The sequence below is a fragment of the Chiloscyllium punctatum genome, chromosome 31 (assembly GCF_047496795.1).
Source record: "Chiloscyllium punctatum isolate Juve2018m chromosome 31, sChiPun1.3, whole genome shotgun sequence".
Classification (NCBI taxonomy): domain Eukaryota; kingdom Metazoa; phylum Chordata; class Chondrichthyes; order Orectolobiformes; family Hemiscylliidae; genus Chiloscyllium; species Chiloscyllium punctatum.
Genome location: NC_092769.1, coordinates 51,984,158 through 52,056,246, shown reverse-complemented (window position 1 = coordinate 52,056,246; position 72,089 = coordinate 51,984,158). Strand labels below are relative to the sequence as shown.

The following is a 72,089-nucleotide window of genomic DNA, read 5'->3' as shown; positions in this document are numbered from 1 at the left end:
TGCTGGTGGGATGGTAGGCCAGGACAAGAGGAATTGTCGCGCTGTCGCAGGAGGGTAGAGAGACGGTGAGAGGTGGGTCCGACCCGGTTGAGGGTCCTCTCGAGAACAGTGCTGGGAAATTCTCATTTGAGAAAGAAGATGGACATTTTGGAAATTGACATCATTAGCAGCAATGCGGTGGAGACAGAAAAATTGGTGGAATGGAATGGAGTATTAGGAAGAAACAGGTTGTGAGGGTGTATACTCCAGGTAGCAGTGGCAGTCGGTTGGTTAATACTGGATATTAGTGGACTATCGATCCCCAGGAATGGAAGCAGAAATGCTGAGGAAAGGAAGTGATGAGTCAGAGAAAGACGAGGTGAAAGTGAGGGAGGGATGCAAATTGGAAGTGAGATTGATGATTTTTTTCAAATTCAGGACAAGAGAGAGAAGCAGAATCGATGGTATAATCTATGCATTGGAGAAAGAGTTGTGGATGGGTCTGGAATAGAAGTGGAACAGGGAATTGTCTACGTACCCCTTGAAGAAACAGGTATGACTGGAGCCCACGTGTGTATCCATGCACCCCCTCTGTGTGGCAGGAGTAGGCTGAAGCAATGGGTCTGCCAGGGCAGTTCTGTTTGTCGATTTTCAGGAGGAGATAGAAGTGAGCTCTGCTGTCAGAGGACCATCAGCTTGGGGACCGTTAGGTGGGGCCAAGTATGGTGTGAATGACCTTATGAAATGTGGTCAATTATCATTGTTGATACAATGGCCTGATGTGCCATGATCGGGTCATGGTCCAGCAGGTGATATGAGGAGATAACTGAGAGCTGGCCCTCAGTCTCTGCAATGTAGAGGTCAGTCCACCAGACTACAGCAGCATCACCCTTACCAGCACAGGCTGAATAACAAAGTCAGGTTTGGATCAAAGCACACGGCGTACAGCCTGTTCAGAGGGTGATTTGTTGTATTGGGTGAGGGGCTGCAGAGAAATTAAGACAGCCAATATCACATCGAACATTCTCAATGAACAGATTGAATTCAAGCAAACAGCAGAGTGAGAAGTCCGGGTGGAGGAAGAGTGTTGGAGCTCGGCTAACAGGGAACAGAATCTTTGCCAAAAAAAATGGGCACCTAGGAGAAGATGGTGGGAGAAGAGTTCAACGTCATGCCGTACCCGAAATTCATTAATGTCGGGGCAGAGTGGGATAACGCTGAGACCATTGTTAAGTACAGAACATTCAACATCAGAGTGTGGAAGGGTAGGAGGGAGGGTGAACTTACGACAGGAGGTGCATTTGGGGGAGGGGATGCAGTCAGAGTGCAGGGCACGGGTGGGGAGGCAGGTTCCAAGGGGTCATAGACATCTCTGTGTTATTGCATCTTGTGTGCGTCATATATCTGATGAGCATGGCGAACGAGCCGGAGAAAGAAATAGAATTGGGGAGTGGTGCAGCCTTGAGCCAATGAGATGTGATGCTTTTGCACAGATAAAATGTTGATATCACTGGCACTGCAATCACATGATAAGTCCTCAGAAAGTAACTGAATGAAAATGAACACAATCTTATTGTAATACCCTGATTTTATTGGAGTGACACTCAATCAGCAAAGTCTTACTTTTCTGAGATTTTAAACAAAACTGTGAAAACATAATAAATGTTGATGTTATTAACAGGACAAAGTCATCCATAGTTTTGGAAGGTATTAGCAAGGGCAGAGTTTATTTGTCATTCGCAAAAGCTCTGGGGAAGGTGTCATCGTTCAGTGAGGAAATTACCAGGACAGAATTTCCTCCGATTCCCATTGACCCCTGTTTACTCAGGGTCCGTGATGCCACATGAATCAAATACTACTTTGATGCAAGGGACGTTACTCTGATCTCACCTCAAAAGAGGTAAACCGTTAAAATAATAAAAAGCAGAAGTGTAAAACACGGCTTGTTTGAACAATGTGCTCACTGTACTCACAATTTTTAAGGGAAAATTGATGCATGGACTTCTGATTTTGAGGAAAGGTTCATCCTATTTGTGATGAGGCTGTTTGGTTGTGCACTGTGACACACAGAGAGAAAGATACTCCAGTCTGGACCATGGGGAACAAAACCATCCTGTTCACGGTGCATCAGACAGTGACAGACACACACTATTGTCTGTTTGAATTGGACATTGATCATCTCAATCTCAGCATTTGCTGATGATCAATAGCAGAACACAAGCCAGCGGTTCCCATCATCCCAGTTGGAAAGCAAAAAGGGAATGCGATGGTCAGATGAAGTGGGAATAATTGGGGAATTGGTGTAACTTACAGTGGGAGTGACAGAAGGAGGGTGTAAAGGGAAATCATCAGTGGAAGAGCATGTAACAGCAGAAGGGGTAGTGCAAGGGAAGTAGGAGTGTGAGGAAAGAGTAGGACGAAGGAGGAAGAATGACGGATGAAGTTTTAGTGACAGGGAAAATCTGTTTTTGTGGAAGCGGGATTGGGAGCGAAAACATCACTGTTCAGAAAAATCGAGATCAGGTTTCCATTCAAAATTAAGAAAATATCTCATGTTCTTTCTTTTCTATCACTTGATTCTTGTTAAGATGATACATGTACTCTATCTTTCTTTATCAAGTGCAGAGGATTTTTTTTTCTTGTCTTTTGTGGTGTTTCAACATTTTTGATTTTTCTTTACAGTATGTATTTGCTTCCAATTCAAGGTAGACATGAGAATATGATTTGATCTCCTTCAGTTTGTCCATAACATAGAATTTAATTGAGTATTTATCCTCATCACACGAGCTAATTTAAACAAACAATGAATTAGTCTGTGTCCATCCTGCAGATGAAAAATATCTCCAGCTATGGCTATTGCAGTGCGTCCAAAAGGTTAATGTTCCAGCGCAAGATGCCAAACCCTAGTTCATCCTAAATTATTTACAAGCTTTATGAATAAAACATGCAAAGTGTAAAAGATGAATTCAACTCTGTGTCAAAACTGTTATTTCTGGCTTCCTCATAAAAGATGTTAACCAAATCACTCTGTAAATTGACCAAAATAAGAAAAAAACAGAGACTGGAATTCACAAATCTTCCTCTGAATAACATCTGGGAAACAGGAAGGAAATCACGGTTTGTTTGTGATATTCATAAATGACGATGGTGAGCATGTGGAAAATGGTGGGGGGGGGGGGGGCAGTGGAATGCTGACCAATGTTGTGGATGACACAAAGCTGAGCTGAGTGGCTCACAATCAAGAGAATATAAATAGATTATTCAGATAGCCAGATCAATGGCCGATGAAATGTAACACTAATAAATGTGGGATGATGCATGTCAGAAGCAATAAGACAAGTGAGGACTCAAACTATGAATGGAGAGGGCTAAATTCGCTCGTTTTTTTCTTTGCAGCAGGGAAGGTTGAGGAGGGAACCTGCTACAGGTATACTGAAGTATAGGGGTATGGAGAGGATGAATAAACAGAAGCTGTTTCTCTTAGTCAAAAGCTCAAAACCAAGGAACGCGCTTTTAAAATGAAAGGCAGGGATTTGAGAGAAGATTTATGGAAAATGTTTCGCACTGAGAGGGTGGTATGAATCTGGAATGCATTGTCTTGGAGGGTCGTTGAGGGAGGTAACCTCACAAACATTTGAAAAGTCTTTGGATGTGCACTTGCTGGCACAGATGTGATAGGCCTTTAATTCATTTCATGATTCTATGCGTTGGCAGCCATGAATGCTCTGATATATTCTGAAGCAATAAGCAATCGCAGTTGCTGATTTGTTCCTTTGACTGAACTCAGTAAGTGGCGAGATTACAAACCAGAATCATCTCATGGAGTTTCAGCCCTTTCTCCACCTACAGCATCCAAGCCATCTCTGGGAACATCCAGGGTAATTCACATGCTCAGTGCAAGCATTGTCTAACAACAGCACGAACATTTTTCCAGCTGTTTACCACCATTATTATAGCTACAGCAATGACATGGACACAGAGTTTCCTTCAATATGATGCAGACTTCTAGCTATGAGGGTGCTATTTCTCTGAAGCATAATAAATCACTTCCCAGATATTCACTTTGACTAACAGCACGTTTTCCTGTGTTTTGCTGCCAGTTATTTATCACAGAATTCCCCACTCCACTCCACCTCTTCAATATTTACCCTTTAATATTTTCTTGTGCACTGTCTTCCTGATCTCTCACACCTCAATCCCTCACATCCCCCACACTCTCCATCCTCATTTGTGAATGCCTGATAAACCTGAGCCTCATCTCTATCATTTATTCCAACTTCCATCTCACAATGTGAACTGAAAGGATTCCTTCCCTCATCATGGTCATTAGACTGGCCATGCCTGATGTGCTATTCATCTCGACCTTCTACTCAGTTTCTGAATCGCTGCTTTGTTTAGTTTAAATCCATTCGACATGCACTAGCAAAGCTCCCCAAAAGGATGCTGTTGCTCCTCCAGTTAAGATGTAATCTGTCTTTTTTGTACAGGTCCCACCTGTCCTGGAAGAAATCCCAATTATCCAAAAATCTGAAACCAGCAACCCTGAACTAGCTTTTTAACAACATGTTAAACTATACCGCCGTCCTAATCCTTACCTTTATTCCATATGGCACGGGGAGTAATTCAGAGATTACAGAGGATTGTTCTGTCTCTCTCTCTCTCTCACACACACACACACACACACACATTCACACACACAATCAGACCGACACTACAATACTTTGCAGAAGAATTCCAACAACCTTATAAATAGTCAGAATGTTAACTGGAATGAAGGATTAAGTTAAAGAAAGGACGAGAGAAATTATATTTCTTCTGGATGTCAGTTTGCTCGCTGAGTTGGATAGTTCATTTTGCAATGGTTCATCACTATCCTAGTGAACATTATCAGTGAGACTTAGGTGAAATGCTAGTTTATGTCCCACTTTCTATTTAAGTGTTTAGGATTCCTTGATTCAGTGATGTAATTTCCAGTATTAGTGATTTCATGCCTGGTCCGTTTCCTCAGAGAGTGTTAGATGCACTCAAAATTGATGTGTTTGTTGATAGAGTTCTGGTTCGATTGCCATGCTTCTAGGAGTTCTCGTGCGTGTCTCTGTTTGGCTTGTCCGAGATGGATGTGCAGACCCAGTCAAAATGATATACTTCCTCATCCGTATGGAAGGATCTCGTGATAATGGGTGATGTCTGTTTTTCTGGCTAGTTGTTGTTCATGCATCCAGGTGGCTAGTTTTCTGCCTGTTTTTCCGATGTAGTGTTTGTGACATTACTTGCAAGGCTTATTCTTCCTGGAGCAGAACAGACAAAGATGTGAACTTATTGTGGTGCTCAAAAGTATGAAGAATGTTGCAGAGTAAAACAAGAAAACTCTGTTTCCATTAGTTGGCATTACAGCATCAAGGAGTTCTAATTTCAAAATGGTCAGCAGAAGAGCTGGGACTGAGATACATAAATACTTCTTTATTGAGAGAGTTGTTAGGATTTGGATTAGACTGTCTAGGAGAGTTGTCGATGACGATTCAATAAAGAATTGGACATATATAATTTGAAATTATGAATTTAATGGGCTACAGAGATAGGGCTGGCAAATGGAAGGTGCTTGGGAAACATTACTGGAGTTGGTGCACACACAGTGGCCAATGGCCTCCTCCTGTACTTTAAAGGCTTGTACTCTATCATGTGTCTGATGCAAATAAAAGTCAGTTTCGGATTATTTCCCGTTTTAAGTGCTCGCAAATATCTGATTATTTGTTGCAGGATAAACATTTAAAATGCAAATATTGCAAAGTCAGTCTCATTATGTAGTCTATTTATTACTCAGAACATGAATATTTTAAATGTTATGTTCTGTTAACGAAAACAAATATATCATTGTTTTGGCACAAATCTCTTTGAAAAGCTCTGACTTTCCCCTCACACCATAATATGTCCTTTTTTTTCACTGTCCACATTTCATATTAAGTATCATTCTTTCAAAAAATCGGCACTTTTCAAATTATTCTTCACTAAAATGTGATAACCTAAATCATTCACGGTGCATGTTGAATCATTGCCATTTCTCAATTGTTGGCTATTAGCTGAAGCTCGTACATTTCACTGAGAAATTTAACTGATTGATTATATATAAATGTATAAGAATGTGAATTCTATTTGATTGGTCAATCGTTTACTCTCTCTGAACATGTAATCGTTCAGAAGCCTACCATTTTCAAAATGTTGGAGTGGCAATGCATTGTTTTGAATCCTGACATTGAATATATAATTCTGATCACAACAGTTAGGTACCATGTTCTTTATTCGATATAAAATAAAATGTGCATTCTTTATTTTCGTGTCACAAAAAATTGATAGGAGCTTATACTTTACTCCCATAAATGTAGAATCGATCTAATTGTTTTCAGAGATTATAGTTCAGTTGAATAATCATACATCATATCTCATTTTTGCCCAATTCACGAAACATAGCTAACAGCTGATTATTGTTCGGGTCAGTAAACTCAACACCTTGCAATGAGCTACGCTAAAAATGGCTTCCAAAAGATTTGGAATCATTTACAGTTTTACTGGAATTCACAGTTGCCTGTGATCCTGAGTGACAAACTGACCTGCTCCTAAATCTGTGCAAAGAGTTTCTAACCTGGGTCAGGGCAGTCAGTCAAACATTTCTTCACAACAAATAATTTGGAATCCACCCTGGGAAAGGTGGAAGCTCGCTAACAGACTATCACTGGTCTCAGTGTAGCTACAAATAATGTCCAAATTAGATATCAATGGCTGACCAGCAACCAGGTTTTAAAAATCATCTTCAGTAAGAGCCTGACCAAGTGGGCAGATGTGTCGACATGCAGTGTCAGAATCACACCGCACAACGTACTGATGGTGCTGACACCTGGCCTACCTCCCAGACTCCATACATCTGCACCCTGGACCGGATGCTGGGAAAAGACACTAAAAGGTTGACAGTCTGATGCACTATCTTGAGTCTCACAAAGAAACCTCTGAAACCATACCCATTAAATGTCACCTTCATTCTCACCAGTATCAAAATGAAATTTTATATCTCTGTGGATGACCAGAGATTAATACACGGTTCACCAAACAGAATATATCTGAAGAAATCAGCAGCAAATGGCAGGCCAAGAAGCACGTTAATAACTGAACTTGGCGGATTCTGTTTGGTGTGTGGTGACCTACACATATTGTACTGGCACTCAGGTGACTAACAATGCATACCGTAAATGTAAGTTTTGACCAAACACCTCGTCAAAGCTTCCTGATCTCACACACATCACTCCCTCACACACTCAAGAATTGATGAGAATCTACAAGCTTGGTGAAACAGGAATCATAGTGCAGGCCCTTTAGACCTTGACGTCCTGCCGACATTTTATCCTTTTCTAAGTCAGACTAACCTACATACCTTTCATTATACGATCATTCGTGTCTATCCACACACCCACACTCTGGTAAAGAAGCAACCTCGGACATCTCCCATAAATATTCCTCCAATTACCTTAAAATCGTGTCCCCTCATCATAGCCATTTCCGTCCTGGGTGAAAGTTTCTGGCTATCCACTCTATCTATGCCTCTAATCATCTTGTCCACCTCTATCAAGTCATGTTCCATTCTTTTCCGTTCCAATGAGAAAAAAACCTAGTTCCCTGAATTTTCTTTACAAGACCTGCGCTCCAGTCCAAGCAGCGTCCTGATAAATTTCCTCAGTACACCCACCAATGCTTCCACATCTTTCATATAATGAGGCAACCAGTACAGAACACAACATTCTAAGTGTGATCTCACCAGGGTTCCATAGAGCTGCAGCATAACCTCACTACTTAAACTCAATCCCCATGCTAATGAAAACATCATCCGGCTTCTTAAGAACCTTATCAACCTGGGTGGCAACTTTGTGGGAGCTATGACATGGATCATCAGATCCCACTGTTACTCCAAAATGTATGAATCCTACATTTAACCGTGTATTATGCATTCATATTTGAGCTTCCAAACTGAATCGCTTCACAATTTTCCAGGTTGGACTCCAACTGTCCCTTATCAGCCCAGTTCAGCATCCTGTCAATGTCCTGTGCAAACGACAATAGTCCTCCACACTACCCACAATTCCACTATGCTTTGTTAAATTGAAAAAAACTTACTAATCCACCTACCCTCTTCCTCATCGAAGTCATTTATACATATCACAAACACCAGAAATCCCAGAACCAATCCCAATGGAACACCAATGAACACCGAGCTCCAGACTGAATACTTGCCATTTACCATCCCCCTGTCTTCTATGGGCCAGTCAATTCTGCATCCAGACGGCCGGTTTCCCTGTATCCGATGCGTCCTTACTTTCTGAATGAACCTACCATGGGGAAATTTACCAAACGCCTGGTTAAAAACCATGTACTCCACATCCACTACTCTTGCTTCTTCAATGTGTTTGATCCCATCCTAAAAGAATTCAGTAAGGTTTGTGAGGCATGACCTACCCCTCACAAAGCCATGCGGACTATTTCTAACCAAACTATGATTTGCAAGTAATCATAAATTCTGTCTCTCAGAATTCTCTCCAAAACTTTGCCCAATGCTGATGTAAACTGACTGGTCTGTAATTCTCTGGATTAACTTTATTCCATTTCCTGAACAAGGGAGTAACATTTGCCTCCCTCCAATCATCTGGCACAACTCCAATGGAGAGTGAGGACGCAAAGATCATCTCCAAAGGTACAGTAATCTCTTCGCTCTCTTCCTGTAGTAAGCCAGGGTGGATCCCGTCTGGCCTAGGAGATTTATCTATCCCTATGTTTGTATTTCAATCAGTCTGTCCTTCACCTCACCATGTCTCCTCACTGTCCAACTATCTGATTGACTGCTTTCCATTTCAGGGCTCTATACAGTGCTGCTTTCCTGAACACATATTGTTCCCTGTAACCTGTTAATCATGGAATGGAAAACATGGGAAGGCACCAATGCCTTCCTGATGAAAGGCTGATGCCCAAAGCTTTGACCCTTCTGCTCCTCAAATGCCGCCTGACATGCTGTGCTTTTCCAGCGCCACACACTTCGACTCTGATCCCCAGCATCTGCAGGCCTCACTTTCTCCATTACAAAGGGCTGTCCCTCTGCACACTGAGCAGGCAATTAATCAGCAGAAACTCACTGTATTTAGAGCTGACTGTACAATTCTGGAAAGTTGCATTTGATGAATACATTTACTGAAAACGAAATTACTATTCAACAAATATTCATTCAGTCCCAGAGTTACAGTTTTGGTTCATGAATTAGGCAGCTTGATAACGAGCAGTCAATGACTGAAGAACTCCGAAGTACAGAGTATTCCAGTTAATATATTCCAGGGTGGATGTGCTTTCCCTTAATGTTGGGTATATTATCAGACAGATAAGGGAACGCAGTGGTACGTGGAATTGTGACATTTTTGCTATTACAGAGATGTGTTTGAAGGAGATCAGGGCTGACAACTCAATATTCTGCGTTACAAGAACTATAGGCAGCACAGGAGAGGGGGAAAGGAGGAGGTGGTGATGCATTATTAGTTATGGAGTCAGTTGCTGCAGTAAGAAGGGAATTAAATCGGAAAGAGAAGCTTAAAGCAGGTACAAATTGAGCAGGTCAATGGAGGCAACGACCATTCGTGTAGGGCTAAACTTAAAACGGCAGTAGAAGCGTAAATATGAGGCGTGATAAAACATTAGTGGGTAGTATGAGCGGGTTGAGAGAGATAGGGAGTAGTATATGATTTGGGAGGGTAATAGAGATATAGGGAGGGATGTAGGGTTTGATGTAGATTAGAGAGATAGGGAGGCGTGCAGGGTTTGAGAGAGTTATGGAGTAGTATAGGGTTTGGTGGAGGCTAGAGAGATAGAGAAGGGTTACGGATTGGACGGGGTAAGACGGATAGGGAAATGTGTCGGCTTGGAGGGGGTTAGAAAGATAGAGAGCGTGCAGGGTTTGAGAGAGATACGGAGCAGCATAGGGCTTGGAGCAGATTAGAGAGATAGGGAAGGGTGTAGGGATTGGAGGGGATTAGACAGATAGGGAAAGGGTTTGGTGTGTTTGAGATAAGTAGGGAGAGGTATAGGGTTTGGAGAGGTCAGAAAGATAGTGAGGGGAGCAAGGTTTATAATGGGTTAAGGAGATAGAGTGTGGTGCAGGGTCTAGAGTAGGTTGAAGAGATAGGGAAAGGAGTAGTGTTTGGAGGAGTTGAGAGAGCTAGGAAGGGGTGCAGTATTTGGAGAGGGTTAAGGAGATCAGAAAGGGTGTCGGGTTTGGAGGAAGTTAGAGAGATATAAAAGGGGTACAGTGCATGGAGGGTGTTATAGAGATAGGGAAGGCGGTAGGGGCTGGAGGAAGTTATATAGATGGGATGGGTGGAAGATTTGGAGGAGGGTAAAGAGATAGAGAGGAGTGTAGGGTTTGAGGAAGGAGAGAGAGATAGCGCAGGGGGTTGTTTTGGAGGAGGTTTGAAGCTCATTGCGTCAGATCAAACACTGACACAGAAACCTCCTGCTGACACCCCCTCCCTCAGCCTCACGGTGTCTGATCAAACACTGACACGGAAACCTCCTGCTGACACCCCTCCTCAGCTGGTGGATCGGTGTCCCTCTACATTGAATAACACTTGGTGGAAGCACTGACAGAGTGACAGAGCTGGCGGATGTATACTGGGTGGGCCATTTCAAACCCAACACCAAGAGGGACTCAGCAGCAGCATTGCTGTTCGAGGTGGTTGGGTCCAAAATGACATAACTGCTTCACTGCATCTGCACCGGGTCGGGGGGAACGACTGATAGGGAGAAATATCCTTGACCTCATCCTCACCAACCTACCGGCTGCAGACACATTGTTCGATGACCATATTGGGAACGGTGAACTACCGCACACAGTATTTCTGGAGACAAAGTTCCACTTTTACATCGTGAAGACCCCCTGTGCATTTGTGATACCATCACTGTGCTAAACAGGGCAGATTTCCAATAGATTTTGGAACTTTGCACTGGCCTGTGTGAGGCAGTTCGTGTCATTACCAGCAGCAGCAGGATTGTACTCCAGCATAAGTTTCACTATCACTGCCTGGTGTATGCTCCACTTTATCCTGACCATCAAGCCAGGGATACAGCCTTGTTAAATGGAGAATACAGGAGCACCTGCCTATAGTAGCACCAAATACACCTCAGAATGAGATGAAGTTACTAAATTGGGCCACTTCCTCACAACATGTTATAAATAGCAAATGATACACAGATCTGTCCAATGAATCAGGACTCATCTCTGCAATCCTCTCCTATACAGTCTGGGTGAGTGGTGGTGGACAATCACACAACTCACCGGAGGAGGAGGATCCACAAATACCACCTTCCTCAAAGATTGAAGAGCCCAGCACGATAATAGAAAAGCTAAGGCTGAAACTTTCACAACAATGTTCAGACAGAAATATCGATGGGAGGATCAACTTTAGTCTCCTCCAGATGGCAGTCTTCAGCTAAACGATTTGCAACAAGAAAACACACAGCTGAATTAGAGAGGTGAGGTGACAGTGACTTCACTTTTAACATGATCATTACGGCATTTTACCAAATGTCGTATCCAGGATTAACGGCAAACCTGGAGCAAATAGGAATCGTCTGCATTGGCAGAAGTTACACCTGGTACAAAGGAAGGTGGCTGGGGTTGGTGGAGAGCAACCATCTCAGCTCTGCCGCAGTTCCCCAAGGGAGGGGTTTCTGGGTAAGCCTGTAGATCAGAAATGGAAAGGTAGGGCACCATACCCCGACAGGATGATTGGACTGCTCTCTCGTTTGACTGAGATGACTGGTGGTAGATTAACTGGACAGTCATCATGCCTCAAGTGAGGGAGAGCTTGAGTAGGACAGCCCTTATCATACACCTCAGTCAGTGCAGGAATTGAACCCACACTGTTAGTATTAATCTGCATTACAAACCAGCTGTCCAACTAACCAAGTCATCACTCAACTCCATGTGGTAGGTATTGTAATATTATTCCATTCAGATATGTTGCTAAACACCTTTGGAGCAGGTGGAACTCGAAGCCAGCTTCCTAGCTCAGAGAGAGGGACAGCATCAGTGAGCTGTAAAAGCGCTCTCTGCCCTCGGCCCAATAATTTTCAGCTGCTTCATAAATGACCATCCCTACTCAAGTGAAGTCACAACTGGGATTGTTTGCCAATGATTGGACAATATTCACCACTATTCGTGATTTACTCTGATACTGAAGCAATCCTTATCCAAATGCAACAAGGCCCTGGAAATATGAAGGTGTGTGTTTAACAATGACAAGTCCCATTCCCATTGCACACAGGCCAGACAACAACTACCAGTAATAATTGAAAATGGAATCACATCCTCTAACGTTCAATGTCACCACCACCACTGAACTCCCAACGACCAATATCCCGGGGGTTTACCGTTAACCAGAACTGGACTGACCGTATATTTTCATTACCCATTCCTGTAAAGGCCTTATGCTAAAACATCGACTCTCCTGTACCTCAGATGCTGCCTGACCTGTTGTGCTTTTTCAGCGTCACACTTTGATGCATATAAATTAATTGGCTACAAGAATATCTCAAGGGCTAGGAATCCTGCAGAAATAACATACCTCATGATTTCCAAAAGCCTGTACACCATCTATAAGACACACATTGAATGTGTGTGCGATGAAATATCATCCCCCTCCCCATTTTCCCTGTGAATGCAGCTTCACCCCTCAACCACTGATACTCAGGAGCATCAATACCTGCCATCAACACGGTGCTCTGCAGAAATTTAACAAGGCTTCTTACAGCGTACCTCTGAAACCACGACCGTCAAGAAGGACAAGGGAAACAGACACATGGGATTATCATCATATTCGCTTTCCGTTCCAAGCCAACCACCATCCTGTTTGGGAAGTATATTGCCATTCCTTCAGTGTCACTATTTCAAGGTCCCCCCCTAATGGTATTAGAAGATAGAACAGTACAGCACAGAACAGGCCCTTCAACCCACAACATTGTGCCGACCATTGATCCTCATGTATGCACCCTCAAATTTCTGTGACCATATGCATGTCCAGCAGTCTCTTAAATGTCCCCAATGACCTCGCTTCTACAACTGCTGCTGGCAACGCATTCCATGCTCTCACAACTGTCTGTGTAAAGAACCCGCCTCTGACATCCCCTCTAAACTTTCCTCCAACCAGCTTAAAACTATGACCACTCGCGTTAGCCATTTCTGCCCTTTGAAATAGTCTCTGACTATCGACTCTATCTATGCCTCTCATTATCTTGTATACCTCAATTAGGTCCCCTCTCCTCCTGCTTTTCTCCAATAAAAGGAGTCCGAGCTCAGTCAACCTCTCTTCATAAGATAAGCCCTCCAGTCCAGGCAGCATCCTGGTAAACCTCCTCTGAACCCTCTCCAAAGCTTCCACATCTTTCCTATAATAGGGCGACCAGAACTGGACGCAATATTTCAAGTGCGGTCTAACCAAAGTTTTATAGAGCTGCAACAAGATCTCATGGCTCTTCAACTCAATCCCCCGTAAATGAAAGCCAAAACACCATGTGCTTTCTGAACAACCTGTCACGTTGGGTGGCCATTTTAAGTGATCTATGTACCTGCACAGCGAGATCACTCTGTTCCTCTGCACTGCCAAGAATCCTATCCTTAATCCTGTACTCAGCTTTCAAATTCGAACTTCCAAAATGCATCACCTCGCATTTATTCAGGTTGAACTCCATCTGCCACCTCTCAGCCCATCTCTGCATCCTGTCAATGTCCCGCTGCAGCCTACAACAGCCCTCTGTACTGTTAACGACACCTGTAACCTTTGTGTCATCTGCCTTCTTGCTGACCCATTCTTCAATCCCCTCACGCAAGTCTTTAATAAAAATTACAAACAGTAGAGGCCCAAGGACAGAGCCCTGTGGAACACCCACTCACTTCCAGGCAGAATATTGTCCTTCTATTACCACTCGCGGTCTTCTGTTGGCCAGCTAATTCTGTATCCAGACAGCTAAGATCCCCATATCCCATTCCTCCTGACCTTCTGAATGAGTCTACCATGGGGAACCTTATTAAATGCCTTGCTAAAATCCACATACACCACATCCATAGCTCGACCTTCATCAACGTTATTAGTCAGATCCTCAAAATATTGTAAGTCTAATTACAGCACATCGACTCCAGTGGTTCAATGTGGCAACTCACCCCCACCTTCTCAAGGGCAACAAGGGATGGACAATAAATACTGGCCCAATCATATTCCATGAATAAATGAAATGAAAATATTGTCCAGACCTGCCCAATGTTGGACACTGTGCTTTGGGTTTTGTGAGCTCAGGCTATTCGTGTCTCGGCAGTAACCTGTTTGCTGTAAACAGCTGAAGGGATGGTAAAAACAATGACTGCAGATGCTCAAAATCAAATACTGGATTAGTGGTGCTGGAAGAGCACAGCAGTTCAGGCAGCATCCAACGAGCAGCGAAATCAACGTTTCGGGCAAAAGCCCTTCATCAGGAATAAAGGCAGTGAGCCTGCAGCATGGAGAGATAAGCTAGAGGAGGGTGGGGGTGGGGAGAGAGTAGCATAGAGTACAATGGGTGAGTGGGGGAGGAGATGAAGGTGATAGGTCAAAGAGAAGAGGGTGGAGTGGATAGGTGGAAAAGAAGATAGGCAGGTCGGACAAGTCAAGGAGACAGTAAGTGAGCTGGAAGTTTGAAACTAGGATGAGGTGGGGGAAGGGGAAATGAGGAAGCTGTTGAAGTCCACATTGATGCCCTGGGGTTGAAGTGTTCCGAGGCGGAAGATGAGGCGTTCTTCCTCCAGGCGTCTGGTGGTGAGGGAGCGGCGGTGAAGTAGGCCCAGGACCTCCATGTCCTCGGCAGAGTGGGAGGGAGAGTTGAAATGTTGGGCCACGGGGCGGTTTGGTTGATTGGTGCGGGTGTCTCGGAGATGTTCCCTAAAGCGCTCTGCTAGGAGGCGCCCAGTCTCCCCAATGTAGAGGAGACCACATCGGGAGCAACGGATACAATAAATGATATTGGTGGATGTGCAGGTGAAACTTTGATGGATGTGGAAGGCTCCTTTAGGGCCTTGGATAGAGGTGAGGGAGGAGGTGTGGTGTTTTTAAACAATCTGTCAGTCTCTCAGAGGCATGGCCTACATACCGAGGATCACACAGACACTGCCATTCACATCCCATATTACTGAGCTCTGAGATAGACAGAAACAATTCAAAATGTACCCAGATCTGACTGTAACATGTTTAAACACGCAGTGACATTGTTGCGATGAAAATGATTATGAGTGAATATTAGAAGGGAGAAAGTGAGGACTGCAGATGCTGGAGATCAGAGTCAAAAAGGGTGGTTCTGAAAAAATAGCACAGCCAATCATGTAGCCGCTGAGGAGCAGGAGAGTCGACAATGAGTTCACAATATTAATAAAAAGAGAAAATAAATGTATATTTTCAAATTCCTTGTAGTTAATCATAATTTGGTCTTGGGTGTGGTAATGAGACTCACCATTTCAATGCTCCTTACTGTGAGTTGGGCACTGTTTTCATCATATTGTTGTTATAAAAGTGAACTGAATACATGGGTGGATTTTGTGCTTATTGGACAATCTAAAAGTTGGTATTATGAAAGGATGTCAGACCTTCAGTAAAGAGACTTTGCTGTTAACGGTTGGAACAATGTTGCAAACATTTATACAGAGATTTCCAGCTCAAGTCACACACAAGAACGTTGTTCTGGGATGATGCCGGCTATCAATGGAGCTGTACAATTCTGTTTGGATACTGACATCGAGGGACTAACATACACTGGATATGGTTTATGAGGGATTCAATGTAAGATGCCATGTGCTGCAGGAGCCCATCACCTTTATAACACCTTCATTCAAGATCAGGTCCAAGGTGCAGAATTACAGAGTTTAGGTGCCATACCAGAAGCGATATACTTGCAAGACATGGTTGTTTACAGATCACTGTTACAAATGTTGAACTGCGCCATGTGCTAGTCCATTGACCAGTCTGCCCCACACACCTCTCCCCGTTGTTCAGGTATGTCTCTAACCAGTCTATTGTGTGAGTAACTGCCCAGCTCCAGTTTGGAAGCTCTCTGGACAGATTTTGGAGATGGTCAGTGTTTTGAGGGTCATGGTGAGGGCCAGTAACACTGTGTCTGAATTCAGGCTTTTCCTCAAAGTCATTTCAAACAGCTTTGCTGCAAGATGGTGTGTTCACTGATCTGAACATGAATCGGCTGTTTACTACAGTCACGGAATTGTGTAATAGTCAAGTGTGCGCTTTGGTATTTCAATTATAGTTCACTCCAATTGTTTTCAATTGAAAAATATTGATGTTTGGGTTATTTTAAAATATGTAAGAAACAGTGATATTAACACTTCATTATACAAAATATAAAAGTGACCTGTTGTATATTTCCCACGAACTAATCAAAAAACAGTCAGATATTGCCTGTAAAGCAGGATTCTGTGAACAGGACTATGTCACTGGCAACTATACCATTCTCTCTGGTAGGTTCTGTCCCACTGACAGGACATAGCCAGGCTGAGGGGGCAGTTCTTGGCATATAGTCAATAAAGTGCTCAGTAATGATGCTGGATCCTGTAGCTGATAGACTGCTCTGTGGCAGATTATGGGGGAATCAGTAAAAGGGAAACATATAATTGACCACATCATCACCGATCTGCCTGCTGCAGATACACTTCCACATTTCATATACAGGTAAGAATGGGCACTGCACAGTCCTTATGGGGAGCAAGGGCTACCTTTACATTTTGCAGACCCACCTCACCATGATATGGGTTTCTACTGGGATAGGCGTTAAACAGATTGAGCAACAAATTATGATGCATCAATGGGGTGCAATGGGCCATCACCAGCAGCAGAATCATACTCTGTATAACTCAGTCTGCAACCTCACACCCGACATACCTGCCACTGTACAGTAACCGTCACGGCCCGACATACCTCCCACTGTACAGTAACCATCATGCCCCGACATACCTCCCACTGTACAGTAACCATCACCGCCAGATATACCTCCCACTGTACAGTAACCATCACGGCCTGACATACCTCCCACTGTACAGTAACCATCACACCCCGACATACCCCCCACTGTACAGTAACCATCACACCCTGACATATCTCCCACTGTACAGTAACCATCACACCCCGACATACCTCCCACTGTACAGTAACCATCACGGCCCGACATACCTCCCACTGTACAGTAACCATCACACCCCGACATACCTCCCACTGTACAGCAACAGTCACAGCCTGGCATACCTCCCACTGTACAGTAACCATCACATCCCGACATACCCCCCACTGTACAGTAACCATCACACCCTGACATACCTCCCACTGTACAGTAACAGTCACAGCCTGGCATACCTCCCACTGTACAGGAACCATCATGGCCCAATATACCTCCCACTGTACAGTAACTATCAAGAGCTCAGTGCTTAACACTGCTGCCTCACAACACCAAAGTCCTGGGTTCAATTCCGGCCCTGGTGACTGTCTGTGTGGAGTTTGCACATTCCCCCCAGTGCCTGCATGGGTTTCCTCCGGGTGCTCCAGTTTCCTCTCACAGTCCAAAGATGTGCAGTTCAGGTGAATTGGCCATGTTAAATTGCCCATAGTGTAAGGTGCATTAGTCAGGGTAAATATAGGGCAGGGGAATGTGTTTGGGTGGGTTACTCTTCGGAGGATTGGTGTGGACTGGTTGGGCTGAAGGACCTGTATCCACACTGTAGGGAATCTAATCTAACCTCCAAGGTTCAAGTCAGGAATATGATGGAATAATCACTTGTTTGAATGAGTGCAGCTCCAACAGTACGCTAATATTGACTTACGAGCAAAAGGCAACACAGTTGTGTGGGGAATATCCTGTCTCACAAATTTGATTGATTATTTTGAGGAAGTGACAAAATTGATTGATGAGGGCGTGGGGCTGGATGTTGGCCGATTGGACCTTAGCAAGGCCTTGGATATGGTACCTTATGGCAGGCTCATGCAGAAGGTGAAGTGAAATGGGATCAGCGGTCAGTTAGTAAGATGGATAGAGAACTGCTTGGTCATAGAAGACAGAGTTGTGGTGGAACAGTGTTTTTGCGACTGGAGATCTGTAAATAGATTGGCGAAGTTGCAGATTGTGAGGATGATTGCCAGAGAATACAGCAGGATATAGGTCAGCTGCAGACTTGGACAGAGAAAACACCAATGTAACTTTATTTGGACAGTTGTGACGTGATGCGTTTTAGAAGGTCTAATGCAGGAGAGAAGTATAAAGTGGATGGAAAAACTACTGATTGCATCAACATCCGAAAGGATCTAGGTGTACAGCTCCACAGTTCCCTGAAAGTGGTAACACGGGTGGAGAGGGTGATCAAGAAGACTGACGGCAAACTTGCAGACAGGCATCGGAGCATTCAGTATGAACATTAACAGGTCATATTGCAGCTGGAGAGAAACTTAGTTCGGGCACATTTAGAATATCGTGTACAGTACTGGTTGCCACACCAGCAGAACGATTTGGAAGTGTTGGAGAGGGTATGGAAAAGTTTTACCAGGATGTTGTCTGGTTTGGAGGGTATTAGCCAGAAGGAGAAATTGAACAAACATTGTTTGTGTGCATCTGGGCATCATTGGCTATGGGGCTACCTGATAGATATTTACAAAATTGTCAGAGGCATAGATAGAAGGACAGTTAGAGGCTTTATCCCAGAGTAGAAATATCAATTACTCATAACCGTAGGTTTTAGGTAAAAGGGAGAAAGTTCAGGAGATGTAATAGGTAAGTTTATTTTTGCTGTTCCAGACAGAATGTGAAAGCGCCTGGAATACACCGATAGAGGAGAAGAAGCTAATTTAGCAAGGTTTAAGAGGGATTTTGGCACAAATATGAGTAAGTAGGGAACAGAATGACATAGAGGGTGTCGGAGCAAAAACTTTCTTTTTAACTTTAGAACGGCATCTTGTGTCAGTGCGGGCTTTCTAGGCTGAAGGGCATGTTCCTGTGCTGGACTGTTCTTTAAAACAAGATTTGAGCGCAGGAGTGGCAAGCTGTTGACTGAATGATTACTGATGATCAACAGCCACATGATTGTTAATCTCTCCAATCAACTTGCAGCTTCATATCCTCCCTCCCACTGTGGGCAAACTCAATATAGAGAATTGGATGTGTAAGTCCGAGCTGGTAACTGGTGTCTCCATTTGTCCCTTCGCTCCTACAGCCTTCTATCTTGGACACCAACGTCTCGGGGGAAACTGCACAGACAGAAGCTGCATGTACTCCACACCCACCAATGTCACGTGCCAGCCTCACCATGCCATCCCAGCACATCTCCGACACACTGACAGTACACTTCTGTACTTCAATACTGCAGCCCAGGGTGCGCTGACAACTCTCATTGCAATGCTGCTTCAAGGACATTGTATTCACACACACCCAGCTGATGGGCTGTCTCTCTGGGCTACTCATTCCGTGTTTGTACACACTCATTTTGATCTGACTTGAATGCTCACAGAATTATTGCCTTGCCTGACCCTGCCCTAAGCAGTGTTTCCCCTCAGCCAGAGCTACCGGGCTCACCCGTCTGCTGTATTGTCTTGGTGTTTAGCACAGACATAAGCACAGGAAGCTTGATATCATTGTCCACAGTCAGTCACGGTGTCCAGAAATGAGTCAAGGAGAATCTCAGATCCCAGTCCGGGAGCATCTCGTGCTTGTTAGGGTCAGGATCATTCCCCTGTGATGGGGTGAGGAGCTGAATTTTGGGGAGCTAGTTATCCCGCCTGGCTCTTTCTGCTCTCGTGTGGGATGGTTCCTTCCGAAATGTGAGAATTACCAAGCGGTATTTAGGGAGGTGGAATTGTTTGTTACAGCTGGGGGAAAGGTAGCGAGATGTCCCGAGTGAGTAAGTGGGCAGCACAGACACCAGGTAGAGTTGGGGAGAGGGATAGAGAAGAGGTTAGAGAGAGGCTGAGAGAAGGTGCTGCATTCAGTGACGGTGGCAGAACATGAGCTTTGGTGGGAGGTGGGTGCAGTAACAGAGTGAGGGAGGGTGAGGTCACAAAGTGCAGATGGTGACACTTACCGTGGATGAGTGGAGAAGGTCACTGACCTCCTTCCAACATTGCCAAGCATTCACCCAGAAGGCTGGCACCTCATTGACCCACGGGTCAACCTCGGGCGAAGCTGGCATGGTCTGGTTTCATGGCTTCCCTGCCAGTCCTGGAGGATTATAATGTAGCTCTCCTGCACCATGCCATCCAGCAGAACCTCAGGGACTTGTCCACAATGTGAAGCCCCAGATTTACCCCCTCTGCCATGTCCAGGGCAGCTTTGGCTTGACAATCCACGAGTGCAATGTTTAAAATGTCCCCTGCAACAGGGAGGCCGGTGCATTCTGGGATATCCAGGCAGCGGGCAGTTGTTATGACGAAGGGGAAAATCCTTGCATTAGTATCAGATGAGAGGAAGACCACGTGGGCAGGGAAGGTAGTTAACGAGGCAGATTGTGGATGGTATCATGAGAAAATGGACTTCACCTTGTGGAGAGAAACCTTCCTTGAAACTGGTCTAAAATGGGACTTGACCAAATCATAAGATGGTTTAGGCCTCTACTTGTCTGAATCAAAATAGGGATGGAATATTGGGAACAACAAACTTGGAGCGGAGATCTTTACAGAAGATTCAAATCCTTAAAAAGGGGTAACACAATGTTCCAGACTGTTTAAAGGAGCCAGCGAAAATCCCCGGCCTTATAGTTACCGACATTATCCAATCCTCACTGGATGCAGGGATGGTGCCGGAGGCCTGAAGAACGGCTAACACCGCAGCTTTGTTTAATGTGGAGCAAGGGACTGACTGAATAGGTCGAGGCTGGAATTCTGAGACAGTGGATAAACGGTCACTGAGGAAGTCCCTGGGGCTCCAGGGCAGTCAGTCTGGATTTGTTCAAGGAAGATCGCGAGTAGTTAATCTGACTGTGTCGGTTTCAAGCACTAATCTGTAACTACGTGACATATTTGGATTTGATGAGAGATCCCATGGCAGGCTGTTTAAAAACAAAATCTATAGGAGCCAGGTGAATGGAGCAAACAACCCAGAGAAGTGCAAGGCAAGGCATTTGGGGACATCAACAATAGAGAAGAATGCACAATAAATGAGAGTATGGTCAGTGTGGGCAGGTAAATGCAGGAAGCGGGAAACATCAATAATCTCGTTAATGGAGCAAATGGCAGTATTTCCTCTATCAGACAAAATACAGAACTTCAGAGCAGGAAGTTTGTGCTGGAACTGTATAAATAATGAGTTCAGTCACAGCTTGGGGACTGTGTGCAGTTCTGGTCACCCCATCAAATGGAAGGATGGAAATGGCCTGGAGAGGGTACAGAAGAGATTCTCCACCCTGTGACAGTTGAAGTGCAGTTATGGGGTAAGATTGGAATGGAGGATGCTGAGAGGAGATTTGATTGGAGTGCACATATTGTCACTGACCTGGATAGAAAAGGAGACATCTTGTTGCTGTTAGAGAGCTCAATTACCAGCGGTGAATATTTAATGTAATTTGTTGAAATATTAGTGAAGTGGTGAGGAAAGTTGTTATTTCACCCAGAGTATGGTCGGGATCTGGGAGTCACACATAGAAGTGGAGTAGAGGCAGACACTTTCAACCCATTTTAAAAAGGTGCCGGGATCTGCTCCCGAAGTCCTACACTGGCTGGGGAGACAGAACTAGGGCTTTAAAAAACAATGTTACATCTTGTCCAATGCAGATAGTGGACAGAGTGATCTCCTCTATACTGTGCTATTTTCTGAAGTTTTCAAAGGTTACCAATATCCGATAGGATCAATACCTCATAGGACGCAGGGATGAGGGGTGAGGGCAGGGAAGAGCAGTGTGTGAATTGATTAGCATCACAATAATACCGATCCCATCCTTATACACAATGCTACTTCACTTGTTGGCCTATTTATCCTTCCTGTATAAATGGGGAAAACCTTTGATTATCCAGTTCCCAGTCCTGGTCACACTACAGCCCCATCTCCATAATCCCAGCTCCATCTGATCTGGTTCACACTATTTAAAATTACCATTTCACTGACCTTGTTGAAAAGTTCCCAGCTTTATTCTTGCCCCATTGAAGGCTGCTCTCAGTCAACTAGTACTTCTCACTCTCAATTATTGCATATCATTCTCTACCATCATCCTGAACTTTACAATAAAATGATTACTGCACCCCAAAACGTTCCCCTACTGACACTGGATCCACTTGCCCCACCTCTTTCCCAAGGACCAGGTCCAACAGTACATCCGCTCTTGGGCTGGACACATCCTCCTGAAGTAAGCTCTCCTCCATGTAATCCAGGGATACTGGCCCCTCATGACCCTGCACCACCAGTAACCCAGTCAATATCTGGATAAATTAAGTTTCTCAGTATAACTAATCTGTAGTATTGTCATTGCTCTGAAATGCCCCTGCATATTTATTCTCTCCATCCTTTCCAATGATTGCTGGTCGACAGACTGTACCTCACAGTGTAATAGTACACTTTTTGTTCTGCAGCTCCAGCCAAATTCATTCTGTCCTTGGATGGATCCTCTTTCTCTTGGACTCCTTAACTAACGCTAATCTCAACGAATTCTTCTACCTTCATCTTTTCCCTCCCTTCTATCATTTTTGAATCCTTTATATCCGGCAATATTTAACACCAAGTCCTGCCATCCCCTGAGCCAGCTCTCGGTGATCAGTACATCAGATTTCGACACACCAATCTGCATCTGGACCTCCGCACACTCCTCGTATTTATGTCCTTGCAGAGTACCTTAGATTAAGGCTTTCTTTCTTATTCCACCTACCACTGATAAACTTGTTGTAAATTCGTACCAACTGTATCTCCCATTATTTTGAGAATCATAGTAGTTCCTCAACTATTCCTTTTTGGATCCTAAGCACACGCCAAGTTATTTTCAATCCCTCCATCCCTCCCACACACCCTGTAAGAAATTCAGTCCCAGCTCTGTCACGTTAGCCTATCCAGCTTGTAAAATTGCTGCCTTCCCCAGAACCAGTCCCAATGTCCCAGGAATCGGAAGCCCTTCCTGCTGCACCATCGTTCCAGTCACACTCTCATCCACATAAAACTCCGAATTTTGTTCTCACTTGTACACGGCGCTGGGAGTATTCCAGGGATTGCTAAATTTGAGTTCCCGCTTGCCAAACATCCACCGAGCTCCCTAAATTCTGATTCCCAGATCACTTCACCCTTCCGACCCAGGTCATTCCTACCAACATGGACATGACCTTTGACTGCTCACTGTCCCCCAGACGAATGTCCTGCAGACACAGTGACATTATTAACCCCACTCTCCTGGAATTACAGACACGCTGAAACCTTTTCAATTTCCAGTCTCCCCTGTGACCATTGCTCCTCCTTCCTTCTCCCTCCCCTCCTGTCCAGTCAGGCTGTTTGTGGTGCCACGGACATGGCTCTGACTACACTCCCCTGAGCAGCCTGCACTTTCATCAGTTTCCAAACTGGGAAACTGAATTGGGAGGGAGACATCAGTCTATTCCTGGATTCCCTGACAGTTTCGCTTCGATTGCCTAATCCATCATTCCCTTCCTTATTCCACGCAGTCATGTCTGCAGGGTGATTTGTTCTGTGTGTGTGCTATCCGTCGAACTCTCAGCATCACAGAGTCTCTCGTCACTGTCTGATCTCCAAGACCTCGTTTACATCTAGGACACCGGCAGGGGCTATGACTTCCCAATGTAACAGAACACATTTTCTGACAATCATGTGCTGGCATGTCGTAACATGCAACATGCCTAGAGTAACTTACTTAATGACCTAGAATGAAGTTAACATCCAGGGCATCACAATATGGTTAAGTCCCTTATTCAACTGTGGTTTACTGAGGGAATTTATTATACTGGCTCAAAATTTCACATCTCCCTCATATGTCTGACCTCTATCCTTACTTCAGAAGTTGAAAAAATAAATTTGCTGGCTTACAGCAATTAACTGACAGTCACTAATAACTGTTTATTATCAGCCAGTGAACTTACAGATTGTTCAGTGCTGGCTCTTGCACTTCTTTCAAACTCAGTGCAGGCAGGTCCCAACAGCAGAAGGTTATCTCTGTAACTCCCAGCTACGTGTAAACCTGCAGCTCCCACTCCACTCTGCTCCCTCACAGGGTCACCGTCTCTGTGACTCCCAGGTATGTGTAATCCTCCAGCTCCCACTCCACTCTGCTCCCTCACAGGGTCACCATCTCTGTGACTGCCAGGGATGTGTAAACCTCCAGCTCCCACTCCACTCTGCCTCCTCACAGGGTCACCATCTCTGTGACTCCCAGGCACGATAAGGCCATGAACCTCAGTGCTGATTTATATCCTCCCACTTTGCTGCCTCTAACTCCCAGGTGTGATTGAGCCTCATGCTCCTGCTTCAAGTTGCTCCCTCACATGGTCACTCCCTCTGTGACTCGTTGCTGGTTTCGAGCCTCCTGCTCTGCTGTTTCTCCAACTCCAAGTCCCAGTCGGCCCCGATCCTCGCTTCTGATTAATATTCTCCTGCTCTGTGCTGCTCTCTCTCGGGTTCTCTGCCTTTGTGACTCACAGGTAATGGTAGGCCTCAAGCCTCAGCTGAGATTTATAACATCCCATTCCATACTGCTCTCTTACAGGATCGTCGTTGTGCCTGGAAGACAGTGGGGAAGAGGAGGATTAGACAGAGCAGAGGGTGTTACAGTGATTGAGGGAGCTGTAGGGGATGGAACAGGTTGTCTGGGGAGCGAGGCAGACCTGCAGCAACTCATGAACGTTACTGGAAGATACAGCGAGTGGTGCAGACACTGAAGAATGCAAAGGAAATAGAGAGATTGGGGCTTGTCCATGACGGAGCTTGTGGCTTGTCCATGACGGAGTCTAAACGGCTTTTTCTGAGCTGCTTACAGAGACTTCAACAAATGCAATTTACAGCCAACAAATATTGTATGGTACTGGAGACTGTTGGATGTTACAGAGTTAGAAGACTTGCATTAACTGAGGGGAATATAAACTTTTGGAGCACTGGTGATGTTAAAGGACCCTCAGGACATGAGGAGGTTCAGAGAATGGGAGCATTCAAAGTAGTGGGATTGTAGGGGCTGGAAGTCCTGGGATGGATAAGGAGAATGGAAAGTGCCAATTTAGTACATGCAACCATTGTAAGTGTAGAGATTTAGGAAGGCAACCTGTGCTATTATTGAATACAGTTATATGGAGAGTTACAGAAGCTGAAGGGTTTACAATTTAAAACGGGAGAGATTTTAGGTGATCAGAAGTTTAAACAAGAATAAAGAAATTTGAGAGATCTCTAGCACAGATGGGAACGGAGAAGGTGAGATATTGTGAGGAACTATAAGAGCTATCAGCAGAGGAGGATGTCACATATATGGGAAGAGCTGCATTCTCTGTATGCAGTTACAGACATGAGGAGTGTTGCAACGCCTGCTAGAGGGGATCCAGATAACAACAATTCCAACGGCTGGTGCAGGGGGAAACCCACCCGGAGGAACCCCACGCAGAAACAGGACGAAAGTGCAAACTCCACATAAACAGTCACCCAACGCTGGAATTGAACCTGGGTCCCTGGCGCTGTGAGGCACCATTGCTCACCACTGAGCCACCGTCCTGCCCCAAATTGCAGAATTATGCAAAGAGAGAATGTAGGGAATGGAGGACAAATCAGAGATGTGGAGTGCTGTTGTGGTTTGAAAAGGGTCTGGAGGTGTTTATACAGATAAGAATATCGGTAGGGATGGGAGAAGGTTACTGAGGTCATGTGGTGCTATAGGCCAGGAGGAGGGAATGTGATCTGGCCTGCAGAACGTTACAATGATATCATGTTCTCCTGGGGCTTGAGGAAGGTATACAGGTGGGTATTTTGGGCCAGGCTGGAGGATTTTACAGATACGGGGGCACTGTAAGTATTGTGCAAGACTACAGAAATAGGGATTATTGTACTGCTTGCAGGATGAGATTATTGAGATTGGGCATGTTATCGAGACTGGAGCAATTTACACATAGGGAGAGTCATCAAAATTACAGTCGGTTTCAAATATACAGCAGGATTAAGGGAGGGGTGGAGGTTAACGAAATAGGAAATTTTCTGGGAATTACAAGCATTCACTGGCACAAATGAGTTGGACCGAAAGGTATGTCTCCTTGCTGTATGACTATATCACCCGACAAGAGACAGCGTGAGGAGTGAATATAGAACAGAAAGATCCCAGGTTTCAATGCGATCTCCGAGGGGAGGCCTTTTTTCCCCTCTGTTGTACTGATCCTCACTAAGACAGCACAGGCCTAGATTGATAACTGTCAACTTACTGGATTGGCATAGGAAGGCTCAGTACAGCAGAGATGAAAATTAACAAGAGGGTGGGGTTTGAGCCTGGGACCATTGTGCTCTGTATTTGTGCTTCAACACTGTATCTGTGTCATGTCTTCTCGACAAAAGTTCGATCCCTTAAATACACTCTACTCTGTTCACTGTGAGTGATCTTACCTCACTTCAGGATTTACTGAAGGCTCCAGATCTCACTCTCCATCTCTCTGGCTGACCAACTGTCTTCAGTGTGGTGATGGATGAGACAGGAATTGGGAATTCTGCTGGGTCAGGAGCATCCTGCGTACCTACTGGAAATAGAGAAACAGACACAATGGGAAAGTAGACTGATGCAGTAAGGGTTATACAAGGAGAATGGCACTGAGTCCCACAGAGATCTGGAAAATCCCAGTCTCCATCCCTGGCCTGTGCTGTTGCGTCTCTCTGGAGTGGAGAGTTCTGTTGGGTTAGGATCTGGCGTAGCTGCAAAAGGTGGCAGCTATTAGACCCTCACAGTGACAGATATCACATGGAGAGATACAGAGAGATATCACCAGAGTGCAGGAAGGTATCAGGATCAAATCACGGTCAGGAAGAAGGTGCACTGGGATCAGTACTCAGGGATGAGGGAGCAATCAATGGGGCAGACAATGACCTTGTGTTCCTCTCAGTAGACTGTTCATCCAGAATTTAATGCCAGTGTCAGGGATACCCATCTAACTGTTTCATACCTTCTCAGTCAGGAAATCTGTTTTTGGATGCCTGTCTGGCCTACATATGAATCCAGACCCAGAGCAATGGAATTGACGCTCAAATGCCCACTGTAATGATCTGGCAAGCCACTCAGCTCTAAGGCTGGTCAGGGTGGGCATGCGATGCTGGCCAGCCAGAGACAGCAACATCCCATGAGTGAATTAAAATCAACACTGCTGGGAGCAGTGTCCTGGTCAATCATGTTGGTAGGTTTATGGACAGGGCTTTAAACTGACAGAGAGGATGCAGGAACAGGGTTCAGGTGAAAGGAGCTTTCCAAATCCAAAGAGAAAATGTGAAGCCTAGGAACAGCATGGGAATGTTGCTGAAGACAAGCAGAAAGGAACAGGAAACTTTAACGAAAACTGCACATTAATGAATCGGTTTGTGGCAGGACATTGTGGGAAAGAGGAAATTATAATTTCTTTGCATGAACAAAGTATCTACAATAAGGTGACTTTTGATACAGAGAAAAATGAGACTCAGTCACCAGACAGACGTGATTACAGGGTGAACAAAAGGTGGAACATAAATATTCAACAGTAAACAACATTACAGGATCTCAGGCAGAATGAAAAAACAAGATGGGAACCCTGACAGAACTGGATAACAAAGGCATTACAGAGAAAGCATTTGGCCTCAGATGATGCACTGAATCAGCCTGAATGCAAATTCTGGGTGCGATGTGTCAAAAACACAATCAGGTGAACAATTTTTATGCTGCCTTGCAGTATTTCATTGCTCATCCCTGCTTTAAACAGGAATTCATTAGAAATTGTAGCAAAGGTGATGAGATAATTTTTGCAGTCTTCAATCTCTGTGTAATTTTGGACAGACACATTGGCAAGAGTGATATTATCAGAGATCCTCTTTAAATGTTTTTGTCAGTGTTTTTGTATTGTTCAAATAGCTAGGGATGTAACTATCTCAGATCGACCGTTGGGTGATGAAGTTGAGTGAATGAGTAATATCACACCGAGATCCTCCAAGAAATTACACCGGAATTCAAAGAGATTATGACATTTTAAAGTGACCATAAAGCACACCCGAGCCCAGTAACAAAGACCAATACATGATTTTGAGAGAGAACTGACCTAGGTAAACAGGGGAAACAGACTGAAATGTCAGGCTGTAAATGAACAGTGGAAAACATTTAGAGCCAGAGACCTAGAGACGTACAGCACATAAATGGACACTTTTACCTTCACCCAATCAAGCCCTGATCGATCCTGCTGAACGGCACCAATATTGGCCCAGTTCCAGTTTAAGACCAAAATCTGTCAACCTGCCTGATCTTTTTCCACAACTATGTTAAAACAAAGACAGTTGTGGTGACTGGACGCAATGTGCTTTCCGACTGATACTTCAGTCACTTGCCTGACCTCGTTTTCTGAGGAGAGGTCCAGTGTTGCACCCGCCTGAGTAGTGTAGAGCCCTCTACGTCTTGATTGAGGAAACTTTCTTGGACACATTTTACAAATTCCACCCAGTACGGGCCTTTTACACTCTGGGTGACCCAGACAATCCAGGGGAAGTTAAAATATCCATTCAATACTACTCTATTATTTGCATAGGTACCTGCAAGTATTCTGCCTTTCACCCCATATTCTGTATTCAGGTTCAACCTTCCAGAATGAATCACTTCACACTTTTCCAAATTGAACTCCATCTGCCACTTCCAGCCCAGCTCTGTGTCCTGTCAATGTTCCATTGCAACCTATAACAGCCCTCCACATTCCCCACCACTCCACTAAACTTGGTGTGATTGGCAAACTTACTAACCCACTCTCCAACATCCTCATCCAAGTCATTTATAAAAATCACAGAGAGCAAAGTCCCAGAGCTGATTGTTACAGAACCCCACTGGTCACTGAGCTCCAGGCTCAATACTGCCAATCTGCTGCCACACTCTGTCTTCTCTGGGCCATCCGATCCTGCATCCAGATTTCCCTGCATCCCAATCATCCCTCTTTTCTGAATGAGCCATCAACGTATTCTGTCATATCCTCAAAGAACTCAATAAAGTTTGTGAGGCATGACCTGCCCCTCACAAACCCATGCTGTCTCTCATTTAACTATGGCTTTCCAAGTAGTCATAAATCGTTTCTTTAGAGTCCTTGCCAATAATCTGCACACCACAGACATTAGACCAAATCTGTAATTCCCAGAATTCTACCTCCGTAATATGGTCCAGACGCTACAAATCTTCTCCCCTCTGCCATGTTCCCCAGAAGGGCACTGGAGGGTGGTGGGGGTTACAGAGATAGGGAGGGATATCAGGACAGGAGGATTTTGCAGACATTAGGAGGGTTGCAATGCTAAAAGGAGGCTTCAGTAATTGTGAGGTTTCATGGTGATGAAGGCATTTCAGGAGGGAGGGAGGGAGGATTGTAGGGAAATGAGAGGTTTCACAGTTTAGATGTTTTGTTAGGACTGCAAGAGGTTACCGAGTTGGGGAGGGTGTAAGCACTGGTGAATATTACAGAAACATGTGGTTTTAGTTGCAATGGCAGGAAGAGGATTCAGGAAGCTGGAGAGTATGGGGTCTGAATGAGGTTACACAAATGGGAAGAGTTGTCAGGATTGGAGGTGTTTACAGAGACAGCAATGGTCTGATCTGGAGCAGAGGACCCAGATTGGGAGGGATGGGGGGGGGGGGGGGGGGGGGACTGGAGGTGTTTTCACAGGGAGGGAGGACCATACAGCCACAGGAGGTTACAGAAATGTGGAGTGCTGTAGGGCTGACGGGGGTTCATGGAGATGGGAATGTTGGGAGGGTTAGAGACGTTTACAGGGATAAGGATGTTTGTAGGCCAGGGCTGGATTACAGACACTGACTGTTTTAGGGAGCTGAGCAGACTACAGAGATAAAGATGTTTGTATCGACTGCAAGAACAAACAGAGATATGCAGGGTAGTCGTGACTGAAGATGGTTATAGACATAGGAAGGCTTAGGTTCTGGGGGTTATTTGGACATGGAGGCTGTGGAATCTGGATTGTTTTTTGAGAGATTGGGTCGCACGTTTGGTTGTAGACAGTTTCACAGATAAGGGAGCATAGCACCAACAATTGGAAGTTCCTGCGGTAGGGAGGGGTGGATTGGAGAGTGATGTTTACACAGATAAGGGTGTAAGAGCTGGAGAAGATTATGGAGATGAGTAAATGTTTGGAGATACAGGAGGAGCTTACATTGACAGGGTGGGTGATAGTGATGGGAGGATGTTACATTGTTAATGAGTCTTGTAGGAACAGGACTGAGAGAGGTACAGGCATTGGAGTGGGATCTACAGATCAGGAGTGTTGCAAGGACCTGAGAGGATAACACAGATAGGGATGGTGGTAGAGTCTCCACATACTGATGGCGTTTTAGGGACTGGAAGAGGTTTGGTCGATAGGGAGGGCTGGAAGAGCTGCAGGAGCTTATGGAGAGTTGAAGAGTTGGAGCAGTTCACAGAGGAAGGGTTCTCCGACAGGAGTAGGTCACAGATAGTGAGGGTTGTGTGGTCTGAGAAAGTTAAAGAGAGGAGAGTTTTCGGGTCTGGATGAGGTTACACTGACAGGGACAGCTGAAGAGACTGTAGCAAAAAATGCATGGAGAAGGTTACACAGATAGGGAGGTGAGTAGGGACTGAAGGTGAATACACAAACATGGAGGGTTGTATTGTTAGACGGAGCTGAGAGGGACAGGGACTGGTGTAGGGATTTACACAGATAGGGAAGGTTGTGTTTTTGGAGAAGGTTACACTGATACAGACAGTGTTAAAGAGTGTTTAATGGACTACAGAGGAGGTCAGAGAGAATGTATTATAGGGAGTGGAGGAGATTACAGACACAGAGATGGCTGTCGGTTTGAAAAGAGCTTCTACAGATCCGCAGTGCTGTAAGGCTGGAGGGAGGTTATAATAATAAGGGTTACCTACACTTCAGGGCTTTTTTGATATAGTCCCCTTCTGAGACTTGCTCTGTCAAAAGGAAGTATAGACAGTCCAGATGGTTTTACTGAGATATAAATGTTTTTGGGAGTTTAAGGATGGAACAGTGATTGGGAGTGCTGTAACAAATGGCAATAGTTATAGGGAGGGTTCTAAAAGCAGGAAGAGATGACAGTCATATCGATCGTGGTAAGGACTGGAGAAGCTGACACCGCCAAGGAATGTTTTAGAAACTGTTGGAGATTACACATATAAGGAGAGTATTGGGGATGAGCTGAAAATGTGTTGCCGGAAAAGCGCAGCATCCAAAGAACAGGAGAATCGACGTTTCAGGCATCAGCCCTTCTTCAGAAAATGATTTTCAGCTCTGATCTCCAGCATCTGCAGTCCTCACTTTCTCCTCGAGTATTGGGTATGAGGCAAGGTTCAAGAGACAGGGATGGTTGACAGGACTGGACAATAAACTGAATAGAATCTCCACAGTCTGGAAATAGGCCATTCGGCCCAACAACTCCGCACCAACCCTCTAAAGAGCATCCTAACCAGACCCATCCCTCTCCTGCATTCCTCATGGTGAACTCACCTAAAACACACTTACCTGAATACTACAGTCAATTTATGATGGCCCATCCACGTATCATGCAAATGTTGGACTATGGCAGGAAACCAGAGCACCCAGAAGAAACCCACAGAGTCGGGGGGAGAACATGCAAAGTCCACACAGACAGTCGGCCGAGGCTGGAATTGAAGCCAGGTTCCAAGCACAGTGAGGCTGATTATACAGAGCACTGCAGAGATTGGACTAGGTCACAAAGTTCACAAGGGTTTATTGGAACAGGAGGAAAATATAGTCAGGAACAGAAGCTTTATGGATGGTGTCCATGAGAGGGACTGGAGGAGGTTAACGCAATAGGGAGGGTTGTGCATTCACTCGACAATTAGAGGTAGGGACGGTTGGGGAGACTGGATGAAGTTAGTCATACTCAGAGTTGTACACACTCTGAGTAATGGCAGATGGAGTTTACTTCTGATCACTGTGAGGTAATGCACTGTGGGAAGTCTCATAAGCAAAGGATATACATCATGAAGAGGAGGTCCTCCTGGAGAACTGAGTAACACCGGGACCTTGGTGGGCAAGTCCCTGGATGTCTGAAGGTGGCAGCACAGGTGGACAGGGTGGGGAAGGCACCTGAACTGGGAGCAGGAGGGGGACCCACATCCTGATGGGGCGAATTGTTAGAGCTGCTTGAGAGGATATAATCTAATCTGGCAGGGTGTTGGACCTTAAACAGTCATAAGGTCAGGAAGAAGATTGAGGTTGGTGCACAAGTTAAAGACAGCAATTTCCGCAGAAAAGTCAGACAAGAACATGGCAGGAAATGGGGGAGGGGGAACTGATGATTAAACTGCATTTATTTCAATGCAAGGGGCCTGACAGCTAAGGAAGATGAACTCAGGGCATGGATTGGAACATGGGACTGGGATATTATAGTTATTACAGAAACACAGCTGAGGGAGGGACAGGACTGGCAGTTCATTGTTTCAAGGTGGAGATGCTACAGGAAGCATCGAAGGGGAGGGGAGAGAGGACGCGTGGTGGTGGGTTTTCATTACATGAATCATTACATCAGTACCTAGAGAGGATATTCCTGTGGGATCACCCAGCGACGCTATGTTAGTGGAACTGAGAAATAAGAATAGGTCATCACTGACACGATTGTCCTACTGACCCCGAATAATCAGTGGCAGACTGAGGAACAAACATATCAAGAGATCTCAAATATCAATCATAATAATAGGGCTGTTATGGTTGGGGTTTTTAAACTTTCCAAACCTAGACTGGGACTACCAGTGTTCAGTGTTTGCAAGGGAGGAATTTGGTAATTGTGTTCCAGAAAACTCCCAATCAATATGTAAATGGCCTGAAAAGAGAAAGGGGCAAAACCTGACCTCCCCTTGAATAACAAGGTAGGGAAAGGGACTGAGGTGTGAGTGGGAAAGCATTTTGCCAAAGTGACTCAAGTCTATTAGTTTGAAAATAGCGATGGAAAAGGACAGGGCTGGTCCACAGGTTCAAGTTATAAAATGGGGCCAGGAATATTAGCCAGGAACTCTCAAAAGGTGATTGGGGAGTCTATTTGCAGGGAATGGGAAGTCTGGCAAGTGAGAATATTTTTCAAAAGTGAGATAAATTGAGCAAGCACCACCTGTTTGTGTGCAGGTCAATGCTGACAGCATTCGGAAACACTGGCTGTCTATTCAGGGTCTGGTCAAGGAAAAGGGGGCACGTGTCAGGGATAGCCAGCTGGATCAAGGGGATCCCTGAGGATCACAGGGGCTGTAGGAATACACTTTGGGTAGAAATCAGGATTGCAGAAAGTGTACATGCATTAGCCTTGGCAGAGAATGATAAGGAGAATCCAAAAGTGATTGTATAAATATATTGAGTAAAAGAGTAACTCGAGACAAAATGCTGTCCCTTAAAGATCAATGTGACCATTGGTGTGTGGAACAGCAGGATATGGGTAAGACCTTAAACACATTTTTCCCTCCAGAACTTATTGTGGACAAAGACTGGGGAACTCAGGGAACAAGAGTAATACATTAGACCACATTTGGAGTTCTCTGCAATTCCAGTCTCCCGGCTATAGGAAGGATGGTGTGAAATTTGAAAGTGTTCAGAAAAGAGTCACAAGATGTTCCCAGGGTTGTTGCTGAATAAGCTGGGGTTATTTTCCCTAGAGCATCGGAGACTGAGGGGTGACCTGACAGAGGTTTATATAAACATGAGGTGTATGGATTTGGTAAACATTCAAGGTATTTTCCCAGGGTTTGGAGAGTCCAAAACTAGGTTTAAGGGCATAGGTTTAAGGTTAAAGGGGAAAGGTTTAAACGGCACTGAAGGGACAGCTTTTTTATACACACAGAGCTGAGAGAGAAAGTAGCAGATACTGATACTATGACAACATTTAAGAGATATTTGGATGGGTATATGAATAATAAGGGTTTAGAAGTACATGGGCCAAATGCTGGTAAATGGGATGGATTTATTTACATCTTCTGGTCAGCATCGACGAGTTGGACTGAAGGGTCTGTTTCCATGCGGTACATCTCTATGACTTGAAAAGAGTGCATGTTAGAGAAGGTTTCAAAACACAAAGCTATGGAAAAACCCAGGACCTGATTAAGTATATCACAGAACATTGTGGAGCCCCGAGCAAAGATATTTGTGTCATTGATAGCCATGTGTGATGTGCTGGAAAGGCTGGAGGGTGGTATAGTGGACAGTGAAGACGTTGTAATCGAGGATAAAGCGGATGGCCCTCAGGACAACTCCATACAACCCTGTCACGGTGGACGCTGCAAGACGTGTCAGATTGTAGATATAGATACCATATTACACGTGGGAACACCTCCCACCTTGGACATGGCAGGTTCTCATGTGACTCAGCCAACCTTGTCTATCTTAAACATTGCAGGCAAAAATGCCCGGAAGCATGGTACATTGGTGAAACCGAGCAAAGGCTACGACAATGGATGAATGGGCACCGCACAACAATCAACAGACAGGAGGGTTCCCTCCCAGTTGGGAAAGACTTCAGTGGTCAAGGACATTCAGTCTCGGACTTTCGGGTGACCATCCTCCAAGGTGGACTTCGGGACAGGCAGCAGAGGAAAGTGGCTGAGCAGAGGCTGACAGCTAAGTTCGGTACCCATAGGGAGGGCCTCAACCGGGACCTTGGGTTCATGTCACATTACAGGTGATCACCATTGCACTACACACACACAGATATTCCTACAAACACACACACTCTCACATACACATGGACACAGGTACACACAGACGGGCACACAGACACCCACACACACTCCCACACTCACACATGCACCCCCTCACAGACTTAAGACACTCTGCACTCACTACAAACACACTTTCTCACACTCAACCCCCACCCCAGACAGACACACACAGACAGACAAAGACCCACAGACACACATATTTTGTGGGGTGAATTTGTACTTGCAGGATTACATTGTACTTTGCTCAAAAACTGCATGAATTTATGTCAAACTCTTATCTCACTTTTTAGATTAGAATCAATCTAAATATCAGGGCATAGACAGAGAACACAGGGGGCTAACACCTTCATATATTGTCTAGCTATCACCATTGTTAACAGCTAACCGAGAATGCAACTTAAAAAAAATGTTTTGTGATTTACACATGAAAGAAGTGAAACTATCACTGTATTCTAACCGATGAAAGGCTTATCAGACAATTAATTTTTCAATGTATAATGTCAGTTACATCACACTGTAAATTTTTGCAAAAGATTCTGTGTTACGATCAAGCTCCCCACTATCACCTGATGAAGGAGCGTTGTACTGAAAGCTAGTGTGCTTCCAATTAAACCTGTTGGACGATAACCTGGTGTTGTGTGATTTTTAACTCTCTTCAATAAGGTAGATTGATTTGTGACACAGAGATAAAAGAAATTTAGACACCAGAGAGACGTGGTTACTGGGCGAACAAAAGGTGGACATAAATATTCAATGGATCACAACCTTGTGGAAACTCAGGCAAAATGGGTAACGCTAACAATAATGGATAAGAAAGGCAATACAGAGAAATCATTTGACCTCAGATCATGAAGTCGAGTCAGTCTGAATGTAAATTCTGGCTACTACTTGCCAAGGACACAAACAGCAGAACAGTTTTACGCCATCGAACAGCATTCCATTGCTCATCACTGCATTACACAGGAACTCATTGGAATTTTTTAACAAACACTTTGTGATAATTTTGGGAAACTTCAATATTCCCATAATCTGGGACAGTCACACTAACAACAGTGATATTGGAAGAGTAGTTCAGAGAATTTTTTTCTTTGTTTCTTTGAATAACAAATTGTGCAACTGGCTAGGGACATAACTATCTCAGAGCGATCGTTGTGTGATGTAACTTATTGAATGAGTTATGTCACCTGGAGAGATCCTCTGGGAAATTGTGATAAAGTGCAGTTTAAAGAAATATAAAGTTTCAAAGTGAATCACAGAAAGGACATGCTACAACTAGGAACAAAAACAGCCAATGACATGGGTTTGAGAGGATAACTGACCAAGGTAAATAGGCTAAACAGATTGAAATATGTGCCTGTAAATGGACAGTGGAAAACATTTGAAAGGACAGTGTAAATCACTCAACAAAAGAACATTACACTGAAACAGACAAAACCTCAGCAAGAAATTCCCACCGGTCCCTCACTCAGGACAAAATGTATCATATTAGATTATGAGGCTTAGAAGATCACCAAAAAGTACTTAAAATCCTGAAGTGAGAGAGTGTTTTAGGAGTAAGTGTTAAAGGGATTGCAAAGGGTCTGCTAGCAGGAGTTGAGCAGTGGGAAGAGGGATCAGTGTCAGGTTTTAATGTCACAAACGGAACAGGGAGAGGTGAAGGTGCCGGAGGTGGTAAGAGTGTTACTGAGAGTGGTCCGGGCCTGAACGATGTTACAAAACCAGTACGGATTGCTGCAGCTTTAGGGGTTTGCAGAGGTCGAGAGGGACATATGTATTTTTATTTATTCATTCATGGGATGTGGGAGTCACTGTTAATTACCCAGAGGACAGCTCAGAGTTAGCCATATTGCAATGGGTCTGGAGTCACATGTTAGCCAGGCCAGGTTAAAATGTCAGATGGTCTACACAAAAGGAGGTCAGTGAACCAGCTGTGTTCTTCCCACTGATCAACAATGCTTTTATGGTGACCTGACCAACGTCTTGTACAGATACAACATGACATCCCAAATCCTACGCTCAATGCTCTCCCCAATGGAGGTAACCATCACAAACGCCTGCTTCACCAGCCTGTCTACCTGTGACAGCACTTTCAAAGAACTGTGTACCTGCATCCCTGGGTCACTGACTGACAACACTACCCAGGGCCCGAACATTAACTGTACAGGTCCCACCCTGGTTTGTTTCACCAAAATGGAACACTTCACATTTATCTAATTAAACTCCATCTGCAATTCTTCAGCTCACTATTCCAGCAGTACTGTTCATCCTGTTGTATCACAGATAACCTTCATCACTGTCCTGTTTACCACCAATTTCAGTGTCACCCAAAAAACTTATTTAACTTACTTTAACAATATTCCCATCCAAACCATTTATCCAAATGACAAACAACAGGGGACCCACTCCACCGCTGGTCACATGCCTCTAGTCAGAAAAACAACATGTCTCCTACCATCAAGCCCAATTTTCTGTCCAGTTGACTAACTCCTCCTGAACGCTATAACGTTTTACATTCATCTGAGCTAATTACCCAGCTTACCATCTGACATGTAGAACACAGAACAGTACAGAACAAGACCCTTTGGCCATGATGACATGCCAATCTTTTATCCGACCATAAGATCAAAAATAAAAGTGGCAGATTGAGTTTAGTTCAGATAAATGCGAGGTGCTGCATTTTGGGAAAGCAAATCTTCGTAGGACTTATACACTTAATGGTAAGTTCCTAGGGAGTATTGCTGAATCAAGAGACCTTGAGGTGCAGGTTCATAGCTCCTTGAAAGTGGAGTCGCAGGTAGATAGGATAGGGAAGAAGGCGTTTGGTATGCTTTCCTTTATTGGTCAGAGTATTGAGTACAGGAGTTGAGAGGTCATGTTGCGACAGTACAATACATTGGATAGGCCACTGTTGTAATATTGCGTGCAATTTTGGTTTCCTAACTATCGGAAAGATGTTGGGAAACTTGAAATGTTTCAGAAAAGATTTACAAGGAAGTTGCCAGGGCTGGAGGATTTGAGCTATAGGGAGAGGCTGAACAGGCTGGGGCTGTTTTCCTTGGAGCGTCGGAGACTGAGGGGTGACATTTTAGAGGTTTACAAAATTATGAGGGGCATGGATAGGGTTTGGGGTGTCCAGAACTAGAGGGCATAGGTTATGGATGAAAGGGGAAAGATATAAAAGAGACCTAAGGGGAAACATTTTCATGCAGAGGGTGGTATGTGTATGGAATGAGCTGCCAGAGGAAGTGGTGGAGACTGGTATAATTGCAACATTTAAGAGGTATTAGGATGGGTATATGAATAGTAGAGGTTTGGAGGGATATGGACCGGGTGCTGGCAGGTGGGAGTAGATTGGGTTGGGATGTCTGGTCAGCATGGACAGGTTGGACTGAACTGTTTCCATGTTGTACATCTCTACGACTCTAACCTCCATACCCTTCATTTTATTATCATCCATGTGTCTATCCAGAAGTATATTAAATGTCCCTAATACATCTAATTTTACCGCCACTGCTTGCAGTGCATTCCACTCAGCCACCACTCTGTATGTAACGAACCTACCTCTGAGATCTCCCCATAATCATCAACTAATCATCTGAAAATTATTACCCCCTTGTAATAACTATTTATATGAGGGTTAAAAAAAATATATCTCTCTATCAACCACTTCACCAACCTTTGTGTCATTGGGAAACTTACTAACCCCTCTTTCAATCACACATCCAAGTCATTCCTAAACTCACAAAGAGCAGAGGTCCCGTAACCTCTCCCTGCAGAAAACCACTGGTCACTGAGCTCCAGGATGAATGCTTTCCATCTATCATCACCCTCTGTCTTCTGTGAGCCAGTAATCCTGTATGCAGACAGACAGGTTTCCCTGTATCCCAGGCCTCCGTACTTTCTGAATGAGCCATAAAGATGTTTTGTCACTTTCTCTAAAGATTCAATAAGACTTGTAAGGCATGACTTGCCCCTTACAAAACCATGCTGACTATCTCTAATCAAACTATGGTTTTCCAAGGAATCATCAATCCTGTCTCCCAGAGACCTCTCCAATAATCTGCACACCACAGACATAAGACTGACAGGTGTGCAATTCCTTGGATTATCCGTATGCCCTTTCCTGAACAAGGGAATAATATTTTCCTTCCTCCAATCATCTGGTCCGACTCCAGTGGACAGTGAGGCTGCAAAGGTCATCACCAGGTGCTCAGTAATCCACTCCCTCGGTTCCTGTAGTAACTTCCGACGCATCCAGTCTGGTTCAGTGACTTATCTATTCTTATCTTTTACAAAATTCTCAGCACATCCTCCTTTTTAACATCCACCTGTTCACGTACATCAGCCTGTTTCACACTGTCCTCACAAACGACAAGACCTTTCTCAGCAGTGAATACTGAGGGATAGTATTCATTAAGGACCTCCCTTACCTCCTGTGACTCCAGGCACAAGTTCCTTCCACTATCCCAGATTGGCCTTATCCTCACTCTGGCCTCGCTCTTGTTCTTCGCATAAGTGGAGTATGCCTCACGGTTTTCCGTAATCCTTCCCAACAATGTTTTTTCATGCACCCTTCTAGTTGCCCTAGGTCCATCTCTTGGTTCCTTCCTGGTACCTTCAGAGAATCCCTACAGTGTGGAAATGGGCCATTTGGCCCAACACTTCCATATCAACCCTCCAAACAGTATCCAACCCAGCCCCATTCCTCCACCCTATTACTCTCCATTTGCCCTGACTAATGCACCAAACCTACCCATCCCTGAACACTATGGGTAATTTAGCATGGCTAAGCCACCAAACAGGCACATCTTTGGGCTGTGGGTGGGGGGGTGGGGGAACCGGAGCACCTGGAGGAAACCCACAGGGAGAATGCGCAAATACCCCACAGACAGTCGCCTGAGGCTGGAACCGAAATGGAGTCCGTGGTGCTATGACGTCGCAGTGCTAACCACTGAGACACTGTGCCATCCAATGTAACTCTCTGGAGCCCTGCCTGATCCTTGCTTCCTCAACCTTAAGTAAGCTTCCTTCTCCCTCTTGATTAGATGCTAAAGTCCATGTGGACAACGTTGACTGCTCTGCCTTCATCTATCTTTGGCCTCCTCCTCGAAGAGTCAATCCAGTTTGTGAAACGTGGTTTCCCACTCACAAAGCCATGCTGACCATCTCGAATCAGCCCTTGCCTTTGTAAATGTAAGGATCTCTTTTCTCTCAGAATCTCCTCCAACAACTTCCCCATCACTGGTCTCACCGGGCTGTAATTTCCTGGCTTTTCCCTGCAGTCCTTCAGTGATGGAACAGCATTAGCCAACCTCCAGTCTTCCAACATCTTACTGTGCCTGTTGATAATATACATATCTCTGTAAGGGTTACTGCAATCTCTTCCCTAGCTTCCCACAATATTCTAGGTTTGACCTAATGAGCTACTGAGGATTGATCTGCCTTTATTTGTTTTAAAATTCCAGCACTTTCTCTTCTCTGTTGAGGATTCTTTCCAAGACATCACTATTTATTTCCCCACATTCCCGAACTTCCATGTCTTTCTCCACAGTAAATGCTGACAAGACTATTTTGTCTAAAATCTCACTCATCTCCTCTGGTTCCACACATAGGCGACCTTATTGATCTTTAAGGGGCCCTATTCTCTCCCAAGTTACTCTTTAGCCCTTATTGAAACTTGCATAAAGGCTTCTGATAAATCAAATACACAATATCCCCTATACCAGTACACCCCTCCTACACCCTTACAATTCTGCCATTTATATTCACACCAACAAATTCAATCCAAAGCATCTTTGCTGTATCAGTCGGCATGGAGACCACTGTCACACACAGTTACTCCACTGCCCTTGCCATTAGTACATTCAGTGTCCCGACTGTAACCATATTGACATTCCCATCACTGTTTGGTGCCTACAAAAGAATTCCTGCTAACGGTTGCTGCGACTTGCTTATTCTCAGCTCCACTTTTTATATTCAGATCCACATGACTGTCTCATTAATGCATTAACCTCATCCTTCCTTCATAACTTGTTGGCTTTTTGCCTAGTCTGCCTATTGGGACTAGATTGGGTTGGGATATCTGCTCAGCATGGATGGGTTGGATGCTGTACATCTCTCTGACTCTGACTCTATCCAAACACCCCTTCAGTATTCACTTCCCAGCGATGGTCATTCTGCAGCTAAATCTCCGGAATGACAGTCCCATCATATCTGTTCACTGTCATTCCATCTGCCTTATGGCTTACGCAGGGAGTCATTCCTCAGTAGTGGGGGTTGAACAGATGCGTAGAGGTTACAGAGATAGGGAGGCTTACAGGGACTCGAGGATGTTTGAGTTAACCAGAGTTACATCTGGTAAAGAATGTCAGTGGGACAAAGGGGTTTGGGGATTGGAGGAATTTACAGAGATAGAGGAGCTGGATTAGATTCTGGAGATAGGGATAGGGATGGAGATAGGAAGAGGCAGGCAGACTGAGAGGCACAGACAGGGGGCTGTTTCATCTAGGAGATTATTGTGTATACTAACAGAGATATGGAAGGTTGTCGTGACTGAAGACATTTACAGATATAAGAAGGCTTCTAGGCTCTGGAGGCTACATAGATAGGAAGGCAATGGAGAATGCCAGGTTACTGGGTTGGAGACAGTTACACAGATGTGGAGGGTTGCACAAACTGAAAGAGGTTCCTATGGTCAGGAGGGGTATGGTGTCGGGAATGAGGGTGAAATTTAACAAGATAAAGATCAAAGAATTGGAGAAGGATACGGAGATTACAAATTTTTCACAGCTCAGGAAGGGTTGTAGGAGCTGGAGAAGATTACATAGGTAGGGACGGATGGAGAGGTTAAAGACAAATACATGGACATGGAGGGTGGTATTGGTGGGAGAAGCTTACAGTGATAGACAGGGCTGTCAGGGTTTACAGGGATGAAGGGATTTAGTATCTACTGGAGAAGGTTAGGGATTAGGGTGTTAGGGACTGGAGAACCTGACAGAGACAGAGACAGAGACAGAGACAGAGACAATGATGTGGACTAGGGGAGATTCCAAACAGAGGAAGGATTATCGGGACTGGAGGATATTACAGAGATTACTAACACAGCATGGGCCAGAATTGATGCCTGCGATCCCCTGTACTGTCGCATTGAGGACCAGTACAGGAGAGGTGAAAGCAGGACCTTCACAAGATGATGGGAATGAGGCCTAGAATGTTACTATTCCTTACCCAGTTCTGTATCTATGTCCGGTCTTCCAGGTCTGAATATAGAAGTCTACTACCTCCACCCTGTGCTGTTTACTGTGAGTGATCTTACCGGCTGCAGGAATTACTGAAGGCTCCAGTTCTCCCTCTCCATCTCTCTCTGGCTGACCAACCAGTTTCAATGAGGTGATGGATGAGACAGGAGTTAGGAACATCCTGATGACCTGCATGAGACAGAAATAGACAGAATGGGAAATTAGACTGATGCAATGAGGAGAACACATGCAGAGTGGCGCTGAGTCCAGCAGAGATCTCGATAATCCCAGTCTCCATCCCTTGCCTGTGCTGCTGCGCCTCTCTGGAGTGGACAATTCTGTTGACTCAGAATCTCAGACCATCTGTAAGAGGGAGAAATGCTGACAGAGGCAGTAAATAGACCGACACAGCGAGGGATACCACATGGAGAGATAGTGAGTGATATCACATTATTAGACACTGTATTAACAGGGAATTGTTTGAATTTGTAACAAAGGCACTGGGATAATTGTGAGCGGTTTCAACCTTCCTATCTCATCATCTCTTTGGCAGTGGCTCACAGATGAGGCTGAATCTTTCCCACTCTCAGTGGGGGTGGGGGAGTTTGGAGTTGGCTGTACAGACCGATGTGGCCTTCCACAGACTCTGTTACACTTGAGGCAGAAGGTGGACATGGAAAGGGGGTGGGTGGGGCGTTGATATGACAGCGCGCTCCTTGTGCTGTTTTCTCCTGGATTCCGGTTTTCCCCACAGAAAGTCTCGAGGTACTCGACACCTTCCCAATGCTACTTCCCACTTCAGACGGTCTTGGCTGATTTGATTAAGAGATGAAAAAAAAACGATCAATTCTGAAGTAACCAACATTTAGAAATTTGGAGGAGTGCAGTAGGAAGAGGAAACATTGTCAGTGTTTAATCAGAGTAGTGGAACAGGGAGAATTGAAGGTGCTGGAGGTGGTGAGAGTGTTACAGAGAGGGGCAAAGGCCAGAACAACATTACAAAGCCAGTATGGATTGCTGCAGCGAGAGCTGTTTGCAAAGGTAGGGATAGACATATGTATTTTTCATTGATTCATTCACGGCCTAAGGATGTCACTGGTTGGAACAGCATCCATTGCCCTCCTGCTAATTGCCCAGAGGCAGCTCAGAGTCAGCCATATTGCTGTGGGACTGGAGTCACATGTGAGCCCGATCAGGTAAGAATGTCAGATATCCCTCTCTAAAGGACATACATGAACAAGTTAATTTTTTCCAGATAATCAACAATGCTTATACAGTGGCCTCACTAATGTCCTGTACAGATACACCATGACATCCCAACTCCTACTCTCAATGCTCTGCCCAATGAAGGGTAACCCTCCCAAACACCTGCTTCACCAGCCTGTCTACCCGTGACGCTACTTTCAAAAAACTGTATACCTGCATCCCTGGGTCACTGATTGACAACAGTACCCAGGGCCTGAACATTAATTGTACAAGTCCAGCCTGGTCTGCTTTACCACAATACAACATCTTGCATTTCTCCACTTGTTATTCCTAACCTCACTGGTCCAGCAGGACTGTTGATCCCATTGTACTCTTCGATAATCCTCTTCACTGTCCACTTTATCACCAATTTCAGTCTCACTCACAAACTTGCTAACCATGACTCCTGTATTAACATCCAAACTGTTTATATAAATGATGCACAACAGTGACCCAGCACCGAACCCCATGGCACACCGTTAGTTACAGGCCTGCAGTTTGAGCAGAAACCCTCTATGAACATGCTCTGTCTCCTACAGTCAATCTGTTTTGTATCCAGTTGGTGAGTGCTCCCTCATTATGTCTGATCTAAACTTACTAACCAGTCTGCCATGCAGAACCTTGTCAAAGGCCTTGCTAAAGTTCATGTGGACATCGTGTACTGCTCTGCTTTGATCTCTCACTTGTCTACCTCCACACTCAGGTTTGAGGCATGATTTCCCATGCACAAAGCCATGCTGATGATCATTAATCTGTCCTTACCTTTCCAAATGCACGATGATCGTTTCTCTCAGAATCTCCTCCAACAACTTACCACCCTGCCATCAGTCTCACTAGTCCGTAGTAGCTGTCGAGGATACACATATCTCTGGAAGGGGCCCTGTAATTTTCTCCCTCGCTTCTCACAAGGTGCTGGGGTATATCTGATCATGTCCCAAGGTTTTATCTAACTTTTTGCATTTTAAGACATCCAGCACCTCCTGTTCTCCAATGTGACATCAAGACATCCCTATGTATTTCCTAAGTTCCCGAGCTTCCATGTCTTTCACCACAGTAAATCCTAACACAAAATATTTGTTCAATATCTCACCCACCAGCAGTGATTCCACACAGACAGTCTCATTGACCTTTCAGGGGCCCTATTCTTTCACGAACTAAGTTTTAGCCCGTGTTGAAACTTGTCAAAATGCTTCTGAAATTTCAAATATCCCTCTACCGCAACTAGCCTCCCCACCCTTATCTATTCTGCATTTATGGTCACACCAAAATATAGAATCCAACAGATTTAAAAATATTCCCTTTTTATAAAATCATACATCTCCCATTTTTCTAAACATCCAGTTATCATTTTTTGTCATATCCTTTAAAACACATTCCAGCTTACAGGGTGACCTGGACAAGTTAGGTGAGTGGGCAGATGCATGGCAGATGCAGTTTAATGTGGATAAATGTCTGGTTATCCACTTTGGTGGCAAGAACAGGAAGGCAGATTACGACCTCAATGGTATCAAATTAGGTAAAGGGGCTGTTCAGAGAGATCTGGGTGTTCTTGTCCACCAGTCAATGAAGGCAAGCATGCAGGTACAGCAGATCGTGAAGAAGGCTAATAGCATGCTGGCCTTCATAACAAGAGGGATTGAGTATAGAAGCAAAGAGGTGCTTCTGCAGCTGTACAGGGCCCTGGTGAGACCACACCTGGAGTACTGTGTACAGTTCTGGTCTCCAAATTTGAGGAAAGATATTCTGGCTATTGAGGGAGTGCAGCGTAGGTTCACGAGGTCAATTCCTGGAATGGCAGGATTGCCTTACACGGAAAGACTGAAGCGACTGGGCTTGTATACCCTTGAGTTTAGAAGACTGAGAGGGGATCTGATTGAAACGTATAGGATTATGAAAGGACTGGACACTCTGGCAGGAGGGAACATATTTCCGTTGATGGGGGAGTGCCGAACCAGAGGACACAACTTAAAAATACGGGGTAGACAATTTAGGACAGAGATGAGGAGAAACAACTTCACCCAGAGAGTGGTGGCTGTGTGGAATGCTCTGCCCCAGAGGGCAGTGGAGGCCCAGTCTCTGGATTCATTTAAGAAAGAATTGGATAGAGATCTTAAAGATAGTGGAGTCAAGGGGTATGGAGATAAGGCTGGAAAATGATACTGATTAGGAATGATCAGCCATGATCATATTGAATGGCGGTGCAGGCTCGAAGGGCAGAATGGCCTACTCCTGCATCTATTGTCTATTGTCTATTGTCTATTGTCTAGCACGTTCCCGACTTACTGTCAGGCTAACACCGTTTGGTTCAGATTGACTGCACAAAGGGTTTTGGGAATCCTTGTGAATCAATCTGAAACAGGTAGCTTACAGGATTGTCAGGTCAGAGCGAAGGCAAAGGGAATGGAGTCTAAAAATAGGGAGGTCTTGCTAAAACGATGCAAGGTACAAGTCAGACCACACCTAGATTATATTGAACAGTATGCGTGCCCTAAGGAAAGACATTCTTGAATTGGAGGCAGGCCAGGGAAGGTTCACTCGGTTGATCCTGGAGATGGCAGGATTTTCCAATGTGAAGAGGTAGAGTAGATTGCCCTTGAACCTAATGGATTTTGAAGAATGGGAAAGAAATTGAATGAAACATCCTGGATTCTGAGGGGCTTTGACAGGGTAGATGTCGTTAAGTTAGAAAATCGAACAGGACAGCAGAGTAATAGGCCCTTCGGCCCACCATGGCTGTGCTGACCATGATGATATTCTAAACTAATCCCATCTGCCTGCACATGGGCGATATCCCTCTATTCTCTCCCTATTTTTGTCTAAATGCCACTTCAAAACTTTGCTCTCATTGCCACCTCTCCCACCTCCTGAGCAGCTTCCACCCTCTCGATAAAGACAACTGGCCTCATTCATCTCACTTAAAACTTCTCATTCTCACCTTAAACAGATGTGCCCTAGTATTTGATATTTCTACATTAGAAGAAGGATTCCAACTATCCACACTATTCATGCCTCTCCTAATGCTATATACCTGTACCAGGTCACCCCTCAGTCTCCGATACTCACGCAAAACAATCCAACTGTGTCCAACCTCCTAACAGTAAACACATTCTCATCCAGGCAACATTCTGCCAACCCTCTGTTGCACGCTCGCCAAAGCCTCCACATCCTTCCTGTGGTGTGTCAACGAGAATGACACGCAACCTTCCAAACATGGCCGACTGAAGATTCATTCAGTCACAACATGACATGCAAACGTCTGTACTCAATACTGTGCACCAATAAAGGTAAGCATACCATAATCCTCCTCGACCACCACATCCTGTTGTGTTGTTATTTTGAGGGAGGTATGGATTTGCTTCCAATGTCTCTCTGTTTATCAATGTATCCAACTCGTCAATTAGTGTACTTCTCTCTTCCATTTGACTTCATAAATGCATGACTTCACACTTGTCCCGATGAAATTCGATTTGCGATTTCTCTGCACAACGTTCCAGCTGATCTACATATTGCTGCAACCTTGAACACTCTTCCTCACTATCCACAATTCCCCTCACTGTCCCTAATCATTACATGCCTTTCTGAATGTCGTCTGCAAAATTACCACTCAAACTGCTGACCTTTTCATCTGAATCACAGATATAAATTACACACAGACATCGCGGAACTGATCCTTGTGAAACATCATTGGCCACAGACGTCCAATCAGAAATTGACCACCCCACATGCCTCTGTCTACTATCACCAAGAAAATATTGTATCCAACTTACCAACGAGCATGGATTGTGATTTGATCTTCCACATCCCCCTTGCTATTTGGAATCTGTCCATTCAAACTGACTCTATATTTTTATTCCCAGATTAAATTGACTGTCTCACTAATGCACTGACTGCGTCCAGTCTTCACAACAAAACGGACCTTGTTTGGTTGTTTGCTGATCCTGCCTAAATCCCTACAATCCCTCGATAATCACATTCCTGTCATGATCATTCTGCAGCCACATCTCCACAATTACAGTTCGATCATATCTGTTCCCTTCAGTTAATGCTGTCATTCCATCTGCCTTGTTGCAAATGCATGGCGCGTGTCACCGAGAGAGGGCCTTTGAGGGATGGTTAGAGGTCACAGACTGGGAGAGATGTTTGGGTGTGCGACGATGTTGCAGGGTTAAACATAGTTACAGTTGCTACAGAAAGTTCGCAGGAGAAAACATTTTATTGTTTGGAGGAAGTTAGAGAGATAAAGCGTCTTTGATTAGACTTCAGAGATAGGGATGTGTGTAGGGTTGTGGATCGTTACATGGTCTATGTTGATCAGGGTGTAGAAACATTCACAGGATTCCAGGATGTCGTACATTTAACAACAGTTGTGGGATCTGGAGAACATCACAGTGAGAGGGAGAATGATATTGATGGGAGAATATTACAGGGAAAGGGTGGGTGGTATGGACTGGAGAATGTTGCAAACACATGGAAGATGATATAGACTGGAGAATGTTGCACGGATAGGGAGGAAGGTGTAGACTGGATACAGTTACAAGGAGAGATGATTTTATGCACTGGAAGGTATGTCAGAGAGAGTGAGCGGTGTGCATGCCACAAGATATGACAGGGATAGGGAAGATTGTAGAGACTGGAGGAGACAGTCGTACAGAGGCTTGTGAGAGACCAGATTCACTTATGAGCATAGGATGTGCTACAGTGAGCAGACCCTTTTGCAGATATAAATGAGGATACAATGGCCACAAAGCAGTCACACCTATACATAGGTATATAGGAACTGAAGGAATTGAAGAGATTACACAGACTAGGAGTGTTGTATGCAGTGGAGAAGATTAACCTGATAGGGAAGCTTTTAGAGACTCAGCAACGTTAGGAAATAATGGGAGTTGCAATGGTGAGAGCAGGTTTCAACAATTCGGAGGATAGAGACCTGAAGGAGCTTTGACAGATAGCGATGGTACAGTAAAGGGAATTGTAGTGGCTTCCGTTTCTTAAGCAATCCATAAGCACTTAAAATAGCCTGTTTGACATGTGCATTATCTCTCGACCATTCATCAGACAGTGCTGCAAATACTTCACTGGCTGTGCCTACCAGCTTAGACTGAACTAGCATTACCCAGAAGACCTCGGGCCACTCGACCTGTCTATGCAATTTTTCAAATGAAATACAGAGTTCCTTGACAGTAGAGTCACAGGGAGTTAGGATAGTGAAGAAGGCGCTTGGTATGCATTCCTTTATTGGTCAGAGTATTGAGTACAGGAGTTGGGAGGTCAAGTTGCGGCTGTACAAGACAGTGGTTAGGCCACTTTTGGAATGCTGCATGCAACTGTGTTCTACTTCCGATCGGAAGGATTTTGTGAAACTTGAAAGGGTCCAGAAAAAATTTACAAGGATGTTGCAAGGGTTGAGCTAGAGGGAGAGTTTGAACAGGTGATGGTTGTTTTTACTGGAGAGTCGGAGGCTGAGGGTGACCTTATCGAGGTTTATAAAATCAAGAGGGGCATGGATAGGGTAAAGAGACAAAGTCTTTCTCCTGGGGTGTGTGAGTCCAAAATTATAGGGCGAGGTTTAGGGTGAGAGTAGAAAGATATAAAAGATAAAAAGGGGCAACTTTTTTCACGGAGAGGATAGTACATATATGGAATGAGCTGCCAGAAAAAGTGGTGGAGGCTAGTACAACTGCAACAGTTAAAAGGCATCTGGATGGGGATATGAATAGGAAGGGTTTAGAGGGAGATGGACCGAGTGCTAGCAGGTGGGACTACATTGGGTTGGGATATCTGATCTGCAGGATGGGACCATGAATGGGTTGTGGAACCTGGAGGATGTTATGATTTGAACCACAGGTAACGTTTGATTGGATCTTACAGATGGTACAATTGCAACATTTAAGAAGAATTTGGATGGATATATGAATAGAAAGGGTTTGGAGGAAGATAGGCCAGGTACTGGCAGGTGGGAGTAGATTGGGTTGGAATATCCTGTCGGCATGGCCGGGTTGGAATGAAGGGTCTGTTTCCATGCTGTACATCTCTATGACTGTAAGATTGACTGAATGGTCCAATCAAAAATTACCTGTGGTTCAAATCATAATAACCTCCAGGTTCCACAAGCCATCCCCTGTCCCATCCTGCAGGTTCAATGAATCCTGCAACCTCTAACCTATTGCAAGTCCCACGTCCCTTCCGACATTTGTACCATCCTCCAGGTTCTGCAGCCCTTCATTCCTCGTAACATGGCCCAGACTCTCCAACTCCTCCTTCCTCGGCAATGTTCCCCAGAAGAGCACTGGAGGATGGTGGGGGTTACAGAGATATGGAGGGACATCAGGACGGGAGAGTTTTGCAGACATTAGGAATATATGGACTTGAGGAGGTTTCACAGTTTATGAGTGTTGTAGGACTGGAGGAACTTACAAAGATAGGGATAGTTTTAGATTGGAAGATTCTGCAGGGTGGGTGCTGACAATGAAAAGATATCACATATATAGTGGGCCTTGTAGGAACTGTATTGAAAGAGTCACAGACATTGGAATGACTTCTGCAGATTGGGAGTATTACAGGGACTGAGAGGATTATAGGGTCACCACAGATTGATCGTGTCTTTAAGAATATGTAGATACGGAAATCTTAAACCCAATACATGCAGTCTTCATTTCAAGACCAGAGCCTTATTATCCCTCATCAGGCAAGGATCCCTAACCCTGCCAGCTTTTCCCTTTCCCCCAATGGGGCACACTGGTCCTGGATTCTTGAGATCACAGTTTGAAAAGCCTCCCATTTGCCAGTTGTTCCTTTTCCTTCAAACAGACTCACCCAATCGATTAGAATCATAATGTGGAGGTGCTGGTGTCGGACTGGGGATGTACTAAGTTAAAAATCACCCGACACTCGGTTCCAGTCTAACCGGTTTATTTGAAAGCACTAGCTTTCAGAGCACTGCTTCTTCATCAGGTGGTTGGGGAGTACAATCCTAAGGTACAGAATTTATAGCAACAGGATGGCAGTGTCATGGAATATAATATCAAACAAATTTAGTTTCAGCCTTTCATCTGTTACAGTGATCACCAGCACTTTCAAAGCGAGTTGGATTATAACTGGGCGTTGTGCAATTTTAAATTCACGGCATTGACACTGGCCAGATCCTGCAGAATGGCCCCAAACCTGGCCCTGTTCCAGTTTTCCTCTTCAGTCTGTGGACCTGCTGATCTTTTTCCAATACTATGTTAAAACAAAGACAGTTGTGGGCACTGGACCCAAAGTGCTCTCTGAATGATACTTCAGTCACTTGCCCGACCTCGTTTTATGAGGAGAGGTCTAGTGTTACACTTGCCTTAGTACAGTAGGGCCCTCTGCATATTGATTTAGGAACCTTCCTTGGACACTTTTGAAAAATTGCTCTCCGTCCAGGTCTTTTTATACTCAAGGTGACCCAGTCAATACAGGGAATATTAAAATCTCCAGCCTGCACTCCTCTATTATTCCTATAGTTATATGCAATCTCTCTACACAGCTGCTCCTCTGGTATCTGTTGGATCTACAACAGTCTACAATACAGTCCCAACAAAGTGACCATCCCCCTTCTTTCTAACTTCTAACCATGTGGAATATTAAATGAATATATGTTTTAAAAATTGGAATTAACAATCCATAAATAAGTATTGATAAAAATCCAAACACTTGACCTTCAGAGAAAGACAACAGTTCACTCTCATGTGGTCTGCACCACATCCGCACAGCAAAGTGTTTGCCTCTCAATGACCCTGTGAAATGGGCGAGCCAGCTGCTTAGCTCAAGGGCAGCAAGGGATGGGCAATAAAGGCTGGTCAGCCAGAGACACCCACATCCCATACCTGATTTTTAAAAAAATCCATTCAGATTGGTCCCAGCACAGTTCCAGTGGAACAATGTCCTGGCCAATCACGTTGGTAGATTTATGGACAGGGCTTTAAACTGACAGAGAGGATCGAGGGACAGGCTTCAGGTGAAAGGAGCTTTCCAAATCCAAAGAGAAAACGTGAAGCATCAGAGCAGCATGGGAATGTGACTGAAGACAACAGAAAGGAACAGGATGGGACAAAGCTTAACTAAAACTGTTGATCAGCAAATCCATTTGTGACAGGAAATTGTGGAAACGAGTAAATTATGTTTTTTATTAATGCACAAAGTCTCTGCAACAAGGTAGATGGATTTGTGACACAGAGATAAAAGAGATTTAGACACCAGAGAGATGTGGTTACAGGGCGAACAAAAGGTGGAACATAAATATTCAATGGTTCACAACCTTGTGCAAATTCAGGCAAAATGGACGACGCTAACAATAATGGGTAAGAAAGGCATTACAGAGAAAGCATTTGGCATCTGATCATGAAGTCGAGTCAGTCTGAATGTAAATTCTGGCTACTACTTGCCAAAGACACAAGCAGCAGAACAGTTTTAGACCATCCACCGAACAGCATTTCATGGCTCATCACTGCAATAAATAGGAATTCATTGGAATGTTTAATACAGGCATGGTGAACATTTAGCGAAACATCAACATTCGCAAAGTCTGGGAGAATCACACTGACAACAGTGATATTGGAAGAGGAGTTCAGAGAATTTTTTTCAGTGTTTTTTAGAAAAACACATTGTGCAACTGGCGAGGGACGTAACTATCTCAGAGAGACTGTTGTGTGATAAAACATAGTGAATGAGTAATGTCACCTGGAGAGATCCTCAGGGAAATTGTGATAAAGTGCAGTTTAAAGAAATATAAAGTTTTAAAGTGAATCACAGAAAGGACAAGCTACAACTAGAAACAAAAATAGCCAATTACATGAGTTGGAGAGGAGAACTGACCAAGATAAACAGGCTAAACAGACTGAAATATGTGCCTGTAAATGAACAGTAGAAAACATTTGAAGGAACAGTTTAAAATACTCAACAAAAGGACATTCCAATGAAACAGACAAAAACTCAGCAAGAAATCCCCACCAGTCCCTCACTCAGGACAAAATGGATCATATTAGATTATGAGGCTGAGAAGATCACCACAAAATACTTAAAATCCTGAAGTGAGAGAGAGTTTTAGAGTAAGTTTTAAAGGGATTGCAATGGGTCTGCTAGCAGGAGGAGGGCAGTGGGAAGGGGAATCGTTGTCAAGGTTGATTGACACGATACGAACAGGGAGAGGTGAAGGTGTTGGAGGTGGTGAGAGTGTTACTGAGAGTGGTCAGGGCCTGAACGGTGTTACAAAGCCAGTACGGATTGCTACAGCTGGAGGGGTTTGCAGAGGTAGGGAGGGAAATATGTATTTTTATTTATTCATTCATGGGATGTGGGTGTCACTGCCTGGACCAGTATTCTTTGACCCCATGCTAATTACCCAGAGATTGTTGGGGCCCTGGTGGATAAATATAATACTTTGCTGGAAACAGGTGAAGTGCTGAATGACTGGAGGATCGCTAATGTGGTTCCTTTGTTCAAGAAGGGCAGCAGGGATAGGCCAGGTAATTACAGAGCAGATAGTCTGACAGCAGGGGAAGGGTAATTATTGGAAACAACTGTGAGGATGAATCAACACTTGCAAAGGTAAGGATCAACTCGGTTTAGTCATCACGGATTTGGCAGAGGAAGATACTGTCTGAGGAATACAGTTCCGTTTTTTTGATATTGTGCTTAAGTATATTGATGAGGGCAGTGCAGATGATGTGGTTTATATGGACTTGACTAACTCCTTAAACAAGATCTAACATGGAAGGCTGGTCCAAAAGGACTGGGTTCCAAGGCAAGTTGGCAAATTGGATGCAAAATTGGTGGATAGAATACTTTCACCACCGGGTGTACCACAGGGATCTGTGCATGAACCATTGAACATTAATAACTCGGATGTGAAAGCAGAAGGTATCATTAGTCGGTTTGCAGATGACATGAAAGGTGAGGGTGTTGTTCACAGTGAGGAGGATGGTCTCCGTCTGCAGTCTGATGTCGATTGGATGATAATCTAAGCAGAGTTTAGTTCTGATTGAAGTGAGGGAATACTCTGTGGGAGGTACGATAAGCGAAGGACAGACATAATGAACGGTATGTCCTTGCGGAGTACTGAGGAATACAGGGACCATGGTGGACAAGTGCATAGATCCCTGAAGGTGTCAGCACAGGGAGTCAGGGTGGGAAAGGCACCTCAACTGGGAGCAGGAGAAGGACCCATATCCTGGTGGGGTGAATTGCTAGAGCTGCTTGAGAGGATATAACCTGGTCTGGCAGGGTGTTGGACGTTAAATAAACGTAAGGCCAGTAAGAAGATTGAGGCTGGTGCACGAGTTAAAGACAGCAATTTCAGCCGACAAGGCAGGCAAGAACATAGCAGGGAATGGGGGAAAACTGATGATTAAACTGCATTTATTTCAATGCAAGGGGCCAGACAGCTAAGGAAGATGAACTCAGGGCATGGATTGGAACATGGGACTGGGATATTATAGTTATTACAGAAACACAGCTGAAGGAGGGACAGGGCTGACAGTTCATTGTTTCAAGTTAGAGATGCTACAGGAAGGGGAGGCAAGAGAGGACGTGTGGTGGTGGGTGTTGATTGCATGAATCATCACAGCAGTACTTAGGGAGGATATTCCTGTGGGATCGCCCAGTGAAGCTATTTTAGTGGAACAGAGAAATAAGAATGGGTCATCACTTTAATACGATCAGACTGCTGAGCCTGAGTAATCTTTGGCAGACTGAGGAACAAATATGTCGGGACATCTTAAATATCAACCATAATAATAGGGCTGTTATGGTTGGGGTTTTTAAACTTTCCAAACCTAGACTGGGACTGCCAGTGTTCAGTGTTTGCAAGGGAGGAATTTGGTAATTGTGTTCCAGAAAACTCCCAATCAATATGTAAATGGCCTGAAAAGAGAAAGGGGCAAAACCTGACCTCCCCTTGGGAAACAAGGTCGGGAAAGGGACTGAGATGTGAGTGGGAAAGCGTTTCGCCAAAGTGACCACAGTTCTAGTAGTTTGAAAACAGCTTTGGAAAAGGACAGGCCTGGTCCACAGTGCAAGTTATAAAATGGAGCCTGACCAATCTTGATCGTATTAGACAGGAACTTTCAAAATGTGATTGGGGAAGGGAATTATTTACAGGGAAAGGGAAGTTTGGAAAGTGAAAATATTTTAAAAGTGAGATAAACTGATCGATCAGCGCCAGCATTTTCCTGTTTGTGTGCAGCTCAATGCTGACAGCATTCGGAAACACTGGCTGTAAATTGAGGGTCTGGTCAAGGAAAAGGGGGCACATGTCAGGTATAACCAGCTGGATCAAGGGAATTCCTGAGGATATACAGGGGCTGTAGGAATACACTGAGTTGAAAACAGGAATGGGGAAAGGTTAAATGAAATAGTCTCAGCAGAGAAGGAAAGGGGAATCCAAAAGTGATTGTAGCTGTATATTAAGTGTGCATAAGTAACTCAGGACAAAATAGTGTCCATTAAAGATCAATGAGGCCATCGATGTGTGGAACTGCAGGATATTTGCTAAGATCCTCAACAATTTGTTCACTCCAGAACTTACTGTGGGTAAAGACTGGGGAACTCAGGGAACAAGAGTAATACGTTAGACCACAATTGGAGTTCTCTGCAATTCCAGTCTCTCTGCGACAGGAAGGATGTTGTGAAACTTGAAAGGGCTCAGAAAAGATTGACAAGATATTGCCCGGGTTGTTGCTGAATAAGCTGGGGTTACTGTCACTGGAGAATCGGAGACTGAGGGATGACCTTACAGAGGTTTATATAAACATGAGGGGTATGGATAGGGTAAGCATACAAGGCCTTTTCCCAGAGGTTGGGGAGCCCAAAACTAGAGGGCATAAGTTTAAGGTTAGAGGTAAATGGTTTACAGAGGGACTGAAGGGACAGCTTCTTCACACACATGGTGATGTGTGTATGGAATGAACTGAGAGAGAAAGTAATGGAGACTGATACAATTACAACATTTAAAAGGTATTTGGATGGGCATCTGAATAGTAAGGCTGTAGACGTATATGGGCCAAATGCTGGAAAAGGGAATGGATTTATTTAGAATTTCTGGTAAGTCTGGACGAGTTGGGGACCGAAGGGTCTGTTTCTATGCTGTATATCTCTATGACTTGAAAAGGATGCATGTTATAAAAGAGGTGGTGCTGGAGGTTTTAAAACACAAAGCTTTGGCAAGTCCCAGAACCTGATTAAGTGTATCACAGGACACTGTGGGATGCTAGGGAAGAAATTGTGGAGCCCCTAGCAAAGGTATGTGTACTACTGACAGCCATGTGTGATGGGCAGGCAGGCTGGAGGGTGGCATCATGGACAGTGAAGGATGTTTTCTGAGATTACAAAGGGATCTTGATGAAGGGAGTGAATGGGCTGAAAAACTAGAGATGGAATTCAATCTGAATAAATATGAGGTAATGCATTTTGTAAAACAAACAAGGGTAGAGCTTATACAATTAATGTTAAGGCCTCGGTTAGTGTTTTAGAGCAGAGGGACCTCCGGGGTCAGGTACATAATTCTTGAAGTTTGCATCACAGGAGGGATAAGACAGTGCTTGGCATGCCTGACTATTGCTCAGTCCATTGAGTGGAGGATTTGGGACGTCATGCTGAGATTGCACAGACATTTGTGAGGCCTGTTCTGCAATACTCTGTCCAGTTCTGGTCGCCCAGTTTACAGGGAGGATATTATTAAGCTGCAGGGGGTTCAGAAGAGATTTACCAGGATATTGCTGGGTATGGAAGGCTTGAGATCTGAAAAATGGCTGGATAGGCTGAATCTTTTTTCACTGGAGCCTGGAGGTTGAGACATGATGCTATAAACGTTTGTGAAAAAAAATGACGTACATAGATCAATTTAATGGTAGTTGCCTTTTCCTCAGGATGGGGGAGTCTCAAGAGGAGGGGCCACATTTTTAAGGTTAGCGGAGAGAGATGGTCAAAAAAAAAGATATGGGGCAATTTGCTACACAGAGGGTGGTTTGAGTGTGGAATGTACCTCCTGAGAAAGGGGTTGATGTGGGTACAATTACAACATTTAAAAGATATTTGGATAAACAGGTGAATAGGGAAGGGTTGGAGTGATATGGGCCAGCAACAGGCAGCTGGGAAGAGTTTAGTTTTAGATGATGGTCGGTATCAACTGAAGGGTCAGTTTCCATGCTGTATGGCTCTATGACAAGAATATGGTTTGATTCCATTATTGAAGAAAGGATCAGGGCTGGGTCCACTGATGGGCATCATCGACATAAACGACTTGGTTGAAAATATAGGAGTGATTGTGCGAAAGTTTGTTGATGATCAAATGAATGGTGTCGTGGGCAGTAAATACGGTTATCAAAGGGGATCTTGACCAACTGTGCCAGTGGGCCAAGGAATGAAAGATGGAGTTTAATTCAGGTGTTGGATTTTGTTAAGATAAACCAGGGAGGACTTATACAGTTAATGGAAGGGCTCTGCCAGGGTTGTCGAACAGAGAGAGAGAGAGACCAGGGGGTGCAAGTTACATTGTTCCTTGGAAGTGGCATCACAGGTGGACAGGGTGGGGAAAGCGACATTTGGCACATTTGCCGACATTGGCCAGCACTTTGTTACATACGTTGGAGATATTTGTAACATTGTCCTAAATATTTCCCTTGGGCAGAGGAGGCCACGGGGTGACCCTAAGAATGGTGAATAACCAAGGGTAGGTGAGTCCAAAACTAGAGGGTATAAACAGGAGGTGAGAGAGCAAGGATTTAAAGAGAGAGCTGAGGGGGAACATTATCCACAGAGGATGATGCATAGACGGAATAGACTGCTTCAGGCACATGTGAGAAACAAGAACAATTGTACAGCATGGAAAAGACATTCGGGCAGGTACCTGAAGAGGAGAAGGTTTGAAGAGATAAGGTCCAAATGCAGGCAAATGAGACTCATTCAGTTTCGGTAACATGGGCAGCATTGAGGAGTTGGACCACAGGTTCTGTTTCCGTGCTGTATCACTCTGTATCCAGCTAAAGCGGATTAGTGTACCAAAATAAGGCATGTTGGAGACACTGAAGCAAGTTACAGCGATGGGGATGGTAGTCTGGAATGCAGTACATTTCAAATATGTGGAGGGAGTATCGGGAAGGGAGGAGGTTCCAGGGACAGGGACTATTGTAGGAGTTAAAAATGACTGAAGACACTGGTGCACAAGCCATGCCACAGATACAGTGTTGCAGAGTAGTGAGTCTTAGTACAGTGTTGGAGGGAGAACACAGAACAGAAAGATCCCAGGCAGCATTCCCAACCAGTTGTCGGAGGCCTCCTCTCCCCTCTGTCGTACTGATGCTCATGAAGACAGCACAGGACTGGATTGATAACTATGAACTCCCGATGCGGTCTCAGTGCAACATAAGTTAAAGTAGATGTGGTGATTGAGTCTGGGGTGCGTCTATACTGTGCTCCCCCTCCAGCACTGTATCTGTGTCATGTCTTGTTAGCGATGTTTGGAGCACTCTCATTGCTCTCTGCTCTGTGCACTGTGAGTGATCTTACCTCCCTCCAGGATTTATTGAAGGCTCCAGATCTCCCTTCCCTTTGTCTCTCTGGCTGACCAACCATCTTCAATGAGGTGATGGACGAGACACACAGCAGTTGGGAAGTCTATTGAGTCAGCAACTTCCTGAGTACCTACAGGAGACAGAGAGATAGACAGAATGAGAAATTAGACTGATGCAGTGAGGGTTACACAAGGAGAATGGAAATGAGCCCCACAGATATCTGGAAAATCCCAGTCTCCATCCCTAGCCTGTGCTGTTGCGTCTCTCTGGAGTGGAGAATTCTGTTAGCTCAGGATCTGGAGTAGCTGCAAGAGTGAGAGACGCTGACAGAGGCAGCAATTAGACCCACACAGTGAGGGATACCACATGGAGAGAGACTGAGTGATATCACTGGAGTGCTGGAAGACTTCAGGATCACACAATCATGTTGGAAGAATGGGTTTAGCTTCATGTATCAGTGCTCAGGGATGAGCAACCAGTGAGCAGGTGAAGTGATGGCCGAGTAACATTATTGTTAGGGCATTTGTCCAAAACCTCAGCTAATGATCAGTGGAGGCAGTTTTGAATCTCTTCATAAGATATGGTGGAATTTAAAATCAATAATTTTAAAAATAGCAATGAACAATCCATAAACAAATATGAAACCATTGCTGATGTACAAAGATCACGATTCCCTACAGTGTGGAAACAGGCCTTTCGACCCAACCAGTCCATACCATCCCTCCAAAGATTAACCCACTCAGACCCACCTCCCTCGACCTAATACACCTATCATTATGGGCAATTTAGCATGGCCAATTCACCTGACCTACGCGTCTTTGGACTGTGGGAGGAAACCGGAGCATCTGGAGGCTAATCACGCAGACACGGGGAAAATGTGCAAACTCCACACAGTCGCCTGGGGCTGGAATCGAACCTGGAACAATGGTGCTGTGAGGCAGGAGCGCTAACCACTGAGCCACCGTGCCGCCCACTTGTCCTTTCGAAAACGAGATCTGATCATCCTCATGTGGTCTGCATGACATACCCACGGCAAAGTGTTTGCCTCTCAATTGCCCTCTGAAATGGCCAAGCAAGCTACTCAGCTTATGGGCAGCTAGGGTTGGGCAATAAAGGCTGGTCAGTCAGAGACACCCACATCCCCTACCTGATTTATAAAAAAATCCAATAGGATGGCCCACTGGAACCGTGCTGGGACCAGTGTCCTGGCCAATCATGTCAGTAGGTTTATTAACAGGGCTTTAAACTGATAGAGAGGATGCAGGGACAGGGACCAGGTGAAAGGAGCTTTCCAAATCCAAAGAGAAAAGGTTAAGCATCGGAACAGTATGGGGATGTGGCTGAAGGCAATCAGAAAGGAACAGAAAGGGACAGTGATTAACTAAAACTGTACATCAGTGAATAGGTTTGTGACAGGAAATTGTGGGAAAGAGTAAATTATGTTTTGTTTTTGAATGGACAAAATCTTATCAATAAGGCAGATGGATTTGTGATACTGAGATAAAAGAGGTTTAGAAACTTCGTGAATGAGTAATGTCACCTGGAGAGATCCTCTGCGAGATTGTGATAAAGTGCAATTTAAAGAAATATAAAGTTTTAAAGTGAATCACAGAAACGACAAGCTACAACTAGAAACAAAAATAACCAATGACATGAGTTTGAGAGGAGAACTGACCAAGGTAAATAGGCTAAACAGACTGAAATATGTGCCTGTCAATGAACAGTGGAAAATATTTGAAGGAACAGTGTAAAACACTCAACAAAAGGACATTCCATTGAAACAGACAAATCCTCATCAAGAAATCCCCATCGGTCCCTCACTCAAGCAAAAAGGATCATGTTAGATTATCGGGCTGAGAGGATCACCAAAAAGTACTTAAAATCCTGAAGCGAGAGAATGTTTTAGGAGTAAGTTTTAAAGGGATTGCAAAGGGTCTGCTAGCAGGAGAAGGTCAGAGGGAAGAGGGAATAATTGTCAAGGTTTTATGTCACAAAAGGAACCGGGAGAGGTGAAGGTGCTGGAGGTGGTGAGGGTCTGGTGTCACGTGCAGGCCAGACCAGGTTGGAATGTCAGATGTTCTTCTCTAAAAGACTGAAGTGAACCAGATGAATACTTCCTACTGGTCAACAATGCTTTTATGTTGGCCTCACCAATGTACTGTACAGCCACAACATGACATCCCAACTTCTACTCTCAATGCTCTACCCAAAGAAGGTAAACATCCCAAACGCCTGCTTCACCAGCCTGTCTACCTGTGCCACCACTTACAAAGAACTATGTACCTGCATCCCTGGGTCTCTGACTGACAACACTACCCAGGGCCCGAACATTAACTGTAAAGGCTCCACCTTGGTTTGTTTCACCAAAATAGAACACCTCACAATATCTAATTGAACTCCATCTGCTATTCTTCAGCCCACTATCCCAGTGTACTATTTATCCTGTTGTATCATAGATAACTTTTTTCACTGTCCACTTTTCCAACAATTTCAGTATCACTCAAAAAACTTACCACAAATCCAATATTCCCATCCAAACCCATTTATCCAAATGACAAGCAACAGTGGGCCCACTTCACCGCTGGTCACATGTCTCCAGTCAGAAAGGCAACATGTCTCCCACCACTCTCTGTCTCCTACCATCAAGCCCAATTTTGTATCCAGTGGACTAGCTCCTCCTGAATGCCATATCCTTTTACATTGATCTGAGTTTATTACCCAGTTTACCAGACAGAATGTAGAACACAGAACAGTACAGTACAAGACGCTTCGGCCATGATGCCATGCCCATCTTTTACCCGACTGTAAGATCAAACTAACTTACATACCCTTCATTTTGCCCATCCAAGAGTCTGTTAAAATGTCCCGTTCCACCCACCCACCACACTCTGTGTAAAGAACCTACATCTGAAATCTCCCCTTCCCCATCCTCCAATCACCTTACAATTATGCCCCCTTGTACCATGTATGCCCTGGGATAAAGAGGTCTCTCACTGTTCACTCTATCTTTGCCTCACACCATCTTGTTCACCTCTACCAAATCACACCACACCCTTCTTCACTCCAATGAGAAAAGCCTTAGCTCCCTCAACCTTTCTTCATAAGACCTGCCCTCCAGTCCAGGTAGCATCCTGGTAAATCTCCTCTTTACCCTCTCTAAAGCTTACACATCCTTCCTGTAATGAAGGGAACAACATTGAACACAATATTCTATTGGGATCTAAACAGGGCTGTATAGAGCTGCAGCATAACCTCATGGCTTTAAAACTCAATCCCCCAGCTAATGAAAGTCAATACAACATATTCTTTCTTAACAACACTATCAGCTTGGTGGCAGATTTGATGGATCTCTGGTCATGAAATCCAAGATCCATCTGTTCCTCCACACTATTCAGTATTCTGCCTTTACCCCTGTATTCTGCATTCAAGTCTCACCTTCCAAAATGAATCACTTCACACTTTTCCAGATTTGACTTCATCTGCCACTTCTCAGCCCAGCTCTACATCCTATCAATGTCCCATTGCAACCTCCAGCAGACATCCACACTATTCACCACTCCACCAACCTTCGTGTCATTATCAAACTTACTTACCCACTCTTTCACTCACACATCTAAGTCGTTCATAAAATCACAAAGAGCAGAGACATTTTGACCTCTCCTTGCAGAAACCCACTGGTCACTGAGCTCCAGGCTGAATGCTTTCCATCTGTCATCACCCTCTGTCTTCTATGGGCCAGAAATCCTGTATCCAGACAGGCTGGTTTCCCTGTGTCCCATGCTCTGTACTTTCTCAATGAGCCATAAATCTGTTTTGTCACATTCTCAAAGGATTCAATAAGATTTGTGAGGCATGACCTGTCCCTTACAAAGCCATGCTGACTTCCTCTAATCAAACTATGGTTTTCCAAGGAATCACAAATCCTGTCTCCGAGAGTCCTCTCCAATAATCTGCACATCACAGACAGAAGACTGACAGGTCTGTCATTCCCAGGATTATCTCTATTCCCTTTCTTGAACGACGCATGGCTGATTCATCTAACCTGCACATCTTTGGGCTGTGGGTGGAAACCGGAGCACCTGTCGGAAACCCCCGCAGACATGGAGAGAATGTGCAAACTCCACACAGACAGTCGCCTGGGGCTGGAATTGAAATCGCGTCTCTCATGCTGTGAGGCAGCACTACTAACCACTGAGCCACCGTGCTGCCCGATGTAACTGTCTAGAGCCCTGCTTCTGATCCTTGGTTCCTCAAACTTAAGTTAGCTTCCTTCTTCCTCTTGACTAGATGTTCTACATCCCTTGGAATCTTGTCAAATGATTTGCTGAAGTTCATGTAGACAACGCTGACTGCTCTGCCTTCATCTATCTCTTGGTCAACTCCTCGAAGAGTCAATCTGGTTTGTGAAACACTGTTTCCCACTCACAAAGCCATGCTGACTATCTCTAATCAGCCCTTGCCTTTCCAAATATATGTAGCTCCTTTCTCTCAAAATCTCCTCCAACAACGTACCCAGCACTGGCTCACTGGGCTGTGATTTCCTGACTGCTCCCTGCAGACCTTAAGTGACGGAACAGCATTAGCCACCCTCCAGTCTTCCAACACCTCACTGTGTCTGTTGATAATATAAATATCTCTGTTAGGGACACTGTAATCTCGTCCCCAGATTCCCACAATATTCTAGGATCAACCTAATGAGCTATTGAAGATTGATCTACCTTTATTTGTTTTAAGATTCCAGCACTTTTTCTTCTCTGGTGAGGATTCTTTCCAAAACATCACTATTTATTTCCCCAATTTCCTGAGCTTCCATGTCTTTCTCCACAGTAAATTCTGACAACACTATTTTGTCTAATATCTCACCCACCTCCTGATAGTTAAGGTGCCCTATTCTCTTCCAAGTTACTCTTTGGCCCTTACTGAAACTTGTGTAAAGGTTTCTGATAATTCAAATAAACCGTATTCTCGGTACAATCGCTCATACACCCGTATGTATTCTGCTATTTATATTCACACCAAAAAGACAAAATCCAACAGGTTCAAAAACACATTCTCTTTTTCTTAAAAGTGTTTTCTTAAAAGCTCCCAACCTACTGTCAGGTTAACACTGTTTGGTTTCAGACTGGCAGCAGAAAGAGTTATGGGAGTTCGTGTTTATCAATCTGAAAAATGTAGCTTACAGGTTCAACAGGTAATAGAGGTTTTGGAAATAAGGAGGGTCGTGGGGACTGAAGGACATTATGGAGATAGGGAGTGATGTGGGGACTGTATTAGATTATGGACACAGAGAGTGCAGTGGTGACTGAAGGACATTATGGAGATAGGGAGTGTTGTGGGGCCTGAAAGGGGCCAAAGAGATCTGCAGGGCTGTTGGGCCTGAAGGAGGTTGCACAGATGAGGAGGATCATGGGGATTGAAGGAGGTTACTCTGAACGGGAGGGTCGTTGGGTCAGGATGAGATTATGGAGATAGGGAGGGCCGTGGGGCCTTTTGGAGGTTATAGAGTTAGGGAGGTTTGTGGGGAATGATTCAGGTTACATGGATAGGAAGAGTCATGGAGACTGAAGGAGTTTATGGAGAGAGGGAGGGCTGTGGGAATGAAGGAGGTTATGTAGATAGTAAGTTTATAGAGAAGCACAGGAAAGAAGAGCAGGTATTGGCCATTTGACCACAGAGTCGGTCCCACCATTCAATATGATCACGACTGATCATCCAACCCAGTACAGTACTCCTGCTTTCACACCTTATTCTGATATTATAGTGACTACTGGCATTTGGTGGTACAGGGGGCTGTAGTAACTGGGACGGGGGATGGGTGGGGGGGGTGGTGTCTTACAGAGATAGGGAGAGTTGTGGAATCTGGGACAGGTGACAGATACAGGGTGGGTTTTAGGAATGGGACGACTTTACAGTGATTTGGAGGAATGCAGGGATGGGCCGTGATAACAACCACAGGGAGGATTTTGGGAGCTCGATCTGAGACGGGTACAGCTGAGAACAGAAGTGAGTCAAACAGTCAGGACAGGCAGGGACAAGGTAGGATTAATAAATTAAACTGCATTTATTTCAATGCAAGGGGTCTAACAGGGAAGGCAGATTAACTCAGGGCCTGGTTAGGAACATGGGACTGGGATCTCATAGCAATTACAGAAACATGGCTCAGGGATGGGCAGGACTGGCAGCTTAATGTTCCAGGATACAAATGCTACAGGAAGGATACAAAGGGAGGCAAGAGAGAAGGGGAGTGGCATTTTTGATAAGGGATAGCATTACAGCTGTGCTGAGGAAGGATATTCCCAGAAATACATCCAGCAAAGTTATTTGGGTGGAACTGAGAGATAAGAAAGGTATGATCAGCTTATTAGGATTGTATTACAGACCCCCCAATAGTCAAAAGGAAATTGCCAAACAAACTTGTAAGGAGATCTCAGCTATCTGTAAGAATAATAGGGTAGGTATGGTAGGGGATTTTAACTTTCCAAACATTGACTGGGACTGCCATAGTGTTAAAGGTTTAGATGGAGAGGAATTTCTTAAGTGTGTACAAGACAATTCTCTTATTCAGTATGTGGATGTACCTGCTAGAGAAGGTGCAAAACTTGACCTACTCTTCGGAAATAAGGCAGGGGAGGTGACTGAGGGGTCAGTGGGGGAAGCTCTTTGAGGCCAGCGACCATAATTCTATTTGTTTTAAAATAGTGATGGAAAAGAATAGACCAGATCTAAAAGTTGATGTTCTAAATTGGAGAAAGGCCAATTTTGACGGTATAAGGCAAGAAGTTTTGAGAGCTGATTGGAGGAAGATGTTCGCAGCTAAAGGGACGGCTGGAAAATGGGAAGCCTTCAGAAATGAGATAATGAGAATCCAGAGAAAGCATATTCCTGTCAGGGTGAAATGGAAGGCTGGTAATTATTGGGAATTCTGGATGACTAAAGAAATTGAGTGTTTGGTTCAGAAAAAGCAGGAAGCATATGTCAGGTATAGACAGAGTAGATCGAGTAAATCCTTAGAAGAGTATAAAGGAAGTAGGAGTATACTTAAGAGGGAAATCAGGAGGGCAAAACGCGGACATGAGATTGGTCTGACAAAGAGAATTAAGAAGAATGCAAAGGGTTTTTACTAATATATTAAGGAAAAAAGGGTAACTAGGGAGAGAACAGGGCCCCACAAAGATCAGCAAGGCAGCCTTCGTGTGGAGCCGCAGAAAATGGGGAAGATACTAAATAAATATTTTGCATCAGTATTTACTGTGGAAATGCATATGGAAGATATAGACTGTAGGGAAATCGATGGTGACATCTTGCAAAACGTCCAGATTACAGAGGAGGAAGTGCTGGATGTCTTGAAATGGTAAAAGGTGAATAAACCCCCAGGAACTGATCAGGTGTACCCGACAACTCTGTGGGAAGGTGGAGAAGTGATTGCTGGGCCTCTTGCTGAGACATTTGTATCATCAATAATCACAGGTGAGGTGCCAGAAGACTGGAGGTTGGCAAAAGTGGTGCTACTGTTTAAGAAGGGTGGTAAAGTCAAGCGATGGAACTATAGACCGGTGAGCCTGAACTCAGTGGTGGGCAAGTTGTTGGAGGGAATCCTGAGGGGCAAGATGCACATGCATTTGGAAAGGCAAGGACTGATTAGGAATGGCTTTGTGCGTGGGAAATCATGTCTCATAAACTTGATTGAGTTTTTTGAAGAAGTAACAAAGAATATTGAGGAGGGCAGAGTGATAGATGTGATCTATATGGACTTCAGTGAGGCATTGGACAAGGTCCCCCATGGGAGACTGATTAACAAGAATAGATCACATGGAATACAGGGAGAACTAGCCATTTGGATACAGAACTGGCTCAAAGGTAAAAGACAGAGTGGTGGTGGAGGGCTGTTTTTCAGACTGGAGGCCTGCGACCAGTGCAGTGCCACAAGGATCAGTGCTGGGCCCTTTACTTTTTGTCATTTATAAATGATTTGGATGCGAGCATAAGAGGTATAGTTAGTATGTTTATAAATGACACCAAAATTGGAGGTGTAGTGGACAGCGAAGAGGGTTACACCAGGATATGGACCAGATGGGACAATGGGCAAACTGGCAGATGGAGTTTAATTCAGATAAATGCGATGTGCGGCATTTTGGGAAAGCAAGTCTTAGCAGGACATATACACGTAATGGAAAAGTCCTAGGGAATGTTGCTGACCAAAGAGACCTTGGAGTGCAAGTTCATAGCTCCTTGAAAGTAGAGTCGCAGGTAGATAGGATAGTGAAGGCGGCATTTGGTGTGCTTTCCTTTATTGGTCAGAGTATTAAGTACAGGAGATGGGAGGTCATGTTGTGGCTGTACAACACAATGGTTTGGCAACTGTTGGAATATTTTGTGCAATTCCGGTCTCCTTCCTATCGGAAGAATTGTTGTGAAACTTGAAACGGTTCAGAAAAGATTTACAATGATGTTGCCAGGATTGGAGGATTTGAGCTAAAGGGAGAGGCTGAACAGGCTGGGGCAGTTTTCCCTGGAGTTCGGAGGCTGAGGGGTGACCTTACAGAGGTTTACAAAATTATGAGGGGCATGGATAGGATAGGATAAATAGACAAAGTATTTGCCCTGGGGCCAGGGAGTCCAGAACTCGAGGGCATAGGTTTAGGGCGAGAGACTTAGTCCTATAAAAGAGACCTAAGGGGCAACTTTTTCACGCAGAGGGTGGTACGTGTATGGAATGAGCTGCCAGATGATGTGGTGGAGGATGTTTAAATTGCAACATTTAAGAGGCATTTGGATGGGTATATGAATGGGAAGGGTTTGGAGGAATATGGGCCGGGTGCTGGCAGGTGGGACTTGATTGGGTTGGGATATCTGGTCGGCATGAACGGGTTGGACTGAAGTGTCTGTTTCCATGCTGTACACCTCTATGACTCCATCACTCATGGAGGTTATAGAAATAAACTGTGTGGTCGCGTCTGGAGGAGATTAAAGGTATAAAGTTAGTTACCGAAGGAAATTACATCAATCGGGACCAGGAGAGTTTACAGAGACTGAGTGCGTTTTAGAGACAGAAAGAGTTCATAGTCATCATTAGAAATGGAGAAACTAATTGATGAGAGAAGCAGGGTCACTCTGCACTGTGTCCAGAGACAAGAAGGAGTCTAACAGCTGGAGGAGGTTACTAATGTACAGAGCTTTTTTGTTGTCATGACGGGAAGGTTACAGAGATCATGAAGGTCATAGGAGATCAAAAAAAGTCACAAAGACAGGGAGGTTTTTCAGATCTGGAAAGGACTACACTGAACAGGATGGCTTAAGGAACTGAAGAGATGGTTTTTCTTCAGTTAAGGAGAGATGTGACAGAACCCGGGATTAAAGGCAAAGGCAGAAACTTGGAGAGTTTTACTGATATGAGGAGCTTACAGGGATAAGCAGGATTGTAGGGGCTGATAGAGATAGAGATCGATGAAACAGACAGTGGAGAAATTGACAGACATATGGAGGGTTCTGTGGAACAGATGAATTTACAGACAAGATGGTGATCATGAAGCCTGAGAATTTTCTCATGTTCCTTGCCCAGCATTGTTCCGACATCATGCCCTCAGGGTCTGAATTAAAGTCCACTAACTCCTCCCTGTGCTGTTTACTGTGAGTGATCTTATCGGGTGCAGGATTTACTGAAGGCTCCAGATCTCACTCTCCATCTCTCTCTGGCTGGCCAACTGTCTTCAATGTGGTGATGGACGAGATAGGAGTTGGGAATTCTGGAGTCAGGGATATCAGGAATACCTACAGGAGACAGAATGGGAAATTAGACTAATGCAATGAAGGTTACACATGGAGAATGGCACTGAGTCCCATGGAGATCTGGAAATTCCCAGTCTCCATCCGTGGCCTGTGCAGTTGCTTCCCTCTGGAGTGGAGAATGCTGTTGGCTCAGGATCTGGAGTAGCTGCAAGAGTGAGAGACACTGACAGAGGCAGCAATTAGACCCACACAGTGAGGGCAACCACATGGAGAGAGACAGTGTGATATCAGCAGAGTGCAGGAATGTATCAGGATCACACAATGGTATCATCAGAAGTGGTTCTGACCAGTGAGCACTGCTACCAGTACTCAGGGAGGACTGAGCTATTTTATTGGGAGAGGCTCCTCTGGTACCAGGATTGTGCTATAAATGGACACAGATGAGGAGGGGGACAGGTCTGAGGTGAATGGAAATTCCCAGGTCCAAAGAGAAAGGTTGAAATATTGGAACACCATGGAGATGTGGATGAAGGCCAAAAGAAAGAAACAGTAAGGGACTGAGTTTAATAAAAATACGACATTGTCAAACAGATTTGTGACAGGAAATTATTGGTTAAAATAAAGTAAATGCCATTTCCGCCCCTCACAATTCATCATACACCACAAGTGACATCACTTCCGCCCCACACATCATCACTGATGTCACACACCCAATGACTTCCACACGCCCCCACTGCCATGTTTGCCACCACTCCCGCCCCCACTAACGCCACTCATCTGCATTCTGCTGATACCCCCCCAGGTCCCACCGTCACCATCCCTGCCCCCAGAACCCTGAGGGGAACACCACCCCTGCTCATGACTCCATCCCCATTCCCCCTAACACCACACCCACTCCAGTTACAGGCTCCGTCGCCTCCCCCAGCTCCAAACCTACACTTGGTCCCAGCTCCCAGTCCTGCCGAGTTTTCACCATTCCCCCAGACCGCCCCCTCACTGAGGACGAATGACAGTCCTCAGTAAAGGCCTCACCTTTATCCCCCTCCGTTCATGCATCAATGAATTTAATACACGCCGTGACATCGAACACTTCTTCCACCACCTCCGCCTCAGAGCTTACTTTCACAATGAAGACTCCCGCCTATTTTCTGAGGACCCCTTTGCCAGCCTCCAATACACTCCATCCACCTGGACACCCCGCGCTGGTCTATTACCTGCCTTCGATTTCTTCATTTCCAACTTCCACCGAGACATTAACTGCCTCACCCTATCTCCCCCCTCCCCCACTCCAACCTCTCACCCTCACAACGTGCAGCCCTCCACTTCTTCTGCTCCAATACTGACCTCACCATCAAACCAGCAGATAAAGGGGGTGCAGTGGTAGTCTGGTGCACTGACCTCGACACCACTGAAGCCATGATGCCAACTCAAAGACACCTCCTCCTACCACCCCCTCTACCATGACCTACCTCCCATCACCAAACAGTCATCTCCCAGACCATATTGAACCTCATCACATCAAGAGGAGATCTCCCACCAAACAGCTTCTACCCTCATTGTCCGGGATCCCCCACTGTCCGGTTCTACCTCCTTCCAAGATCCACAAGCCTGACCACCCTGGCCGACCCATTGTCTCAGCATGCTCATACCCCACCGAACTCATGTCTGCCTACCTCGACATTGTCTTATCCCCCAGTCCAGGAACTACCCACAATCATTCTAGACCCCACTCACACCCTCCACTCCTCCAAGACTTCCCTTTCCCCAGCCCCCAATGCCTCATCTTCACAATGGATATCCAATCCCTCTACACCTCCATCCACCATGACCAGGACTTCCAAGCCCTCCGTTTCTTCCTCTCCCGATGTCCACAACAGTACCCTTCCACCGATACTCTCATTCGTTTGGCTGAACTTGTCCTCACCCTTAACAATTTTTCCTTCAAATCCTCCCACTTCCTCCAGACCAAAGGGGTAGCCATGGGAACACGTATGGGCCCCAGCTATGCCTGTCTCTTTGTAGGCTACGTAGAAAAGTCCATCTTCCGTAGTTACAATGGCACCACTCCCCACGTCTTCCTCCGCTACATTGATGACTGCATTGGCACCACATCGTGCTCCCACGAGGAGTTTGAGCAATTCATCAACTTCACCAACACATTCCACCCTGACCTTAAATTTATCTGGACCATCTCTGATACCTCCCTCCCCTTCCTGGACCTCTCCATCCCCATTAATGACAACCAACTTGACACCGACATTTTTTACAAACCTACCAACAGCTACCTAGTTTACACATCTTCCCACCCTACCGCCTGCAAAATTCCCAACTCCTATTCCTAATTCCTCCGTCTCTGCTGTACCTGCTCCCAGGAGGGCCAGTTCCACAACAGAACACACCAGATAGCCTCCTTCCTTCGAGATCGGAATTTTCTTTCCCACGTGGTAAAAGATGCCCTCCAATGCATGTCGTCCACATCCCACACCTCCGCCTTCAAACCCCACCCCTCCAACCGTAACAAGGACAGAACGCCCCTGGTGCTAACCTTCCACCCTACCAACCTTCGCATAAACCAAATCATCTGCCGCCATTTCCGCCCCCTCCAAACGGACCCCACCACCAGGGATATATTTAGCTCCCCACCCCTCTCCACTTTCCGCAAAGACCATTCCCTTCTTGACTACCTGGTCAGTTCCACACCCCCCAAAAACCCAGCCTCCCTTCCTGACAACTTCTCCTGCCACTGCAGGAATTGCAAAACCTTCGCCCACACCTCCCCCTCACCACCATCCAAGGCCCCAAAGGATCCTTCCACATCCAAAGTTTTACCTGCACATCCACCAATATCATTTATTGTATCCGTTGCTCCCGATGCGGTCTCCTCTACATTGGGGAGACTGGACACCTCCTAGCAGAGCACTTTAGGGAACATCTCTGGTACACCCGCACCAATCAACCCCACCGCCCTGTGACCCTTCATTTCAACTCCCCTTCCACTCTGCCGAGGACAAGCAGGCTCTGGGCTTCCTCCACCGCCACTTGCTCACCACCCGAAATCTGGAGGAAGAATGCCTCACCTTCAGCCTCGGAACACTTCAACCCCAGGGCATCAATGTGGAATTCACCAGTTTCCTCATTTCCCCTTCCCCCATCTCACCCCACCTCCAGCCTTCCAGCTCAGCCCCGCCCTCATGACCTGTCCTAACGGCCTATCTCCCTTCCCACCTATCCACTCCACCCTTCTCTCTGACCTATCACCCCCATCCCCACCCCCATTCACCCATTGTGCTCTTTGCTACCTTCCCCCATCCTCCACTCTGACCTATCACCTTCTTTTCCACCCCATTCACCTATTGTGCTCTATGCTACTTTCTCCCCATCCCCACCCACCTCTCATTTATCTCCCCACTCTGCAGGCTCCTGGCCTCTGTTCCTGATGAAGGGCTTTTGCCCAAAACATCGATTTTCCTGCTCCTCGGATGCTGCCTGACCTGCCGTGCTTTTCCAGCACCACTCTAATCGAGACTCAGGTTTCCAGCATCTGCAGTCCTTGTTTTTACCTTATTGGAGGAGGAGACGACCGAGATGGGGGGGGGGGGTGGTTAAACTAACTCTGCAGGGGCATGGGAACGCAGACTGTAGCTTTAGGGTGCAGGACCTGGAGTGTAGGGAGGTTAGGAATATGGCATCAATCTTAAAGGAGGGTGCCTGTAAACAGAAGAGTGGCTTGAAGTGTGTATACTTAAATGCCAGAAGTATACGAAATAAGGTAGGTGAACGTGCAGCGTGGGTTGGTACCTGGGACTTCGATGTTGTGGCTATTACGGAGACGTGGCTAGATCAGGGACAGGATTGGCTGTTGCAGGTTCCAGGGTTTAAATGTTTTAGTAGAGTCAGAGGTGGGGGTAAAAGAGGGGGGGGGGGGCTTTGCTTGTTAAAGATAGTATTACAGCGGTGGAAAGGAAGATGGACGAAGATTTGCCATCTGAGGTAGTTTGGGTTGAGGTTAGGAATAGGAGAGGTGAGGTCACCCTGTTAGGAGTCTTTTACAGGCCTCCTAATACTCCTAGAATCGTTGAAGAAAGGATTGCGAAGATGATTCAGGAGAAGAGTGACAGTAACAGGGTGATTGTTATGGGAGACTTTAACTTTCCTGATATTGATTGGGAAAGCTATAGCTCAAGTTCGTTAGATGGGTCAGTATTTGTGCAATGTGTGCAGGAGGGTTTCCTGACACAATATGTAGATAAGCCAAAAGAAGGTGAGGCCATACTGGATTTAGTTCTGGGTAACGAACCAGGCCAGGTATTAGAACTAGAGGTAGGTGAGCACTTTGGGGACAGTTGCCACAATTCGGTGATTTTTACTGTCGTGATGGAGAGGGATAAGTGTGTACTACAGGGCAAGAGTTAAAGCTGGGGGCAGGG

The 72,089-nt window shown here is 45.0% G+C and overlaps 1 long non-coding RNA gene across 1 annotated transcript; it reads right to left on the bottom strand.

Moving 5' to 3' along the window:
• Positions 1-24,204: 24,204 nt before the first annotated feature.
• LOC140456829 (uncharacterized) lies at positions 24,205-58,046 on the bottom strand. The gene is made up of 4 exons (XR_011953166.1): positions 57,932-58,046; positions 42,235-42,346; positions 26,614-26,744; positions 24,205-24,762 (listed from the first exon to the last, which is right to left on the bottom strand). It is a non-coding gene; the product is annotated as an uncharacterized lncRNA (long non-coding RNA).
• Positions 58,047-72,089: the final 14,043 nt, after the last annotated feature.